Genomic DNA, 72,089 nt, shown 5'->3' on the forward strand with positions numbered 1-72,089 from the left:
GAGGAATTACGACATAGGGAATAGGGAACTTTTGGCCATTGTACTTGCCCTTAAGGAATGGAGGCATCTCTTAGAAGGTTCCAAAGAGCCACTTTTGATCTTTACTGATCATAAGAATTTGGCTTATATTGGGGACGCTAAGAGACTGTCCTCTCGTCAGGCTAGGTGGTCATTGTTCCTCTCCCGATTCAATTTCGTAATTACGTACCGGCCTGGTACTAAAAACACCAAGGCAGATGCACTTTCTCGGCAGTTTGAGACAGATGAAGTACCAGAACAGGAGATATATCCTATTGTACCTCCTGAATGCCTCATTGCCACTACTGTTTCCAAAGTGTCTTCTCCACTCTTCTGTGCCATAATAGCAGATCAAACTCAGGCACCTGTGGGAAAACCTCCGGACAAACTGTATGTGTCACCTCAGTTTCGAAAGAAGGTACTAGATTTGTTCCATGACAACCTCACAGCGGGCCATCCTGGAGTCCATAAAACTCTCTCAGCCGTCTCCAGGAGATTTTGGTGGCCTGCTCTTAGAAACGATATCAAAGATTATGTTGGGGCATGTCAAATATGTGCAGTTTCTAAAGTTCCTCCTAGGTCACCTCCTGGACTGTTACAACCACTGCCCATACCTAGTGCTCCATGGACCCACTTGGCCATGGATTTCATTGTGGATCTACCCAGTTCAAACGGGTTTAATACAGTCCTTATGGTTATTGATAGATTCACGAAGATGGCACATTTCGTCCCACTTAAGAAATTACCATCTGCTCAAGATCTTGTTCAAATATTCTTGAGAGAGATCTTTCGGTTGCACGGTGTACCCAAAAACATAGTATCTGACAGAGGTACCCAGTTTGTTTCTAGGTTTTGGCGTTCCTTTTGCAAACAATTGGGCGTCGAACTCTCCTTTTCATCAGCATATCACCCTCAAACAAATGGAGCAGCAGAGAGGGCGAATCAGTCTTTAGAAGCCTATTTACGTTGCTTTATAAATGCCAATCAATCTAACTGGTATGAGCTCTTACCCATGACTGAGTTCGCCAGAAACAACGCCACTCATGAATCTTCTAATCACAGTCCATTCTTTGTTAATCAGGGTTATCACCCCGCTGTTTTACCTTCTGCATTCTCAGACACAGAAATCCCCGCTTTGGACACCCGTTTAGAATCGATTCATGATACCTGGGATTCCGTCCATTCAGCTCTGCAAAAAGCCTCATTCCGAGCAAAGGTCCAAGCTGACAAGAAACGGGGCGCTAATCCTGTCTATCTTCCAGGTGACAGGGTGTGGCTCTCCACGAGACATATCAAGCTTAAGGTCCCATCCATGAAATTTGCCCCTCGGTACATTGGTCCCTTTCGAGTTACCCAACGTATTAATCCAGTGACCTATTCTTTGGCACTACCGGCTCATATGAGAATAGCGAATACTTTCCATGTGTCTCTGCTCAAGCCCCTTACTTGCAATCGCTACACCAGGGTATCCACTCCTCCTCCGCCCTTGGTAGTGGGTGATCAAGAAGAATACGAAGTCCATTCTATCATGGACTCCAAATTATCCAGAGGTGTCTTGTCCTATCTCGTTGACTGGAAGGGTTATGGTCCCGAGGAACGTTGTTGGGTTCCTGCTGACCGGGTCCATGCGCCCCGTCTTATCCGGTCGTTTCACAACCGCTTTCCTCTTAAGCCGGGTCCTTACCGCCCGGTGCGCGGTCTTCGAGTGGGGGGTACTGTTGCGGTCACCGGCCCGCCGAGCCTCACGGTCGTGCCCGACTGGCACGACCGCTCCGACTACACAAGCTTACCTGCTCGTCGGCGAGCCGGGAACCGCGCACGTAGTTCTTCCGGGCATCGCGCCCAGATCCAAGATGGCGCCGACCGCGTGGTCGCGTCTATTGCTAGCCCCGCCCCCGAGAATTATACCAACGTGTGCGTGACGTCACGACGTCAACGCACACGCACGTTTTGGGGTCAGAGGTCGCCCTCTGACCAATCATAGCTTAGAGAGGGGTATTTAAACCCCTAATTCACCCTAGTACTTTGCCATGTCGTGGTTTCAGTTCCCTGGTTTCCTGAAAGTGCTATTTTCGTGTTTCTGATTTCCTGGTATCCTGATCCTTGGCGTTTCCCTGGTTATTCTGATCTCTGGTTTCCCTGACTTGGCTTGTTTTATCGGTATTGAGTATTTTCTGGCTTCCTTGACCTCGGCTTTCCCTTTGACCATTCTCTGTCTCTAGCGTATTAGTCCGGCCATTCTAAGGACCGGTTTACGCTCTTTCCTATTATTTTCCTTTTCTTACTTATGTATATGTTTACATAGTTTCTGCGTGCTGGACCACATTACTAGTCGTGACAGTATCCTATGGCAACCAATGTGATGTCATGTAAAAAAACACGATATCCTTTCAAGAGTTGAATTCATATAGGTATTCAAAAGTTAAATTCATATAGATATAATAAACGTTGTAGTGGTGTGAGAAATTCTCAATCTGGGATATAGACCAATATGGACAAGTAAGTATATACAGTATATACAATATATACAATAATGGTAAAAAATGAAAAAATAGAAAAAATTTGAAAAAAAGAAAAAAAGGAGAAAAATTGAAAAATGAAAAAAGAGAAAAATAAATGAAAAAAAGTATGAAAAAATGTATATACAGTCACCAGTGTGTACACACTATTGTATATGGATCGATCTCACCAGTATGTTCTGCTGAAAAAGGAAAACATCCAGTCCCAAATATGACTATCTTCGTTATAAATTGCAAACTGTTCCTCCTCTGTTGCTGTTGCTTGGTAATGATGATTTTAGTAGATACTTGGTAGATACTTGGTAAGTCTTGGTGTGTCTTTAACCGGTCCGGGTCAGATATATCCAGAATGTAGGCTCTTGTGTCAGATAAATGGGCTGCGCGCTCGGGACCCTTCAGCCCCTTCAATGGCCCTGTGTGAGTAAAACAAAGTAGTGAGTCCATTATTTATGTCCCTTTTTCGGCGCGCCCGCTTGTTCGCGCGGGTCGCGTCCGAATGACGTAATGACGCACATGACGTCATTACGTACTCCCCTCTGTGTGCGCATGCGTATATTATTTTCGCCTGCGCATGCGTCCTCCTGCTGACTGCGGTCTACCTGAGGTAGATTACTCCAAACAAAGTATATTATACCAGGATCATGGTATTGGGTATTATACAGTAATAACAAAATATTATCAGAATATAATATATAAAGAAAAGTGTAAATTAAGAGGACTATGGACACAAATACATGCTCTTAATATATTAATAAAAACACAGAAAGAATACATGACAAGACCTGCAAATATTTTGCACGATATATAGAGGGGTATTTCTTTGAATATGAGAGGACTTTATATATAATAGTAAAGGCACTTATAAAAGATTAAATCTATTGAAACAACCCTGTACCCATGTCTAAAAGTGATTTTATATTTAAAGGATGTAATATTGCAACAGATAATCGAAAGGTCAATGATTAGCATAAGTAAATACATTTGTAAAAAATAAAAAATACAAATTTTTTCTAAAAAAAGAAAAAAGAAGAAAAAAATATTTTAGCAAAAAGGCATACTCACCAGCAGTGTAGCGTGTGAAGGATGCCCATGGGTTCTCTAATGTTGGACCCCGCTTTCTGTCGTGTTGCGGACCAAACTTGGTCAACTGTTATAGAGATCCTTAAGGGATAATCAAGACCAGCGTGCCAGGTATAGACCTCAGTGCATACTGTAAGATAGAGTAAAAGTACAATATTTAGTCTAGTGGACAGGAACAAATGTTCTCGAAGATATACACTCCCCGTGGATAACTTCACAAGAAGTGTTTGAGGTCATAGTCCTCATTCAGACCATCCGGGTATAGTGTCTCCAAGATGCTAATCCACCTTGTTTCCTTACGTAATAGTGCTTTTTGTCTATCTCCCCCTCTCCGTAGGGGTTTAATACCATCTATAACTTGGAAACTTAACTTGTTGACATTATGTCCTTGTTGTAAGAAATGCCTCGGTACAGGTTTCTCACCGGTCCCTCTCTGAATAGCTGCTCTGATATCCCTCTTATGTTCTCCAATACGTTCTTTTACTGGTCTAATTGTTTCTCCAACATAGAGAAATCCACATGGACACTTCAAAATGTATACCACATAATCGGAGTTGCATGTGTAGTAATCAAGTATCTTATATAACTTACCCGATCGTGGGTGAACAAAGCATTCACCCTTGATTATGCTGTTGCAATGTATGCAATTTAGACATGGGTGTGTGCCCCTCTTGGGTTCTGAAAAGAATCTTTTATGTTTGCGACTGGTCCCTATGTCAGAGTGTACCAATTTGTCTCTCAGATTCTGCGCTCTCTGGTAGGAGAATAAAGGTGGATTTTTAAATTTGTTTGGTAGATTGACATCGCCCTCAAATATGTTCCAATGTTTCATGATAATTTTTTTAATATCATGGCTATACGGTGTAAATGGCGAAATGAAAGGAATTCTATCTATCGCATTTCTAGTGCCAGTTGGATTAAGTGCTAAGTCTCTATCCATTTCTAAGACTTTATTTTTTTGTTGTTCGACTAATCCCTGTGGGTAGCCTCTATGTATGAACTTATTGCACATAAATTCCATCCCTAAATTGACCTGATCCTCTTGTGAGATTATTCGTTTGACCCTCAAAAGTTGACTGTATGGGAGGCCATCCTTAAGATGTTGTGGGTGATAGCTAGTGTACTCTAAGAGATTGTTTCTGTCTGTTGGTTTAGTATAAATATTCGTGTATAGTTTACCTGCAGACAGATATACTTGAGTGTCTAGGAAGGGAACAGTTGTTTTATCGCATGTCATTGTGAATTTAATGTTGAGTCCAAAGAATTCAGCTGGTCAAAAAATGTGTCCAACTGTGCTTTCGTGCCCTCCCAACACATAAATATGTCGTCTATAAATCTCTTCCACATAAGGGTCTTCTTAAACAATGGGGCGGTGTATATGTGTACCTCTTCTAGTCTGTTCATGTAGATGTTGGCATAGGTGGGCGCTACATTTGAACCCATTGCAGTTCCTTTGACCTGTTGGTAATATTTATCTTCAAAGAGAAAATAATTCTCTGTTAGGACAAATCTCAGTAGGTTCAATATATATGTCTTAGTATCTGGGTGTATAGTTGTAGTCAAGTCCTGGTCCATTGTCCACTCTACTGCTTCAAGGCCCCCCACATGGTCTATGGCTGTGTATAGTGATTGTACGTCCAGGGTTACTAGCCAGACCTCAGTGTATTGTCCAATGTTGATAGTTTCGATGATTTTCAAAAAGTCATTAGTGTCCTTAATATAGGACCTCTGTCTGGGTACATATTTAATCAGAAACTTATCCAGAATTACTGCTGGGGGTTGTAAAATGGAATCTGTACCACTTACTATGGGTCTGCCAGGTGGTGCATGTAGATTTTTGTGTATCTTAGGGAGAGTATAAAATACAGGAATAGTTGGATATTTTTTGTACATGTATTTATGTTCTCCCTCTGTGATAATGCCCTTGTCAAGAGCTTCCTTGTTTAAGCTCTGTAAAGTGGTTTGTAGCCTATATACGGGGTTCCCATCTATCAATTGGTAACTAGATATGTCATTAAGTTGTGACCTAATTTCTTTGACGTAGTAGTCACGATCCATTATCACTAACGCCCCGCCTTTGTCGGCGGGTTTAATGATAATTGAATTATCCTCTCTAAGGTTGTTCAGGACTTGCCATTCTTTCTTAGTAAAATTGGGTCTTGGTTGGTAATGACTACTTTTTCTCTGTTTCTTTTTCCTCAATTTCTTAATATCCCTTTTCACCAAATTAGAGAATAGATTGGTTAAAAGTGTATGGTGTGAATGTGCTATTAGGTTTCAAACCTGTATCAAGTCGAAGTGAAGGATCACTCATAGTGGGTACCAGATGTTGTGTAACTGCTGATGTTTCCTCCTGTCCCTGGACACTATCCTGGAATGTAGAGGTCATACTAATATTCGCCATAGTTGTCGTTGTAGGGTTCATGCGCCCCCTGTCTGTGTCTGGAGTGAAAAAATAGGCCTTTAGTTTCAGTTGTCTTAAAAATTTATATAGGGCAACATCATATTCATACCATTGTGGTATGGGGGTGGGGACAAAGGAAAGACCTTTACTGAGTACCTGTTCTTCCTGTATGGTCAGTGGCCTACCTGATAAATTGTATATCAGTTTCTCCTCCTGTTGGCTGGTGGTTTCCCTCTCCTTCTGTCCTGTGAACCTCTTGTGGTAACCCCCCCTCCTGACTGGTCTCGGTGGTCTGTAGTGTTCTCTAAAAAAGTAGCCCCAAAGGAAGAGGAGGCAGAAGAGGATGTGGAAGGTACATCTGAATCCTGTTGCCATTTTGTGTTTGGCCTGCCCCTATTGGGTCTATATTGTCTGTAATTTTGTTGATACCAAGTATATACTTGTTCCTTCTGGTAATCGTTTGTGTCCCTCTGAAATTTCCTTTTCTTATATTCCTCTGTGTCTTTCTGATATTGGACTAACTTATCTTCAATATCTTTTTTCAATTTCTCCAATTCTGTCTGGGTTGTAGATAATTCCAATTCTCTTTCCAAAGTTGCTATCTCCTTAATGAGTTTAACTAATTCTTTCTATAATGTGTCTATGGTTAACACCATAAGATCAACTGAACACTTATTTAGTATCTTATACCAAATCTCACAATGGTCAGGGTTATCTTTCCCAAGAGTCGGGAAAAATCTATACAATCATTGAGTAATTTACTAAGCTTTCCAAAATGATTCCATACAATTAGAAAAACTGTCTAAATGATTTATCATTCGGAAAGCATATTAAAACAAGGCCTGGGTTAGCTTATGGATGGGCTGTGAGGGGGCAGATCTAGACAAGTCTTGCGTTTGGAAGCCATGAGCCTTAAAGAATAAGTTGCATAAAATAACTTTTCTATTGAAGAGTAAAAATGAAAGTGTACACACAATGGCAGAACACATTTTTCCCACTGGTTCTGGATGTTCCTCTGTTGTGAGTGGCTGTTATTTGGCAATACAATAAAAATGCATCCTTCAGATTTAGACAAAAGCATGGGAACAAGCATCCCCCTTTTCTTTGCTGGGGGTAAATTATTGAATTGGGACTAGTTGCGAACCAAAACAAATAAAGAAGTATGGATTGGGCATCCAATGGCTCTTTCATGGGAGGGCTAGGGGACTTTACGTCATCAAGCATCTATTCCAAAACACACAGGATGCTGGGCTCCTACTTGATGGTAGTTGCTCCCCTACACATGGTCTGGAATAGTATTAGAGCTAATTATTGACCCTCTGATTAATTGAAGTGCTTGGCACTACTTATCAGTTTATTCATAGGGAGAAAGCAGTAAATTGTATAAAATATAATCTTTGACCTGAGCAATACCCTATCACAATGTTTTAATAATTTCATTCTTGGGAAGGTCTAAATAAATCATGCAATGCATTGGTTTTTGTAGGTTGATGGAAACAGCCAACACTGGATTTGATGTTGATTAGGCGATCAAAGAGTCAAAGATGAAGAATAACTGTTCCATCTCCATCTCTGTTCTTCAGGCCTCACCTCACACTCATACTCATAGGGACAGCGATTGTGAAGCTCTGCATTTTTTCTCACCAAGTAAGTTATCAGCTTACGGGCAGGGCTGTCACTACTTCTTGTATTTGTCTGTGTATATTGTATGTTCTCCACTAATTGTACAGCGCTGCGGAGTCTGTTGGTGCTTTATAAATACCAGTAATAAATAAATAAATACGAAAAGGAAAGGAAAACACTGACTTGCTCAATCATTAGATTTTCCAAGTTTTTATCTTGAGAGCTGAAATCATCATATTGCTAAAACTATAAATAACATCTAAGACACATTATAATAAGTACAAAGTATGGATGTTTTGAAAACTTGACTGAATATTTCGCAAAAATGTAAAACAAAAAATGTGAGTTTCTGACTTAATTTGTTATTGGCAGATACAATATATTCTGCAAGCTGCAGGGGGAGGTGGTAGTGAGTCCACAGAATATACTACTGCTAATCCTGAGTTATCCGGAGTGACCACTAGGTGGTACTTTTGTCCACAATGAAACAAAGAGAGCTTTTAGAACAACAGACAAAAAAAGCACAACGTTCAACTTGCAAATTCCTCTTTGAAATGTGAGACATGAAAGTACGTAAATCAATATTCTTTAAATAAAGCAGTATGATTAAGGTAAAACGCACAACCGAGATTAAGCAAGGGTCCTGGGATAAAGCAGCACTTTGTATTTTAGATAAATCAGACTCCCAAGGTAAGGTACGACTCTTGACCTTGTGCAGGGCTCCTGAGATTAAGCAGTACCTCTAACATGAAGCAAGGGCACACCTGTGTTAAAGCAGAGCCCCCGTGATAAAGTGGTAATCTGGCATAAAAACAGGGCACCTGTGATAAAGTGATAACCTGGTGTAAAAGCAGGGCACCTGTGTTAAAGCAAAGCTCCTGTGATAAAGTGATAATCTGGTGTAAAAGCAGGGCACCTGTGTTAAAGCAGAGCTCCTGTGATAAAGTGATAATCTGGTGTAAAAGCAGGACACCTGTGTTAAAGCAGAGCTCCTGTGATAAAGTGATAATCTGGTGTAAAAGCAGGGCACCTGTGTTAAAGCAGAGCTCCTGTGATAAAGTGATAATCTGGTGTAAAAGCAGGGCACCTGTGTTAAAGCAGAGCTCCTGTGATAAAGTGATAATCTGGTGTAAAAGCAGGGCACCTGTGTTAAAGCAGAGCTCCTGTGATAAAGTGATAATCTGGTGTAAAAGCAGGGCACCTGTGTTAAAGCAAAGCTCCTGTGATAAAGTGATAATCTGGTGTAAAAGCAGGGCACCTGTGTTAAAGCAGAGCTCCTGTGATAAAGTGATAATCTGGTGTAAAAGCAGGGCATCTGTGTTAAAGCAGAGCTCCTGTGATAAAGTGATAATCTGGTGTAAAAGCAGGGCACCTGTGTTAAAGCAAAGCTCCTGTGATAAAGTGATAATCTGGTGTAAAAGCAGGGCACCTGTGTTAAAGCAGAGCTCCTGTGATAAAGTGATAATCTGGTGTAAAAGCAGGACACCTGTGTTAAAGCAGAGCTCCTGTGATAAAGTGATAATCTGGTGTAAAAGCAGGGCACCTGTGTTAAAGCAGAGCTCATGTGATAAAGTGATAATCTGGTGTAAAAGCAGGGCACCTGTGATAAAGTGATAATCTGGTGTAACAGCAGGGAACCTGTGATAAATCCTTGAGATAAAGCACAGCACCTGCGGCAAAGTAGCACTGCAGGGTTCCAGGGATACCACTCTGTAACTATATAAAAGAAGGATTTTCCTCTCTCTCTCAAGATGGATCTGCAATATACGTGATAAAAGATAACGTACTGTTCCGTAAAATATATCACAGCCTCTTTTGTCAATTTAACCCCTTAAGGACCGGACTGTTTTTGCGATGTTGTACATTTGCGACCAGGCATCTTTTTACACTTTTGTGGTGTTTGTGTTTAGCTGTAATTTTCCGCTCTCTCATTTACTGTTCCCATACAAGTTATATATTGTTTTTTTCAGGACAAAAGGGGCTTTCTTTACATACCATTATTTATATAATCTCATGTAATTAAATTTTTAAAAAATGAAAAAATATGATGAAAAATTTTAAAAAATACATGTTTTTTGACTTTTATGTGAAAAATCTTTTACTCATCTACAAAAGCGAATGAAAAAAACTGCTAAATAGATTCAAAATTTTGTCCTGAGTTTAAAAATACCCAGTGTTTACATGCTTTTTGCTATTTTTTTGCATGTTATAGGGCTATAAGTACAAGTAGGATATTGCGGTTTCAAAACATACAGTTTTAAAATGTATCAATAGTGACATTGTAACACTATTATCTGTCATAAATCGCTAAATAACACCCCACATGTACATATTTTTTAAAAAGTAGACAACCCAGGGTATTCAATATGGGGTATGTCCAGACTTTTTTAGTAGCCACTTAGTCGCAAACACTGGCCAAAGTTAGCGTTCATATTTGTTTGAGTGTGAAAAAAGTAAAAAACTAAATTGAACGCTAATTTTGGCCAGTGTTTGTGACTAAGTGGTTACTAAAAAAGACTGGACATACCCCATTTGCAATACCTTGGATTGCCTTCTTTTGCAAATGGTATGCCATCATGGGGGTAATTCTCATTCCTGGGCTACCATACGCTCTCAAAGGCAACGTAACCAACCTGGCCATTTTCAATGTAAAAATATTTGACCCATATATTTGACCCTGTAACTTTCACAAACGCTATAAAACCTGTACATGGGGGGTATTGTTATACTCAGGAGACTTTGCTGAACACAAATATTAGTGTTTCAAAACTGGAAAATGTATCACAACAATTATATTATCAGTAAAAGTGCTGTTTGTGTGTGAAAAATGCAAAAAAAAGTCACTTTCACTGACAATATCATCGCTGTGATATGTTTTACTGTTTTGAATCACTAATATTTGTGTGTCTCCCGAGTAAAACAGTACCCCCCATGTACAGGTTTTAGGGTGTCGTAGAACGTTACAGGGTAAAATACAGTGATAGCAAATTAAATTCTCTGGACTTTCGGCCTGGGTTGGCAGGCAGGTCCCTTAAATTGCAATCAATAAAATAACTTAATTATGTAAAAATATTACATAAATACGCACGTAGAATTTAAATATATATGCATATTTATATATTTGAAGTCTACGTGTATATTTATATAATTATTTATGTAATTTTGTATATGGACATATGAATAGTTCGTATTCTTTTTATTTATTTATATATACATAGATATATATACAATTTCATTCTAAGTGTATTTTGATATAAATATATATATATTAATATCAAAATACTGTTAGAATAAAATTTCGTATAGATATATATTTTTTTTACATTTTTCTTATTTTTAATTTTTTTAATTTAATTTAAATTACTTATTATTTGTATTCTATAATAATATATATATACAATATATATAGTTATTATATATATGATATATATACGTGTGTAATTTAATTATAAGTGTATTTTTATATTAATATATGTACATATTAACATAAAAATACACTTAGCATGACATTATATATATGATATCATATATATATATACACATATATAATAATATTTTTTTTTTATTAACTTAAACTTAATTTTTTTTTATGATTTTACACATGCAGGGAGACTGCCTGTCAGCACAGACAGTCCCCCCTGCAGGCAGACACATGGACACCTATTGTGACCATGTGGTCGCTCTGTTGAGCGATCACATGGCCACAGGGGTCCTAATTCGCCATGGGGAGACTGTCTGGGCTGCAGGCAGTCTCCCCACAACGGGAGCACCGCCGATCGCCGCCGGGGGAACAACGGCGATCGGGTAAGTACATTGGACCGTTAGGACGGTTCAGGACCGTCACCGGTCAGCAATGCAAAAATGCCAATGACGGTCCTGAACCGTCCTCCGTCCTTAAGGGGTTAAAAATTTTTTTTTTTATTTACTTTGGTTTCTTTTTAAGACTCAAGTTCATCAAGTTCAAAGTTTTATTGATTTTCGTAGCTTCCGTTGATCCATAAAAAGGCAAAAAATTTTTTTTTAAAGATTCTTTATTTTCATTTTGCAGGGTAAAAACAGTTTTACAGAATGGAAAGGTTAAAAGTTAGGTAGTAACAGTATGAAAAAACAACGGTTTGTTCATGAGAAAGTTTGGCACATTACATTCTAAAATTGTTGAATGGTTATACCATTGGTTTGTGTGTCGGCTTAGGGTGAGGATCTCTGGGTAAGATTGTAGTCTATGTAACTTGTGTTCAGGTCCCTCGTGGAGAGGTTGGGTCTGAATGGGGCGTCGTGCCCCGGGTTGTGTATGGAGTCGACATTGTTTGTTCGTTGGCTTGAGGTTACAGTATAGTTTGCGGGTTTTGTGTGCCGGAGGGGAGGCTATGAGGGTGATCGTGATAAGTCCTGCTTTGTGGGTGGAATAGGATGGAAGGTTGGGGGTTCGTGAGGGGGAGGAGAGGGGTGTTGCTGCCCTCCTGGGGTACCCCCCGGTTCCTGTTTGGATGGTTGGAGTGGTGTATAGGGCTCATGTCGTTTGTCGTTGTTGTGAGTGCTGATTGACAGAGAGAGTGTGAGTCTTGGATTATTATCATTTTACCATGGGGTGGCGACGTGGTTCTCTAGCCATGGGTCCCAGATTTTATGAAAGGGGTTTGGGGTATCATGTATTTGTGCTGTTAGTTTGTCCATGTCTATGCTGTCCGTTATTTTATGGTGTATTTGATTGTGGTTGGGTATATGTGGGGTTGACCATACTTCTGCTATTGCTCTACGGGTGGCTAAAGCTATTCTGGCTCTAAGTTTATTTTCGTTGCGGGTGAAAGGGTCAATTGGTTTTGAGAGTAGGAGTGCCCAGGGGTCTAGGGGTACCGGTTTGTGGAGAATTTTAGTTAAGAGGTTTGTGATGGACTTCCAGAGGGGGGTGAGTTTGGGGAAAGTCCACCAGCAGTGGAAAAAGGTGCCAATGTCACCGCACAGTTTCCAGCAAAGGTTGGAGGGGGTTCTTTTTATGGCCATTAAGCGTTGGGGTGTGAGATACCACCGGAACATCATTTTGTAGGCCTGTTCTTTGTGGGTGGTACAAATTGAAATTGATTTGGTGGTCGCCCAGATGTCAGACCAGTCAGTGGGGTCTCCAGGAGTTCCCAGGTCCTTTTCCCATGCAGAGATGTATGGTAGTGCCACTTGGGAGTGGTGGGTTGTCAGTGACAGATATAGGTCGGATATTTGGCTTTTTCGGGATGGTGAGCGGAGGCAATGCCGCTCGAATGTTGTTAAGGTTGATGTGGCCGCTAGTCGGATTTCGTTTGTTGTTGCGAAGCTGTGGAGTTGTAAGAATCGGAAATGGTCGAATGTATTTAAGGAGTCGGAGTGAGGTATGTCTGTGAATTGGAGGAGCTTGCCATCGGGATAGAGGTGTCCCAATCTGTTTATTTCCCTCTCTTCGAAGTGGGCATAGTGTTGTGGTGTTAAGCCTGGTAGGAACATTTTGTTGCGGAGAATTGGGGTGAGGGGTGATATGCCTGTGGACAGGTCGAATTTGTCGCTGAGGCGGTCCCATAGGTCTAGTGAGTAGGTGATTGTTGGGGAAGTGGGAGGTGGTAGGGGCCTATGCTGTCTTGGGAGCCACATGTATTGGGAAGGGTGGTCACGTCCAAAGATGAGGTGTTCGAGGTCTACCCAGCGTTTGTGGGCTGGGGGGAGGTGCCAGTGTTGAATTTGTGCCAAGTGCGCTGCTTGTAGGTAGTGTGTGAAATTGGGAAGGCCTAGTCCTCCGGAGGGGGTGGGGATGTACAGGGTGGATCGGCGAATCCGGGGTTTGCGTCCGTTCCAGATAAAGTGGTCTATCACCGTTTGTAGGAGTTTAAGGTCAGTCTTTTTGCATGGAATTGGCAGGGCTTGGAAGGCATAGAGGAATTTGGGTAGGATATTCATTTTTACTGAGGCTATTCTCCCTAGCCAGGAGATATTCATGGGTTTCCCTCGTTGGAGAGCTGTGTGTGCATTGCGGAAGAGTGGGGAGTAATTAGTGGTGTACAAAGTGGTGAAGTCGTTGGTGAGCTGTATGCCCAGGTAGGTGATTTTTTGTGGACAGATGTGGAAGGGGAAATCGCGTTTTAGAGCTTGGAGTGTGTCGTCAGTGAAGTTGAGGGGTAGGAGGTCTGTTTTGGTGGTGTTAAGTTGGTAGCCTGAAATTGCGGAGTATTCTTGCAGTGTTGACAGGAGTGCCGTTAGGGATGAGTTGGGATTAGTCAGGGTCAGGAGAACGTCGTCTGCGTAAGCTGCAATAGTGAATGTTTCGTCTCGGAGTCGACACGGAGTCGACACGGAGTCCTTCAATTTGCTGGTTGTTTCGTATGGTTTCTAATAGGGGTTCAAGGGATAGAGCGAACAGGAGAGGGGAAAGTGGGCAGCCTTGGCGGGTGCCGTTTAGGATAGGGAAGGTGGGGGGAGTGGTGTTGGGAATGAGTAGTTGTGCCGTCGGGCAGTGGTACATGGCTTGTAGGAATTGGGTAAGCTTGGGTGGGAATCCAAATTTGTTTAGTACTTTGTATAGATAGGGCCATAGAAGGTGGTCAAATGCTTTCTCCGCGTCTAGGGAGAGTATTGCCGTCGGGATTCATCTGTGGTTGGCTAGCCATATCAGGTCTATGGTTCTTCGTGTGTTGTCTTGCGCTTGTCTCTGTGGGATAAAGCCGACTTGGTCTGGTTTGATCAATTTAGTTAGGAGGGGGTTTAGTCTGTTTGTCATGACTTTAGTCAGTAGTTTTAAGTCTTGATTCAGGAGGGAGATTGGGCGGTAGTGGCCCGGTTCGTCATGAGATTTACCCGGTTTCGGTAGTAATGTTATGTTGGCTTGCGTCATGTCCCGGGGTAAAGGGTCCCCTTGGAGCATTGCGTTGAAGACTTTGCATAATCTGGGGGAGAGTATGTCTCCGAAAGTTTTGTAGTAGAGAGCAGTTAAGCCGTCTGGGCCTGGGCTTTTGTTAGGTTTCAGGGTTTTTATTGCTGCTGCCAAGGCAAAATTATTTAATTATAAAATAGAAAAAATGAAAGTAACTTTTATAAAAGTTTAAACATGTGATACACATTTCTAACACTTCTTAGATTTCTGCTCTCACCAAGTCATTGCTTTCCCCTATCCCCCTGATCATGGCACAGGTACAGTGAGATGCTAATGAATGCTTTTTTTTCACTGAAGTGACATATAGAATGGAGTTTGTCCTGCAAATCAATATCTATAAAACTAATTTCTTCAGATCATGCACGGCATTACATATTAACGTGTACTGTACAAAGGAACTAACATGACACATTTTTACGAGCTATGGGATTCGAAGGCTGGGTAGCTTGCGTGGTGTCGGGGAAAGTTCAGACGGCACCCAAAACTAGTGTCAAAAAAACCAGAGCGAAGGAGATAGTTGGATGAAAAGAAGAATTTGAAGGTCCTGTAAAGAAAAACGAGTTGTCAATTTTATCTATATATCTAAACAATTTGTTCTATTTGTCTGTCTGCTGCCTTGCTCACAATCTGTCTGTCTGTGTTCGCTCTGAATCACGATTTGCTTACTTGTAACTCTCTCTCTCTCTCTTTCTCTATCCATACATCCATCTCTTCCATCCATCTCCATGTGTTTTTAATAATAATACGTCTATCTTGAGCTGTGATATGTCATGGTGTTTCTGTCTCATGGTCGAATTTGTCAGCCTGTCTGCCTTGCTCACAATCTGTCTGTCTGTGTTCTCTCTAATCATGATTGGCTTACTTGCATCTCTCTCTATCCATCCATTCATCTCTTCCATCCATCTCTTTAATCCATCGCTTCCATCCATCTCCATGTGTGTTTAATAATACTATGTCTATCTTGAGCTGTGATATGTCATGGTGTTTCTGTCTCATGGTCTATTTGTCAGTCTTTTACACATTGTAGTTCTATGAGCTGTATAATTACTTAATGATCTCTTCATCTGCCTCTCATTTGATCTCTTTTTTTCTGCCTGTACCTCTGTCTCACCTTTAGTAGATCCAGTTGGACTAATGGCTTGCTTACTGGTCTGTACTGATGTCTCAATGGTCTGCATTATAGAAGTCCTTTTTGTTGAAGACTGAACAATAGTTGGAAGGCTCCCGGATGATGGCACAGTTTTACTGGTTGATAGTTGCACAGTAACAGAAGATATTGGTTTGCTAACAGATGATGCTGCTCCAGCACTGGGAAAAAAGAAAGCAAACAATTGTTTTGTGCATGGCACAGGGAAAATCATGTACGAGGAGAGAAGAAGATACATACCTTGAAGATGATGATTGAGAGGTGATTCCAGCATTTTGAGATGACACTGGTTTACTGCTTGATACCAAATATTCAGTGGTCCAAGTACTGGAAGAAGGATTTGTAGTATTCTTTACTGCATTGCTAGAGGTTGCAGTTCCAGAGGGAGGTAATGTGTTACTCATTGATGCTGAGCTACTAGTGGACTTTGTACTGGATGAAGACATTATGTTGTTGTTTGGTATGGCATGACTGGTGATTATCAAATCTGAAGAAATCGTTGTCTTACTGTTTGTTACTGAATGACTAATGGTTCCTGTGCTAGGAAAGGACACTGTTTTACTGCTTGGTTTGGACTGATTAGTGCTTCCTGTACTGGATGAAGGTACTATCTTACTGTTTGGTCCTGATTGACTAGTGGCTCTTGTCCCAAAAGACAGCACTGTATTACTGTTAGTGATCATTGTGCCGCTAGAAGGCACGGTCTTACTGTTAGTGGTCCCTGTGCCACTAGAAGGCACAGTCTTACTGTTAGTGACCCCTGTACTAGTAGAAGACCCAGTCTTACTGTTAGTGGTCCCTGTACCAGTAGAAGACACAGTCTTACTGTTAGTGATCCCTGTACCAGTAGAAGACACAGTCTTACTGTTAGTGGTCCCTGTGCCAGAAGAAGGCATGGTCTTGCTGTTTGATACTGACAAATTAGTGATGTTTCTAGTTGACAGTGCCTGACCAATGGTTCCAATACTTTGAGAAGACAATGGCTTACTGCTCGTTAGTGACTGTCCAGCCAATCTTGTACTGGAAGTGGATACTGTTTTGCCCTCTGATGCTGTAAGTCTGGTTGTTCCACTGATGAAGAAAGGCTTGCTATTTGTCTTGTCATTGCTAATGAATGTATTTTGATTAATAGTGTTGCCCATTGGGGGTGCATCCTTAGTGGATACTGAAATGGGCTTGCTGACTGATACTAACTTTTGGGGTCGTGTGCTGGAAGGAGATGGGGTTGTGTTACTGGTTGGTGGCTGCATTGATGGCTTGTTTACTAGAGCATTGATTTCCATACCAAGAGTTTTCAATAGCTGCAGAAGATCTTGTAAAGAGTTGATTACTGTTGATGGTGTATTAACAGTACATCCAGCTGGGGAAACTGAGAAAAAAGATAATAAATAGAACGAAGCTTGAAAAAATATTTTGACAAATGGCAATACTGTTTTGTCCCTAGTTCAGTGCCCGATTGTGGTTTCTACCTAAGATTAGTGTGTTCCTTGAGTCTCATGTGTTTTGCTGGATTGTGACCTTAGCTAGTTTATAGGAATTTTGAGTACCTCTGTTAGGACCCAGGTTGTTATATCAATTTCCCTCTATCTATATTCCTGACCTTAGCTAGTTTATTGACTTAGTCTCTCTCATTATTACGTTAAGTTCGGCCACTATAAGGCCCAGTAAAACGTCTATCTCTGTTTCTCTTGGGATTCCTATTTTCTGTGTATTTGGGTACACTGCTTGTGACATTTATAAACCTATAAACATACAGACTGACAGGAAGAGAGACAGATACTAGCAACTAAAAGTCACAATGATTGATTTTTTTATTGTACTTTAGATTAATATACTGTTATTGACCATTATGAGATTGTCAGCTTCTTTGAGGAGGACCCTCTTCACTTACTCCAGGAAGTCCATCATGTTATGTTAGGTTTGAGTGTTTGTCTGCTCACCTATTGTATAGTGCTGCAGAATATTGTTGTACTATATAAATAATCATTGTTACTTAAGTTTAGCATGCTTACTGTAAGCATTGAAGTTGCTGTTGATGAGTGAGTGCGCTGAATCTTGTGTATTGTATAAATTGACCTCATGTTCAGGTGAGCGCAGGTTATTTTCAGTTTGATGGTACTTTTTATTTAAAGACTAAAGGGAATGTGATGGGGGTGAGTTTCACTCCATCTTATGAGAACCTGTTTATGGGTTTCTGGGAACAGTTGGTTGTCCTAGATAACCCGCATTGGATGGAGCGGTTTACCTTCTATTGCAGATTTATTGACCACATTCTGATCATCTGAAAAGGAGGTTGGGAGGAGATTGCTGAATGTATTTATTTTTTGAATTGTAACGATTGGGGGTTGTCTTTTACATTCAACAAGCAAAAAACAAATATCGACTTTCTAGATTTGTCCCTCAGGGGGTGCAAGGATGGTATTTTTAACAAAAACTTATCAGAAGAAGGCTGATGTAAACAGTTTTCTACATGCAGGGAGTTTGCACCATCCAAAGTGGATTGCAAATGTACCCTTGGGGCAGTTTATAAGAATCTTCTGCAACTGTTCCCTCCTTGAAGACTATGAAAGAGAGTCTTTCTTGCTTAGCCAGCGCTTTGTGGAGGGAGCATATCCCTCTAAGTCTATCCAACAAGCCTATTTTAAAGCCGGTGCTTTGCAGAGAGATTATCTTATAAACCCTAAGATCTGAGCCCCCTGTGTCGGTCCAGGTATGTAATACCAGATTTCATAAAGCCACTTTGCATCTAGTAAGGGAGTCTAGCGTAACATGCAAAGAAAGGCAAAGTATAACATTAGTACTAAGAAGGTCAGTTCAGGCGAATTTCCCATCTTTTCAACAGGCTTTTATATAACATTTGATGATATTATCAGCATTTTGCACAAACATTGGCCACTTCACAAATTAGATCCACGGCTCAAATTTTGTATTTCAGATGCACCCAGGTTTACATTCAAAAGAGACCCTAATCTAAAAAATCAGCTAGCCTCTTTGAAACCTAAGCCTCTTCCTGTTCGTTTTGTGGAGTAGGAATCTATTGTTTGAAATTTTAGCTGTGGTCAAGGCAGATGCATAACTTGTGGTTATTTAAGTCATAAGTCCTCCAAATTTGGAGCCATCAACAGTGGGGACATTTTCACTGACACCCACAGGATGAACTGCAATTTCTCATTTGTTGACAGTATGTGGGCAAACTACGAAGCCTATAAATTGCAGATTTAGAGAACATAGGCTTGCTATCTTACATAAAGACAGGCAATCTCATATAGCACAACGTTTTGAGGTATCCTATAATAGTGATCCCTCTTCTACTTCAGTAGTGGGAATAGATTTGATACTGGCAAAAGGAGATCTGCTGAAAAGGAAAAGGAAAAGAGGTCTGACAAGGGCTGAATACAAAGTCCGGCCCGTGGGCCAATTGCAGCCCAAGTTCCGGTTTAATACGGCCCCACAGGTAGTTTGGCTAATCTATCTGTTGACAGAATAAAGAGGGATAGAATAAAGAGATAAGGGGCAGAATAAAGAGGGATAGAATAAAGAGAGAAGGGACAACATAAAAAGGGACAGAATGAAGAGGGACAGCATAAGGAGAGACAGAATAATAAGAGAATGGACATAATAAAGAGGGACAGAATAAAGAGAGAAGGGATAGAATAAAGAGAGAAGGGATAGAATAAAGAGGGATAGAATAAAGAGAGACAGAATAAAGAGAGAAGGGACGGAATGAGAGGGATAGAATAAAGAGAGAAGGGACAGAATAAAGAGGGATAGAATAAAGAGAGAAGGGATAGAATAAAGAGAGAAGGGACGGAATAAAGAGGGATAGAATAAAGAGAGACAGAATAAAGAGAGAAGGGACATAATAAAAAGGGACATAATAAAAAGGGACAGAATAAAGAGGGACAGAATAAAAAAAGACAGAATAAAAAAAGACAGACTAAAGAGAGACAGAATAAAGAGAGACAGAATAAAGAGAGAAGAGACAGAATAAAGAGATTTGAGATGGAATAAAGAGACAAAATAAAGAGATGAAATGAAAAGTATGCTGTTTGAAATAAACTTTGCATAAAATAGTTAATTTACATTCAATGTTAATGGTTCAAAGAATGTCAGGCAAAATGGTTGGCCCTCATGCATGTTCACTTCATCAAAGTTTGGCCATTTATTTGTATGAAAGACTGTGTTCCCAAACAGACTAAAGACATATTGTTCATCAGTCGAACCAACAACCGAACCGTGAAACCACCCAGGGGAGTTGTGTGCCTCCAATTGACTATATTCACACCAAGAAACCGCAAGATTCTAAATGGTCGGATGGGTGACCGTCGTTCGTATGACCTAACACTTGGTGGTGGCCATCTTTGCTCATGAACATACAGCGGTGTTTGGTCGTCGAGCATATAGAATTATAATTGGACACTCGACGGCGCGAACACCGCTGAAACGTCCATCCTCTCGTATGTTCGTTCCCCTTCACCTATACAGAGTGGCATTTAACTGAATGAAACAAATGAACACAAGGCACACGACCACCTATTACATGATCAGTTGCATTTGTTAGTTTAATGGTAAAAACTCCCGAAAGAAGACCTGTCAAAACATACAACCACCTGGAACTGTTTTGGGGCTTCACCTCATTGTTGTCCAGTCTAAACTTCACTCAAATGGAGCGGTATTTGGACAGAGTGGGCGCTCAGATCCCTGCTTTTCGGTGAAGTATCTTTTGTTGAGTTCTGACTAATATTATATGAGTTTTGATGGTTTGAAATAGTGTTTATTTGTCTGTACTTGGGAGATAATCTAAATAAGGAATTGTCCTTACTCAATTATCTTCCAAGTACAGAGAAAGAGTCTGGGAAATGTGACTTTGGTCCATGTCTCCAACAAGGTCCACCAGAGAATTGTATAAAAGCCAGCTGTGGCTCATTAAAACCAGTTGACTCCCAAAGCTGTGTATCGTCCAGTTATTGGGGAATTTGAATAGGATTGCCGAGCTACGCTTTTCTTGGATATTATACGGGACTACCAGCGGAGATATTGATGTGAATATTGCAACTCTGCTCCAATGGGCTAAATGGATGGATCAATTTTAGGCTATGCATAGATAGGATTTTCTCTATATCTCTATAGATGGTTTCCCTTTTTTTCTTTTTTTATTATAGCCAAAAACTCTGACGTGTCTGCTGATGGAGCAGCAAAGAAAGAGGAGGAGGAGCCTATTCATTGTGGATAATATACTTCCTATTGCATTTTGATTGGTTCTTGTTTTCACTTTTCTTTGCTGCTGTGGAGTTAGTAAAGAGAGTTTAATGTAAAATACTCGCCTCCTGTCAATATTAAAATTAAGATTATAAGTACACTAAAGCTAGCATAATCTTCAATTTTAGGCTATGCATAGATGAGGATTTTCTCAATATCTCTATAGATGGTAGCCCTTAGTTTCTTTTTTCCCCTTATTTAGAGTTTTTATTTTCATACAAACAAAAAGAAGGGGGAGAGGGATACAGAATAAAAAAGAGGGAAAAGGGGGGGGGGGAGGTCGACATGACCAATATAGCGTTTCATTTGACATCAGATAATGCATGATACAATGTTGGAACAAACATTGAACATTCAAATATATATTTATCCTTCCTTGTGTCTATCCTGTCGTTACCCCGTGGTCCTGTTGTTTAAGCTCTTGTTTGGCCTTCTGGGTTCAGTGTCCCAGCAGTGGAAGCCATGGTTTCCACAACTGTACTATCTTATTTGTTTTGATATATGAGTCTGAGGCGAGAACTTTGTATCTATAAAATTGGTAAATTTTGCTGTTCGGGAGGGGCATAAGGGCTTTTTCCAATTCTGGGCCATTATCCTCGCTGCTAGGATAATGAGGGAAGCTATTTGTTTAGTTTCTTTACTCCATTGGGGTGGGAATAAGAGTAAGAGTGATAGAGATGGGGTGACAGGTGCTGAGTGGTTTATTATTTTGTTCAAAAGTCGTTGAACGTGTGACCATAGAGGTCTAATCTTTTCGCATTCCCACCAGATATATGTCATATTTCCCTCTTTCAAGTTACATCTCCAACAAACAGAATTTACGGTAGGGTAAATTTGGTGGAGCCTTTGCGGAGTGAGGTACCATCTATATATTACTTTTTTGTAGGCCTCTATATGGGAAAAGCATGATGTGATGCCCTTAAGGGCGTTCAGTGCCTGGAGCCATTGCTCATCAGTAAATTTAGGTAAGCCTTCTTTTTCCCACTGTGTCACGTATTTGAAAGAGTGAGGAGGCGTTCTGTCTGTTAACGTTTTGTAACATATCGATATTGATTTGGGTTTAAGCGGTGCAGAGTGGCATCTAGAGATGACAGCTATAGCATTGGTCATAACTTGTGGCGGAATCTTGGGTCTCAATGTCACCTTAGTATTCACAATGCTTTTTAATTGTAGATATTGGAAAATTAGAGAATTAGGTAGTTTGTATTGTGTCTGTAGATCTGGGAATGCCCTGATTTTATTTTGTTGGCATAGATCTTTGATGTGTTTGATACCATATGTGGACCATGTTTTCATTAATAAAGATGGGGTCAACCTCTCTAGCGCTTCGATTGGGGCATATGTGCAGAATTTCCCTTTTTCAGTAATATTGGTTAGTACTCTATCCCAAAATTTGAATGTTAAAGAAGTGGTGGGGTATAATGTCAATTTTGGCGGTCTGTATATTTTTGGAGACCACATTATCTGAAGCAAGGAGTGTGGGTGCACTTCGTCATGTTCCATATCCACCCATTGGAAAGTGTGTCTGGGGACATGAAGTCGAATAGCCAACTCGAGGATGGCCGCTTCGTAATAGGCGCGTAATTTTGGTACACCTAGGCCTCCTGATTGTGGTGTCAATTGGAGTAAGGCGATAGGTAAGCTCGGTTTTGTTTTGTTCCAGATGAATCTGGTTAGACTGGATTGGAGAGTGTTAAGGATATGTGGTCGAACATATATTGGCAGCATTCGGAAGATGTATCAGATTTTAGGTAGTAGAACCATTTTGATAGTTTGAATTCGACCTAGCCAGGATAGGTGGACACGTTTCCAAGTCTGAAAGTGGGAAGTGCAGATGTGGTGCAGTGGGCCATAGTTTAGGGATACAGTTTTTTGGGCACGTAGGGCTAGTTTCACTCCTAAATAGGTAATGTGTGTCTGTCTCCAGTCAAATAGGAAGGTCTGACGAAGTCTATCACTTCGTGTGCTGGGTAGGTGCAATGGTAGAGCTTGTGTCTTGGCTTTATTAAGCTTATAATATGATATCTTCCCGTAATCTTGTAACAGCTCCATGATGCAAGGCAAGGATGACTCTGGGTTGCTGACAGTTATTAGAATATCATCAGCAAACATTGATAATCGATAGTCTGTATTTTTTTATGCGTACGCCTGAGATAAGCGGGTCTTTTCTGATCTTGTGGGCTATGGGTTCTAAAACGAGGATAAAAAGGAGCAGGGATAGAGGGCATCCTTGCCTCGTGCCATTGGTAAGGCCAAAGGGTGACAAGATAAAACCCGATTGGTTCACTTGGGCGGTGGGGTGTTTATAGAGTGTCATTATTCCTCGAATCATCTCTTGAGGGAAGCCATATTTGTTCAGGACTGATGACATATACGTCCAATTAAGCCTGTCAAAGGCCTTCTCGCCATCCAGGGCTAAAAGAAGACTCTCAGTCTTTGCTGATGCTATGTGGGATAGTATGTTAAGAACTTTCCTAGTGTTATCGGAGCCCTGCCTTCCCTTGATGAAGCCTGATTGATCATTGTGTACAATGCGATTCAAGATGGGGTTTATTCTATTTGCTAACAGTTTGGCGTAGAGTTTAGTGTCACAGTTTAAGAGAGAGATTGGTCGGAAGTTAGAGGATTGGGTCGGGGGTTTACCCGGCTTTGTTAGGGTTGATATGTGGGCCTGGAGCATTGCTGTAGGCATGGATCCTTTTTGAAAGCAATGATTGAACAGGGCAGCCATGTGTGGCGCTAGGATGTTTTTGGAAGTGCTGTAATATAGGTTTGTGAACCCATCGGGTCCGGGTGCTTTGTGTTATGGTAATTGCTCGATCGTATCTAAGATTTCTTGCAGGGAAAATGGTTGGGTCAGTTTCTCACGCTCTTCTCGTGTGAGAGTGGCTAGACAAATATCTTTCAGGTATAAATCTATGTCCTCCTGTTTAGGAGTATGGCAGTCTTTTTGATCTATTAAGTTATTTGTAGTACCCACTAAATTCCTCTACAATTTCTTGAGGATTAGTGATTTTTTTCCCCATTTTTATTTTGGATAAAGGCTATCTTAGATAATAAGGCTCTCGTTGTAAGTTGTGCAGCTAAACCTTTTCCTGCCCTATTCCCATCTTTGAAAAAATTGTGTTTCAGTTTCATTAGTAGGTAAGTTGTTTTGGCTAGTTCCATATCTCGGTGTGGCTTGAAGTTGAAGGATCCGCTTTGTGGTGTCATGTGTTGGTGCTTGTTTGTTCGTCTGGGTGAGTGTGGTTAGCTCAGTGATTGTATCTATGTGTTTTTTCATGCACTGCTTTTTGTTGTAGCTAGCGTGTTTGATGAATTCTCCTCGAAGGACCACTTTGTGAGCTTGCCATAAAGTTTCCACCCCTACGTCACCCGTATTATTCATAGCGAAATAGGTTTCTAGCTCTTTGGCAATTTGTGTTACCAGTGAATGATCTGTGAGGAGAGAGGCCCTTATTTTCTTTTTTTATTATATATGTTTTTATTTTATTATATATATTGTAAAGCGCCACAGAATCTGGCACAGAATAGCAATATTAATGATATGTTTTGGTTTATTTTTTAATTTAAGGTAAGAGCTTAAGAATTATGAGTCGTGAGAGTTACATTTATACTTATTGTTTCCTGGAGGAAGCGTAGCTATTTTTCCGTGCAGACAGCTAAGAGAGACTTAATAGCTTGCCCTTCGGTACATCCCAGCTCAGGTCTCAAAATAGTTTTTGCTCACTTGTGCCACTTCTGCCATTACAGAGAAAACACATCTGAAGCATATCAGACTAGTCCCACCTGTACGGGCAGTCCAGATCCAAAATGCCAGCAAATTCCCTCTGCACGAGAGATACAGCAACCCCAGACGATCATTCCGGCCTTATTTTGGGCCTCGTCAGTGAGGTGCAGCTGATTTCCAATATATTTCAGTGCATATAGTTAGACTGGGGTAAGACTCATTAAGTATCAGTGATTTTTATGTGGTTTTTTTTCATATGCCTCTATGTAGATTTTACCCTTTGTATTCATTTTATTATTATTTTATGATTTATAATTTTGGTATTTTTTATATGTAGTAAGGCCTTTTGGCCTGTGTTTGTGGGAGGGGCGTATGACACACCCCCTCCCTACTTAAGGGACACCCTTTACCTGGCTCCATACCCTCGAGGTCAGCGTTGCACGAGAATCCACTTCCGGTTCACATACGACGCCATCTTGATTTTCAAAAAGCCCGCGATTTCGTCTGGTATAGCTGTGTCCAGGATTCCTTGCAGGTTTTCTGCCCGTCCAGCTCCTCACAAATCCGGTCTTCATCGCAGACAACGTCCTAGTGACTTCCAAATCGTAAGTTCGACGCCTGGATCATTCCCACGGCGTTGCGCTTTTAAACTGGCCTTACTTTACGGCCCAACGCTTTACGGCCAGCTCACATACATATTCGGTTAAATCCTTTTGTTAGTTTCTATACGAATGGTACTCATTCACCAAGTACCCACTTCGTTTCAATTTGTCTACTCATAATATCATACGTACTCATTCGAACTGACTGGCGTTCGGTTTCGTCATGTCTTATACACATATCTTTCGCCTATGTCTGTTTCATACAGTATCTGGTTATTCATGCGATATATGCTTTCGGCAGTTTTGCTCATGTCATTCACATCGCAATTCGTTTCATATCTTTTCATACAGCAAATACAGCCTGTAGATGTATATATAAAATAAAGTTCGGTATATTTACCTGTTTCATGTGCAATCTATATACCGTATATACTCGAGTATAAGCCGACCCGAATATAAGCCGAGGCCCCTAATTTTACCCCAAAAAACTGGGAAAACTTATTGACTCGAGTATAAGACTAGGGTGGGAAATGCAGCAGCTGCTGGTAAATTTCTAAATAAAATTAGATCCTTAAAAAATTATATTAATTGAATATTTATTTACAGTATGTGTATATAATGAATGCAGTGTGTGTATGAGAATGCAGTGTGTGTATGAGAATGCAGTGTGTGTATGAGAATGCAGTGTGTGTGTATGAGAATGCAGTGTGTGTGTATGAGAATGCAGTGTGTGTGTATGAGAATGCAGTGTGTGTGTATGAGAATGCAGTGTGTGTATGAGTGCAGTGTGTGTATGAGTGCAGTGTGTGTATGAGTGCAGTGTGTGTATAAGTGCAGTGTGTATATGAATGCAGTGTGTATATGAATGCAGTGTGTGTGTATGAGAATGCTGTGTGTATGAGTGCAGTGTGTGTGTATGAGAATGCTGTGTGTATGAGCGCAGTGTGTGTGTATGAGAATGCTGTGTGTATGAATGCAGTGTGTGTGTATGAGAATGCTGTGTGTATGAGTGCAGTGTGTGTGTATGAGAATGCTGTGTGTATGAATGCAGTGTGTGTGTATGAATGCAGTGTGTGTGTATGAATGCAGTGTGTGTGTATGAGTGCAGCGTGTGTGTGTATGAGTGCAGTGTGTGTGTGTATGAATGCAGTGTGTGTGTGTATGAATGCAGTGTGTGTATGTGTGTGTGTAATGCAGAGTGTGATGCAGAGCCATGGTGGGGGGTGGGCATTTTTATTTTTTAATTATTATTTTAATATTTTTTTTGTTTCATTACTTTTTTATTAATATTTTTTTATTTTATTATAATTTTTTATTTAATTATTATTTTTATTTTATTTTTATTTTTTTTATTATTATTGCTATATATACATTTTTTCGTCCCCCCTCCCTGCTTGCTAGCTGGCCAGGGAGGGGGGCTCTCCTTCCCTGGTGGTCCAGTGGATGGGCACTGTGTAGGAGGGGGCTGTGGGGGCTGCAGAGAGATGTTACTTACCTTTCCTGCAGCTCCTGTCAGCTCTCTCCTCCTCCGCCGGTCCGTTCAGCACCTCGGTCAGCTCCCAGTGTAAATCTCGCGAGAGCCGCGGCTCTCGCGAGATTTACACTGTGAGCTGACAGAAGAGCTGAACGGACCGGCGGAGGAGGAGAGAGCTGACAGGAGCTGCAGGAAAGGTAAGTAACATCTCTCTGCAGCCCCCGCAGCCCCCACAGCCCCAGTCTGTATTATGGCAATGCAAATTGCCATAATACAGACAATTGACTCGAGTATAAGCCGAGTTGGGGTTTTTCAGCACAAAAAATGTGCTGAAAAACTCGGCTTATACTCGAGTATATACGGTATATATTATTTAAATCTACGTATTAGGTTTTCTATTTCATTATGTTTTTAGGTTCTTTTGACTCATATATTAATTTATGTTTACATTATTTTAGATATCATGTATAATACATAGATGTTATAGCTTACCTCTAAAGTTATTTCTGAATATTATGTTTTATCACAACCATGTACACACGATTACATGGCACGTTTTCATTTTCTGACCTTTCTTTATGTACTCAAACGACATAGCGAGTATACAAGAACACGGTCCCAATTTCACAAAAACTTTCGGGTTGAATCACACATTTTGGTTCAACCACTCATACATCAACGTTTCTGCATGTGGTTATTTTCACATAATTTCTACCTCATCCACATCTTTTATTTTTTACATCACGGCACAGATAATCCCTACCAGATAAATCATATAACTCCCTGCACCATGGAATACTACAAACAGTAGCATGGCCAAACTATATATATAATTCTGGTCACCATGTAGACACATTATACACACCCTAAACACCCCGCTACCAGGGTAATTCTCTGCGTTACGGTTATACACCATAACAAATCAGTCAGGTTACTACCATGCTCATAAATTTTCCCCTCCAACACATACGGTTAGAAACTCAACTACAGCATATCTAGACTACATTGGTATCACAGGTTCCAATTCTCACACTATCATATCTTATTTCTACCCATTTAGGTTTACCCAGGTTTTTCTATACCTGACGCATCTCAAAAAATTTATACATACTACCGGGTATGTAAGCCTGCTCACGTCATGTATCATATACGTTCCATCTCTACATAGGACATAGAGTACTGGCAAATTCAGGGGTATAGGCCCAAATAGGTATCTCCCCTCTTGGCATACTGCCTATAGTTTAGCGGTCCGCGAGGCCAACACCCCGCCTCAACGTTTCGGAGGCAAAAGCCCCTCGAGTCACACGTAAGTTAGCCGCCTCGCAAATTATAGAGAGGGCGTCACCTGTCACCTTCTTCCCCTGTTTTCTTTTATTGTCACCGAGAGGCCTACGAATTCCTGCCACTATGTCGGGTGGCCTCAATATCCCCTCGCGCCAACGCATAGATAGAGCCTCTCATAGCCACTTGGCAACTAGCAGGGCCTCACCTGTCACCAAAGAACAAGATTACGTTTTCGCCTTAGCCAGCATAGTTAGCCTGCCAGTACATCCCCTGGGGTTCCACACACTAACGATATATTTTCTCATCTAGTATGTCTCAAGAAGGGGTAGAGGATTTCTCCATCCCGAGCACTCTGGCTAGAGCAAATACCCCATCACAGGAAGAAGACATGGCTAGTCCTGCATCTTTCAGGTCATGGACAATCCCTCGCATAACCAGCAAACTCAGGAGGTGACAAATTTCTTTCCCCGCTACTGCAAGGAAAGCGGAACTGTACAAGTTTCTGCACACCTCAACTGATAACACTGATGCAGGGGAAGGGACTAGCCAGTCTAACCTGGCAGATATACACGGCATGCTAACATCCCTCATGTCATCTATGGGCAAGGTCAACTCCAGGCTGGAGAAACTGGAATCGGTCACCACAGCCCTTACCATGGCTGGGTCGGCCACTGCGACCCCTCCACCACTGGTCGAGTTGCAACTAGTTTCTCCAGCCCCCACCTCTGATGAGCAGGAGGTTAACCCTGCCCATATGATACCTGAGCACCTTAAGAAAGACATCCTGGAAGGTAAAGATGTCAACTTGGCTTCACTACTAATTGCCTCCCAGGATGTGGTGGAGCATACAACGTATGCGTATGATGATATTTCTGTGGTGGTCAAGTCTAGGGATGCCCGCCTAAATAGGAAACTCACCATCCCGGAATTTGTGTTGTCCTTTGGCATTTACCGAGATGTTATTTGTGCCGTATACCCACACAGGCGTGAGGAATTCGATTTGTATATGCACAAGCTGGTGGACCTGGACAATAAATATGGTGGATCGGCATTCTATGATTAACATAGATCTTTTTCTGCTAAAGTGTCAGGCGCCTTCTGCCAGTACGGGTCAAGGTCCAACTGGAGCAAGATAGACATGGTGATTTTCTGCAGACACTTTGCAGGTCTAAGGACGCCGGCTTGTGCATACTGCTCCTCCATGTCTCATTCGGCTCCTCTGATCCTATGGAGAAAATATCCAAAGACAAACTGGGAAGGCCTATCAAGTTTCTGGGCAAATCCCAGATATGTAATAATTTTAATGTTGGAACATGTAATTACAGCGGATGTCGTTTATTGCATATATGTTCAAAATGTTTCAGGGCACATGCTAAAATCATGTGTCCCAATAAAATGTATCCTAAACAATACTTAACGTCTATAAACCTATCCCTACTTTCGACATTTCTGTCACATCATCCATCTCCACATTTGGTAGATTTCATAATCTCTGGTCTATCAGAAGGATTCCACACGGGTATCATACATATGCCTTCTGGAATCCTGGAATGTCCAAATTTACAATCCGCCCAGCACAACCCTACAGCTGTTGACACACTCATAGCTCAAGAAGTCACAGAGGGTTTCTTATTGGGACCTTTTCAATCCCCTCCTTTCACCACATGGCGGACAAACCCCATCGGGATTGTCACAGGGAAATCTTCCAACAAGCAGAGACTTATTATCGATTTATCGGCACCACACACCTCAACCACTCCTAGCCTTAACTTCCTAATACCATCGGAGGAATTCACCCTGCAATATTCCACTATAGATCACGCCATTACGGCTATCATACAGGCAGGAGTTGGTGCATGGCTCAGCAAGACCGACATAACAAATGCCTTCAAACTACTACCGATCCACCCTACACTGTGGCACCTACATGGCATCAAATGGGCAGAGAACTACTACTTTTTCTCACGCATAACTTTTGGTTCTAAAAGTAGTCCAGCCATATTTGACAAATTCGCCGAAACCCTATGCTGGTTATTACTCAATATATCCAGATGCCCTACAGTCATACATTATCTGGACAATTTCCTACTGGTCGAGGAGAATTCTTCCCCTCCCAGTAGCCTCAAAGAAACCGTCAGCCTATTCAACCAGTTGGGGGTCCCAGTCTCCCCTACCAAGACCGAAGGCCCAGATACCATCATCACATTCCTGGGCATCATGCTAGACTCAGCCAACATGCCACGCACTAAGGTAGAAAACATCCTTACAAATATCAATCTCTACATACAACTACGCACTTGTAACCGCAAAGAACTACAATCTTTACTGGGGTCACTCAATTTTGCCATGCGTATTATACCTCAAGGCCGTGCTTTCATCTCACGACTCCTCAGCATGTTCCCACTTTTTCTACATGATGCACACAGATTATCCCTAGATACCCAAGCTACGGCAGACCTACTCATGTGGAGAAACGTTTTAACCACCTGGAATGGTAAAAGCATGTTCCTCCCTCAATTGTCTGACACCTCTCCTACTATTTGGTCAGACGCGGCGTCTACCACAGGTTTTGCAGCAATATTCGGGAACGAATGGCTTTGGGGCAGCTGGCCTTCAGAGGTTCAGGACCTGGAGGGTTTTTCCTCTACCTCAGCTCTTTTTGAGATATATCCCATCGTGGCGGCTGCCGTGGCATGGGGACATTTATGGACAGGTTCATCAGTAAGGTGTTACTCAGACAACCAAGCAACCTGTCACATTATCAACAAAGGTCGCTCCAAATCCCTTACCATCATGAGATTTCTGAGGAAACTCACTTGGTTGGCAGCATGTCATAATTTCTTCTTGTATTGTGTTCATATTCCAGGTGTATGTAACGAGGCAGCTGACAATTTGTCTCGTTTTAAATTCCAGGCCTTTCATCAACTTCTCCCATCAGCCGCGCTCACAGCCACGGCCACTCCACTGTTCCATCGTCTAGTAATGGACTAGACGCTATCATGCAACATAGCAGAACATTGTTCCAACTAGCACTATCTACAAATACCCTGAAAACTTACGACAGAGCTTTCATTTTATTTAAAAGATTCCTTTCGGAACACAACATATTACAACCATTCATCATGACATCATTTTTAGGTTTTGCCTCTTTTTGCCACATCAAACTCAAACTTTCTTACAACACAATCAAACTATATCTAACAGGCATCCAACATCACATGCTAACGTTACAACCCAACAACTCAAGTTTTATGTCATCATACCAAATTAGGAACATCCTTAGGGGTATACAAAGATCCGAACCCCTGCATACAGCACAGAGGCTACCTATAGATTTTCATATCTTCAAAGACTTATCACACCTGCTAGATTTAAAACAATTTCCATCAGCACAATTCTTTTTTTTTTTTTTCAATTTGACAATTTTTATTTTGTCAGAACAGTAATATGGGGGATACAGAAAAAAGAAGGGGAAGGGTTACTCAAATCTTCCGTACAAAGGCGAAGTATGCATCCTTCAGCAGTTTAACATTATATATTGACAGTTTACAGTAAGAAATCCCCGATAGAGACTTGCCACATTTACCACATTCCACATTTAGTCCTGGTGTAAGACAGGGTATGTCCGTGTCTTGTACTATGTGCGTGTTGTGGCGGGTAGCGTTCCCTGAAGGGGGTACCTGAAGTTGAGTATCCTGGGCAGGGAGAACAAAGAACAAAGGGGGGTTATGAAGGGTGGTTGGTCTCTCCCAGCTAATCTCGATAAGGAGTGCATGAAGGTATTCCTTGTGCGTGTCTTAAATGTGGTATGAGGTGCATAGTTTTATCCCTTATCCCCTGTTCGGGGTCAACACGGTCTCCTACATCCGACCGAGAGGTCGAACCAGGTGACCACAGCAGTCTCAGGTCGGGTGCTTCAGCTCCCAATTCTCCCATACGTCGTGCCTCCAACCTTTATTGGGCGGGATGCGGGATAGATTCGATTCGTATTTCCCAATTTGGGAGAGGTGTCGGATCAATTCTTGCATTGTTGCGTTGGAAGGTGATAACCAATTTCTTGCGATAAGGTTTTGGGCTGCTACAAGGATATGGAGTATTAGATATTTAATTGGTTTGGGGTATTCTGCTTCGAACATGAACAGGAGCAAGGAGGCTGGGGAGTTGGGTAGAATGATCGAAGTGTGTCGGTGTACCAGTGAGATGACCGCTTTCCAAAATGGTTGAAGTTTTGAACATTTCCACCAAGTGTGTATAAATGTGCCTGATTCCTCTTTACAGCGCCAACAGACGTCAGAGGCCTTCGGGTCTATGGTAGCTAGGCGAGTGGGGACCATGTACCATCGGTAAAACCGCTTGCGGGTGATTTCTAGGTGGGACGCGCAAAAAGTCAGGCCTTTGGTCGCGGTTACTGAGGTCAGCCACGTTTGTTCTGGCAATGTGCGGTTTAGGTCGTTTTCCCAAGATCACACACATGGGAGGGTTTTTATACTTTTCTGGGGGAGTAGTAATGCATATATGGTGGAGATGGGTTTCTTTGCTGGTTTATCTGCCATCATAATTTTTTCAAAGGGTGTAAGGGTAGCTATAGGTGATGGCACAGGGTGTGGTAGGTGGGCCTTCCACCATGAGGTCAGCTGTAGGTATGAATGATAAGCAGTGTTCGGTAGTGTGTGATTGAGTTTCAATTGGTCGAAAGTGGCCAATCTGCCTTTGTCCAGTAGAGAGTGTATGTAAGTCACCCCACATCTATTCCATGTTTTATAATTAAGGTCCGGGATAAGATGCACCAGGGCTTTGATAGGAGTAGAGAGAGGGAACGGGTGGCAGCTACACGGGAGTTTGCGTGTGGTATCCCAAATCTTTAGTGTCGTTAAGGTGGCCGGGAGTGCTGTGGAAGTATCTCCCCTTAAGTGGGGCGGCAGCCATATTCGGTTTTAATATCATGGCTATGCACCCAATGTTGTTCTATGGAAACCCATTGAGGATGGGAGGTAGTCTGAGCAATGGAAAAGAGGGTGGCCAAAACCGCCGCTCTGCGGTAGAGCTGCACATTAGGAAGGCTCATACCTCCTGTCTTTACCGGTCGGTACAGTGTAGTCAAGGCTACTCTTGGTCTTTTTCCTTGCCATATGAATAAATTAATCTGTTTTTGGAGGGATATAAAGTAAGTCGTCGGGACAGTCAGGGTGAGTGTCCTGAACAGATACTGTAGTTTGGGTAGTATTACCATCTTTACCGCTGCTATGCGGCCAGACCAGGAGATGAATTTGTGTCTCCAGTTTAGTAGGGTGGTAGTAAGTTCCTTACTAAGTTTGGTATAGTTTAGATGGTATAACTCAGACATTACATGTGGGAGTTTGATGCCCAGAAATGTGAGAGTCTTTCCTCCAGTCGTAAGAAAACTGGTTGCGTAGGTCGGATAAATAGCTGACCTCCATCCTTACCCCCATGGCCTGTGTTTTGGATAAGTTCAACTTATAGTAAGAACATTTGCTATATTGTTGTAAGATTTTGTGAAATGCTGGTAGGGATTTGTGTGGTTCTGTTATAGTTAGCAGGACGTCATCTGCAAAAAATATTTAATTTATGTTCCGCGTCTCCTATCTTTACTCCTGTGACCTCTGTTGATAAGCGGATGGTTTCAGCTAGGGGTTCCAAGGCCATAATATATAAGAGGGGTGAGAGGGGGCACCCTTGTCGGGTACCATTAGTAATCGGGAAGGGCCTAGATTGGAAGCCAGACGTGAAGACCCGGGCCTCTGGGTTGCTGTATAGGGATTTTACGACAGAGATAAAGTGTAAAGGAAATCCAAATTTACTCAGGACTGCCTTTAGGAATGGCCAGTGAAGGCGGTCAAAAGCCTTTTCAGAGTCTAATGAAAGTGGGAGACTATTGGGGCAATTTCTGTGCATGGTATGCAGTAGTGCAATGGCTTTGCGTGTTCCGTCCAGTCCCTGCCTACCCTGCACAAACCCGACTTGGTCGGAATGGACAATAGTCGGCAGGATGGTCGTTAGTCTGCTAGCACAGATTTTGGCTAGGATCTTCACGTCTGTATTCAAAAGTGAAATAGGTCTAAAGTTAGCGCAATAAATTGGTGGTTTACCGGGCTTGGGCAAAGCCGCCACAGTGGCTGTAAGCATGTCCCGTGGTATGGACTCTTGCTCAGTGGTAGAAGTAAAAAGTGACACCAGTCGGGGGGCTATCAGCACAATTCTAGTAATCAAAACAGCAATTAATGTAGCCTTTTATGGGTTTTTGAGACCTAGAGAATTTACCGCCATCAATACAACACAGTCCACTCACATCCTGCTTCATTCACACTTAATCAAACACACACATGGACTATTATATCCTGACACTACCACATTCCAAAAACAATCAACATGCACCACCAGTAGAGGTTAAGTACTATCCGACTTGCAACATATGGTGCCCCGTCCAAATACTGGACTCTTATACACAGCATAACAAGGCACCACCATCACAACCACTTTTTGTTCTACAAGGTTCAGTACTCACTACTACCACCTTCATGACCCACGTCAGGTTGTTACTAACACAGCTGGGACTCAAGCCAGCTAACTATTCAGGTCACTCCTTCCGCATAGGAGCGGCCTCCACAGCCTCCAGTGTAAACATACCGGTTCATGTTATCAAGACACTGGGGCGCTGGAAATCATCCGCTTACACACGAAACATTCCTAACCCTGTACAAGAAGTAAGAAATGCTTTTCAGAACATGTCTTGTTAAAAGTATGTATCTTGGTGGTATGTAATAAATATTGAAATTTCTATTTTGCCCTCTTTATTTACAGGCCTACCTCATCGTCGGTTCTGGCACACCACAACCGACTTGCTATTTTAATACCATCCTACGCTTATTAATGTTTTATTACTCTGTACCATCATGAGCCCTTCACACAAGTATTAAGGCCTTTTGGCCTGTGTTTGTGGGAGGGGCGTATGACACACCCCCTCCCTACTTAAGGGACACCCCTTACCTGGCTCCATACCCTCGAGGTCAGCATTGCATCACCCTCCCACCCACTCCTCTTTATCAACTCCTTTTTCTTACATTTCTTCTTGGTGGGCCCTCTTTATTTACAGGCCTACCTCATCGTCGGTTCCGGCACACCACAACCGACTTGCTATTTTAATACCATCCTACGCTTATTAATGTTTTATTACTCTGAGCCCTTCACACAAATATACCGTATATACTCGAGTATAAGCCGAGTTTTTCAGCCCATTTTTTGGGCTGAAAAACCCCAACTCGGCTTATACTCGAGTCAAGGTCTGTATTATGGCAATTTGCATTGCCATAATACAGACTGGGGGGAGAGGGGGGCTGGCAGAGCTGTAACTTACCTGTCCTGCAGCTCCTGTCAGCTCTCTCCTCCTCTGCGCCGTCCGGTCAGCACCTCGGTCAGCTCCCAGTGTAAATCTCGCGAGAGCCGCGGCTCTCGCGAGATTTACACTGGGAGCTGACAGAAGAGCAGAACGGACGGCGCAGAGGAGGAGAGAGCTGACAGGAGCTGCAGGACAGGTAAGTTACAGCTCTGCCAGCCCCCCTCTCCCCCCCACTGAACTGCCACTGGACCACCAGGGAAGGAGAGCCCCCCTCCCTGCCATATATCAAGCAGGGAGGGGGGACGAAAAAAAAAAAAAAATACGAAATAATAATACAAAATTAATAATAATAAAAAAAAATTAATAATAACAAAAAAAAGGGGGATAAGGACCACTATGGGAGGGGGGGGGTATAAGGACCACTATGGGAGGGAGGGGGGTATAAGGACCACTATGGGAGGGGGGGGGGGTATAAGGACCACTATGGGAGGGAGGGGGGTATAAGGACCGCTATGGGAGGGAGGGGGGGTATAAGGACCACTATGGGAGGGAGGGGGGGGGATAAGGACCACTATGGGAGGGAGGGGGGGATAAGGACCACTATGGGAGGGAGGGGGGGGGATAAGGACCACTATGGGAGGGAGGGGGGGGATAAGGACCACTATGGGAGGGAGGGGGGGGGGATAAGGACCACTATGGGAGGGAGGGGGGGGATAAGGACCACTATGGGAGGGAGGGGGGGGATAAGGACCACTATGGGAGGGAGGGGGGATAAGGACCACTATGGGAGGGAGGGGGTGGGATAAGGAATACTATGGGAGGGAGGGGGGGATAAGGACCACTATTGGAGGGAGGGGGGTATAAGGACCACTATGGGAGGGAGGGGGGGTATAAGGACCACTATGGGAGGGAGGGGGTGGGATAAGGACCACTATGGGAGGGAGGGGGGGTATAAGGACCACTATGGGAGGGAGGGGGGGTATATGGACCGGGATGGGGGGGATAAGGAACACTATGGGAGGGAGAAGGGGGATAAGGACCACTATGAGAGGGAGGGATAAGGACCACTATGGGAGAGGAGGGGGAAGTAAGGACCACTAGGGGAGGGGAGGGTAAGGACCACTAGGGGAGGGGTGAGTCAGGACCACTGGGGGGGGGGGGTGAAGGAACACGGGGGTGGGGAGGTAAGGACCACTGAGGGAGGAGGAGGGGAAGTCAGGACATATGGGGGGGGAGGGGGCGGCAACATTTTTTTTGCCTACGGCGGCAAATATCCTTGCACCGGCCCTGCACACACTGCATTCACACACTGCATTCATACACACACACACTGCATTCATGCACACACACACTGCATTCATGCACACACACACTGCACTCATACACACACTGCACTCATACACACACGCTGCACTCATACACACACACATACGCACACACTGCATTCATTATACACACACTGTAAATAAATATTCAATTAATATCTTTTTTTTAGGATCTAATTTTATTTAGAAATTTACCAGTAGCTGCTGCATTTCCCACCCTAGTCTTATACTCGAGTCAATAAATTTTCCCAGTTTTTTGGGATAAAATTAGGGGCCTCGGCTTATATTCGGGTCGGCTTATACTCGAGTATATACGGTATATAAATATATATATATATATATATATATATATTTTGTAAATTCCTTATCAAGCAAGGATTGCTATGGATTCCTTAATTATATAGGAATGGACTTCTCTTATTTTTTAATTAAGTTAGTTAAAAACACAATATTAAGTTGTATGTCAGGTAACTATGTAGATACATATTGTGACAAACTTCCCTTTTTTAGGGAGTTTGCCATGAGTTTTTTGAGGGGACTACTTGCCCGCCTACTGCCCTGTGACTATGGCCCCTGGGGTGTATTGCCATTTAAAAAGTCTATTTGGGCTTATTGGATTTTAAAACACTTTTTCTGCCCCTTTAAATCCATGGGAAAATTTGCATCTTCCCCTCCCCCTTTTTCCTGTTCTATTGTTTCTCCAGCAGGGTGTTGTCCCAGGGACACTGCAAGACCAGTTTAAACTAGCTGCTTTGTCCCTCCTCAATCTCCCATCAGTACTTGCTATTTTATGACCTCATCCTTCTACAGTGCACTTTTAACATTGAAAATAGACCGGCCGCAGAGCCAAAATCTGTGGAACTATTTTGGGCATGAAAGCCATGCTTGCGGTCGGTCAAAAGAGACAACTTTAACCACATGGCGATCCAACTGTATTCGTGAAATCTGAGCGCTGTTCAGACATATTGAGCGCTCAGATCCAAGCTATCTGGGGATATGTTGGACATATAGGTTAAACATTGTATTATATGATGTATTTTTATGTGGTTTTTGTAACAGTTTTTGGACTTAGAGATATTTTCTGTACCTGGAGATAATTAAGTTACCACATCTACTTAAGCCAATTATCTCCAGGATAGAGGAGAAGATAAACCGGCCGCACAGCCTAAATCTGTGGAACTATTTTGGGCATGAAAGCCATGCTTGAGGTCGGTCAAATGTGACCTCCATGAAACTTTTGAACCCCTGCTCTGATCTGGGTGATTTTTGGATATGTTGTTCACCCAGATCAGGGATATCTATCCAGGGATGTAGGAGGATGTGGGGATATGTTGTTGTTTTGGGGTGTTTCTGGACTTTGGGTAAAACTGGATATTTTCTGCCTGTGGTAACTGAGTTAGTCCATTGTGTTTGATAATTGTATCACAGGCAGAGGGGAGGGTTTGTGTACATTAGCTTGGAGTGTCTAACTGTACAATACTGTGTTGAATGGCTGTTGTGACTTTGTGTCCTGTGCTCCACAAGGTCAACGTGGGTGGACCTTGTGGGGAAAACTGTATATAAGAAATGCTTTTGTGCTCATTAAACCAGTTCTACTTCACTTGTTCCTGTCCTGCTTCACTCTCTGGGGAAAGAGAGGTTCACCCACTGGAACGTGGAGCTTTGTCGTAGGTCCAGGGTGGGTAGGAGAAGGCGAGACCACAACCAAGCTGCGGAGGTTCATGGGGTTTGCGGTGGTTATGGTCTCTGGTGGAGTCCTCGGGAAATGCTAGAAGCATCCTTCAATGGAGGTACCCAGCCGGGGTGCCAGGTGATCTGTTACACATATATATGTATATTTATAGAAACCATTTTGAGTTGAATAATGTTTTGTTTATTGATTTTTTTCTGGTTTATTGAGGTTTATTATATTAAATGTTTGTAATAATTTTTTTTAACTTTTTATAATTAATAATAAAATGTTTATGTTTTATATGAAATATGTTGGTTTAGAACACATTAGTTTTTAGTGTACTCTAGGGATCCACACCATGTTTTTACAAGAGCCTTTGAATACCCAGTGTTCTGGGTATAAATGACAGCGCATGTGCTCTGTATTTAGTCTTGATGAATTCAGAGACTAAATGCATAGATGCAGTGGATCGTTTAAAGCCGTAAAAACAGCTTGCTGTGCTTTCTACCGTCAAGAAAGACATTAGGCTGTCAGAGTAGGACCTGCCAAGAATGGGGCACATTGACATTGTGACAGGCTTATGAAATGTATGATCATGTAACTAAAACACCCATTATTTGTGCTTAGATTAGGTGTTTAAAAAAAAAAAAAAACAACTATCAAAATCTGTGAGCTGTATAGTGGATGAGTGAGTGTGTTGGATCTTGTGTATTGTATGAATTGGCCACAGCAGGACCCCTTTTATGCATGTTCAGGTGGTTTTGTACGGAAAAATATTTTACAAGTTTATTTTAGGGGGAGGCATGGCTAACTAAGTTACAGCACAGATGTGTTCTTGTGGATCTCCGTCCGGACTTCGAAATACTAGCCGCAAAATAGACCCAAAAGCTAAGTAAGAGACAACATGAGATTCAAGGACAAGTGATTTGATTACCCTGACACACCAAAAATTTCTGATATCAGACTGTCTTTAGAGAGACCCGCTTCGTCAAGCTCAACCAAGATGGTGCCTGTAGCGCGGTTTGAGGAGGAGCCCTCAGAGGGATCGTATAGAGGCAGCGAGAAGCTTACCTCTCCCTAAACGGCGCTTTTTTTTTCAGGACTCAGACTCAGACTAAGACTCTTCACCGGCCACTAATGGAGATATTAAAAGTCTCCTACAGATCGCGAGGAAGGTCTGGAGGTCCGACCACCTGGAGCCGCAAATGGAGATGGGAGTCCCCAGACAAAAACTAGATGCAGTAGAAGCTAAAGAAAGTGCCCAGAAGAGAAAGCTGCAGAACACCCAGACTCAAGTAGACAGCCTGTCCCAGCAGGTGCAAATACTTTCCAGATCTGTCACATTACTTGAAACCAGGCACAGAAGACACAATATATGCCTGAGAGGTGTCCCAGAGAATGTTGGAGGAGATGCACTGCTGCCCTTCACTCAAAGGCTTCGAGTTTCAATAGGAATTAAAGGAATTCAAGTTATTAGTTTTGAGCACTAATAACAGCCGCTGTCAGAGTATGCAAAGCTGCTGCTGCACCACATGTAGTTCCAATAGACAACATAGTGATAACAACTGATGTTGCGGTTCAAACCGCCATCATGAACCACTTCAGAGAACTGGAAAATGTAAAATTTTAGGGCTGTCTATGGGGATCTACCATTTACTATATAAACGGAACAAAGAGAACTGTCTCTGATCAAGTACAACTGGGGAGCATATGGTTCCCTAATAGTGACTCAAGGAGATGCAGCACTTACCCTATCACCCACAGGGGACTCCAACGCCTTCTTGCAGAGACTGTCCGAGGCACAACAAGATAAGGCTCAAACACCAAGTCCCCTGACTTGACCCACTAGCATTGGTCACTGAATATAGCCCTAACATATATACTGTTACTCTTTAAAAGAGGATGTAGAGATGACATATGCCATAAGGTAAAAATTCTAAGTTTAGTTTCTTTTACTCACAGTGAATTCTCATTTTCTTTTTCTTTTTCTGATGTACAGTATCTCACAATAGTGAGTACAACCCTCACATTTTTGTAAATATGTTATTATATCTTTGTGACAACACTGATGAAATTACACTCTGCTAACATGTAAAGTAATAAGTGAACAGCCTGTATAACAGTGTAAATTGGCTGTCCCCTAGATTTTAACTCAACACACAGCCATTAATGCCTAAACTGTTGGCAACAAAAGTGAGTACACCCCTAAGTGGAAATAAAAACATAGAAACATGTGACAGCAGATAAGAACCATTCATTCCCATCTAGTCTGCCCAATTTTCTAAATACTTTCATTAGGCTCTGGCCTTATCTTATAGTTAGGATAGCCTTATGCCTATCCCACGCATGCTTAAACTCCTTTACTGTGTTAACCTCTACCACTTCAGCTGGAAGGCTATTCCATGCATACACTACCCTCTCAGTAAAGTAATACTTCCTGATATTATTTTTAAACCTTTGCCCCTCTAATTTAAGACTATGTCGTCTTGTTGTGGTAGCTTTTCTTCTTTTAAATATAGTCTCCTCCTTTACTGTGTTGATTCCCTTTATGTATTTAAATGTTTCTATCATATTCCCCCTGTCTCGTCCTTCCTCCAAGCTGTACATGTTAAGATCCTTTAAAGGACTTGTTTTCCTGGCACTATAGTGCCCTGAGGGTGCCCCCACCCTCAGGGTCCCACTCCCGCCAGGCTGAAGGGGAAGGAAGGGGGGTGGGGACTCTCCTCCTCCTTTGGTCGTCATCGGCTGAATGCGCATGCGCGCATTCAGCCAATCCATAGGAAAGCATTCTCAATGAAAAATCACAGTGAGAAGCGCGGAAGCACCTCTAGCGGCTGTCAGTGAGACAGCCACTAGAGGCTGGATTAACCCATATGTAAACAGTTTATCTGAAACTGCTATGTTTACAGCAGGCAGGGTTAATCCTAGTTGGACCTGGCACCCAGACCACTTCATTGAGCTGAAGTGGTCTGTGTGCCTATAGTGGTCCTTTAACCTTTCCTTGTAAGTTTTATCCTCCAATCCACGAACCAGTTTAGTAGTCCTTCTCTGAACTCTCTCTAAAGTATCAATATCTTTCTGGAGATACGGTTTCCAGTACTGTGTACAATACTCTAAGTGAGGTCTCACCAGTATTCTGTACAATGGCATGAGCACTTCACTCTTTCTACTGCTAATACCTCTCCCTATACAACAAAGCATTCTGCTAACATTTCCTCCCGCTCTATTACATCATCTGCCTACCCTTAAGTCATCACAAATAACCACCCCTAAATCCCTTTCCTCAGATGTTGAGGTTAGGACTCTATCAAATATTCTCTACTCTGCCCTTGGGTTTTTACATCCAAGATGCATTATCTTGCACTTATCCACATTAAATGTCAGTTGCAACAACTCTGACCATTTTTCTAGTTTACCTAAATCAGGATATGAGATCATGCCTGGGCTCAGGTCGTATGCAATATTGGCTTACCTTAGTCTCCAGATTCCATAATTCTAGCACCCTATGATACTTATTGCAAAGCAGTAAGGCCCACACACTAGACCTAAACTAAACCCTCATAGACTTAGCCACATCTGAGCAACTCACAAGGCAGATTTTAGGGGTGATAATGGCATAACCCTCCCCATAAGGCACTGGGGGAACATGAGCCTTTTTGGTGCCCAGCCTAAACTACTCCCCACATCCCTTCATTCTTCCTACTGGGAGACCCTGATTGGGGTAATTTGGTTAAAAATAATAATAAACAAAAACAAAATATATATATATATATTTCTAGTTGCTTACATGAGATTACGGTTAAGAGGAATGCTAACTAGTGATGTCCCGAACTGTTCGCCAGCGAAGAGTTCCTGGCGAACATCGCTTGTTCGCGTTCGTCACGGACGGCGAACACATGCGCTGTTCGGTCCGCCCCCTATTCGTCATCATTGAGTAAACTTTGACCCTGGCCTGTACTTCACAGTCAGCAGGCACATTCCAGCCATTCAGCAGCAGACCCTCCCTCCCAGACCCTCCCACCTCCTGGACAGCATCCATTTTACATTCATTGTGAAGCTGCATTCTTAGTGAGAGTAGGGACAGTGTAGCTGCTGCTGATTTGATAGGGGAATTGATAGCTAGGCTAGTGTATTCAGTGTCCACTACAGTCCTGAAGGACTCATCTGATCTCTGCTATAAGGACAGCACCCCAAAAAGCCCTTTTTAGGGCTAGAACATCAGTCTGCTTTTTTTTTCCTGTGTAATCTAATTGCAGTTGCCTACCTGCCAGCTTCTGTGTCAGGCTCACAGTGGATACTGTGCCCACTTGCCCAGTGCCACCACTCACTCACTGGTGTCACAAGAGCTTGCATTTAAACAAAAAAAACTATTTTAATGTAGTATAATAGCAGTCAGTTTCCTTCACTAGTGTGCGTTTCAGGTCCTGCCCAGTGCCACCACTCACTCACTGGTGTCACAATAGCTTGCATTTAAAAAAAAAAAAAAAAACTTTTTGGACTGTAATATAATAGCAGTCAGTTTCCTTCACGAGTGTGCGTTTCAGGGCCTGCCAGGGCACAGTGTCACACCAGTGCAACTCATATCTGGTGTCACAGTAGCTTGCACGCATAGTACCACTAATCGAAAAAAAAATGACAGGCAGAGGCAGGCCACCCCGCAGGGGCCGTCGTGGTTGTGGTTCTGTGATTCCTTTTGGCCCTAGAATAATGCCCAGTGTTCAGAGGCCACGTACCCTGAACTTGAAAAGTTCTGAGGACATAGTTGACTGGCTAACATAGGACACCCAATCTTCTACAGCTTCCGCTCGGAACCTCGACGCACCATCCTCCTCCAGCTTAGCTTCGGGCACCTCTCAAGTTACCACTTGCCCGCCTGCCGCCACCACCAACACTAGCATCACAGACGCTTCACTTGGTATGTCATAGGAGTTATTTACACATCAGTTGGAAGAAATTAATGATGCGCAACCATTATTGCCAGAGGATGTAGATAACAGGGATACGTCTCAGTCAGGCAGCATTACACACGTACGGTGTGATGATGATGATGTTGTACCCACTGCTGCTTCCTTTGCTGAGTTGTCAGATACAAGTGAAGCGGTTGATGATGACGATGCGTCCGTGGATGTCACGTGGGTGCCCGCTAGAAGAGAAGAAGAACAGGGGGAAAGTTCAGATTGGAGACAGAGAGGAGGAGGAGGAGACGAGTTGGAAGCAGGGGGAGGTCGTCGCAAGGAGCCAGTGGCACAGTCAGACAGCATGCATCGGCACCCGGGGTCAGCCAGACAGCACACCAATCAACGCATGCTGTGTCCACCACCAGAATGCCGTCATTGCAGAGCTCAGCAGTGTGTCATTTTTTTTGTGTGTCTGCCTCTGACAACAGCGATGCCATTTGCAACCTTTGCCAAAAGAAACTGAGTTGTGGGAAGTCCAACACCCACCTAGGTACAACTGCTTTGTAAAGGCACATGATCGCACATCACAAACGCCTATGGGATCAACACATGAATACAAGCAGCACACAAACTCAAAGCCGCCATCCTCCTCCTGGTCCAGCATCTTCAGCCACGTTAACCACTGCTGTCCTCCTTTCCCCCTCTCAACCATCCGCACCTCTATCTCTCGCCTTGAGCAGTTCCTGCTCATCTGCCCACAGTCAGGTGTCTGTCAAGGACATGTTTGAGCGTAAGAAGCCAATGTCACAAAGTCACCCCCTTGCCTGGCGTCTGACAGCTGGCTTGACTGAACTTTTAGCCCACCAGCTTTTACCATACAAGCTGGTGGAGTCTGAGGCGTTCAAAAAAATTGTAGCTATTGGGACACTGCAGTGGAAGGTACCCGGCCAAAATTTCTTTGCACAAAAGGCAATCCCCAACCTGTACTCGATTGTGCAATAGGAAGTAATGGCATGTCTGGCACACAGTGTTGGGGCAAGGGTCCATCTGACCACTGATACCTGGTCTGCAAAGCATGGTCAGGGCAGGTATTTCACCTACACTGCGCATTGGGTAAACCTGCTGACGGCTGCCAAGCATGGAATGCGTGGCTCTGTAGAGGAGTTGGTGACACCGCCACGACTTGCAGGCAGGCCTGCTGCCACCTCCTCTACTCCTCCTACTCCATCCTCTTCCATAACCTCCTCGGCTGAGCCCTCTTCTGCTGCTGCGTCTTGCTCCACATCAACGGCACCCCCCCAGCTCCCCAGGTACTGTTCCACATCCCGGATACGGCAGTGTCCTGCCGTCTTGGGGTTGACTTGCCTGAAAGCAGAGAGTCACACCGGACCAGCAATCCTGTCCACCCTGAATGCACAGGTGGATCAGTGGCTGACTCCGCACCAACTGGAGATCGGCAAAGTGGTTTGTAACAATGGAAGAAATTTGTTGGCGGCATTGCATTTGGGCAAGTTGACACATGTGCCGTGCATGGCACATGTGTGTAATCTGATTGTACAACACTTTGTGCATAAGTACCCAGGCTTACAGGACGTCCTGAAGCAGGCCAGGAAGGTGTGTGGCCATTTCAGGCGTTCCCACACGGCCATGGCGCACTTTTCCGATATCCAGCGGCGAAACAACATGCCAGTGAGGCGCTTGATTTGCGACAGCCCGACACGTTGGAATTCAACACTCCTAATGTTCGACCGCCTGCTCCAACAAGAAAAAGCCGTTAACGAGTATTTGTATGACCGGGGTGCTAGGACAGCCTCTGCAGAGCTGGGGATTTTTTTGCACTGGACGCTGATGCACAATGCCTGTAGGCTCATGCGTCCTTTTGAGAAGGTGACAAACCTAGTCAGTCGCACCGAAGGCACCATCAGCGACATCATACCATTTGTTTTCTTCCTGGAGCGTGCCCTGCGAAGAGTGCTGAATCAGGCCATAGATGAGCGTGAAGAGGAAGAGTTGTGGTCACTATCACCACCATAAACAGCCTTATCAGCATCGCTTGCTGGACCTGCGGCAACGCTGGAAGAGGATTGTGAGGAAGAGGAGTCAGAGGAGGAATGTGGCTTTGAGGAGGAGGAGGAAGACCAACCACAACAGGCATCCCAGGGTGCTCGTTGTCACCTATCTTGGACCCGTGGTGTTGTACGTGGCTGGGGGGAAGAACATATCTTCAGAGAGATCACTGAGGACGAGGAACAGGACATAAGTAGTTCGGCATCCAACCTTGTGCAAATGGGGTCTTTCATGCTGTCGTGCCTGTTGAGGGACCCTCGTATAAAAAGGCTGAAGGAGAACAACCTGTACTGGGTGTCCATGCTACTAGACCCCCGGTATAAGCAGAAAGTGCCTGAAATGTTACCAAATTACGGCAAGTCGGAAAGGATGCAGCAGTTCCAAAATCAATTAAAAAGTATGCTTTACACAGCGTATAAGGGTGATGTCACAGCACAACGGGAATCTAACAGGGGAAGAGGTGAAAGTAATCCTCCTCCTCCTCCCACGACCAAGCCGGCAAGGACAGGACGCTTTACAGACGTGTTGTTGATGGAGGACATGCAGAGCTTTTTAAGTCCTACGCATCGCCACAGCCCTTCGGGGTCCACCCTCAGAGAACGACTCGACCGACAGGTAGCAGACTACCTCCCCTTAACTGCAGATATCGACACTCTGAGGAGTGATGAACCCCTTGACTACTGGGTGTGCAGGCTTGACCTTTGGCCTGAGCTATCCCAATTTGCGATAGAACTTCTGGCCTGCCCCGCTTCAAGTGTCTTGTCAGAAAGGACCTTCAGTGCAGCAGGAGGTATTGTCACTGAGAAGAGAAGTCGCCTAGGTCAAAAAAGTCTAGATTACCTCACCTTTATTAAGATGAATGAGGGATGGATCCCGAAAGGACTGACAGTGGGCGATACATTCGACTAAAAAAAGGCCTGATGAGGGGGACTACTTAACACACCACTCCTATCTGGTGGCACATTAGATTGCACGTGCAGTGCCCCAAATTTGAAGTAGGAGGACCGACCCAGCATGTTTTTCCATCTCCCGCTTCCTAAAATCGATGCCTTATATACACGTCCCCTGATAGGGGACGTAACAGGGATTAAACTGATAGGAATAGTATTACTTAACACACCTTATAATAACGCAGAGAGAGGCAGTGCAGAGAGAGGAGTCTGAAGAAGAGGAGTCAGAGGAGGAAGGTGGCTTTGAGGAGGTGGAAGACCAAACACAGCAGGCGTCCCATGGGGCTTGTTGTCACCTTTCGGGGACCCTTGGTGTTGTACGTGGCTGGGTGGAGAAAGAGACCTTCAATGACATCAGTGAGGACAAGGAACGGGACATGGCTAGCTTGGTATCCAACCTTGTGCAAATGGGGAGTTTGCGGTTGTGCAAATTAACTGTTTGCGGTTGTTTGCGGTGCGTTAAACGGGGAGTTTGGTCTGTCACTGTGAAGCGGGCGTAACCCTTACACTACCTGATCGATACAACATCATACCTGATATTTTAAAGCAGGTTATTCCAAGCAATTTAGGAATGTTAGGTGATTTATGCCCTTTATGGATTAAAACCAGACTCTGCATTAACTATGTAATTTTCCATAGGAGTTTTGCAATGGATCCCCCTCCGGCATGCCACAGTCCAGGTGTTAGTCCCCTTGAAACAACGTTTCCATCACTATTGTGGCCAGAAATAGTCCATGTGGGTTTTAAAATTTGCCTGCCCATTGAAGTCTATGGCGGTTTGCCCGGTTCGCCCGTTCGCGAACATTTGTGGAAGTTCGCGTTCACTTCGCGAACCGAAAATTTTATGTTCGCGACATCACTAATGCTAACCCCTTCTCAGCCACAATAGGAGGGGGGGGGGGCAGGGGATGGAATACAAGTTTATGTTATGAAGGGGGATAAAAAAAAGAGGCAAGTCATTACGCATTGGATGTTCCAATATTTTGCAACTAATTGTCCAACTCAAAGCAAACTGCCAGTTTTGTTTATGCTATTAACAATGTATTGTTTGCTGTATTACACTGTCCACTTGTAATATGGACATATGTTCCCACTCACCGACTAGACTCTTTTCCCCATATGTCAGGATCACATGCCACACATCAGGTATCCCTGACACAGAAGAACTGAACAGGCGTCTATATGGTATGTATCATGCCATCCATGCTCTAGGCCAGGCATAGGCAACCTTCGGCACTCCAGATGTTTTGGACTACACCTCCCATGATGCTTTGACAGCATTATGGATGTAAGAGCATTATGGGGGATGTAGTCCACAACATCTGGAGTGCCGAAGGTTGCCTATCCCTGCTCTAGGCAATCACACTTATAGTGGCTTCCCCGCCCTATTTAGCCCACTACTATTGACTTACTCATTCTAAGACAGAGATTCTTGCCGTTGAATCCTTATCTTGTTACACTTTCTGATACAACCCCTTCTCTATTAACCACTCATTGGTTATTAGACTAACCAGAGTGGTGTCGAATCCGCGTCCCTGTTGGCATTTCACCCAATCAGGGATCGACACCAAAGCTCTTAGTGCACAACCCACGTTCTCTATATGATTTATACCAATAAGCATTTAGTCCTTGATTACTGATACTCACCTCAATTACCTTGTTCTCTGACTTTCCCCTCTTCCTTTCTTTTTTTGCACTCTGCAATCTAGGTGGTGGAACCCACAGACCCCATATACTGCACGACCCTCAGAGACAACCATTTGAGTAGTATCCCTCAACGTTCAAGGACTGAATTCCCCTGAAAAAAAGATCACTGGCGCTGTCAGAAATTCACAAATTAAAGGCCGATCTGGCTTTCTTCCAAGAAACCCACTTTCTTGAATGGGCAGCCCCAACACTCCAAAACCACAGATTCCAAGAGGGTTACTTTAATAACTAGAAAAGGACGTGACCACAAGGGCAGAAATATTCTGAGCAACAATGGCCTAACACTAGATAAACAATTTGAGAATTACAAAAAGGAATGCTATTGAGAAATGGTCAAAAGAGAGGTCAGGGTACCTGATCCCAATAGATTACCCACTGAGAATAGAACCAACACAATTATATAAAAGTATTAAAAAGGTAATATTTATTAGTCTTAATTGACACTAAACACACACATAAAGTGAAAAAAAAAAAAATGGGAAGAAAGTGATTCTGAAAAAACATAATAAAAACATGGGCGAATACGTAAATAGCCGCCCAGACTCATCTCGTATAAATATGTGAATCCCCTTGAGACCTGCAGATATATATTATTCTCATCACTAATCTAACTGTATGTATAAAGGCAGTATCAGAATATGGCCAATTTGTTTTCTAAGTTATCCCAGCCGACAGCTACTGGGGATATGTTGTGTTTTTGGTCTACTTTGGGGGTTTTGTAAAATGTGTTTTTTCTGCCTGGAGATAATTGGGTTAATACAGTATCTGACTCAATTATCTCACAGGCAGAGGGGAGGGATTGTATGTTTGCTATGGGGGTGTCATACATTTAATTACTGTTTTGATTAATTTGTAAGCTTTGTCTCCCTGTCCCCAACAAGGTCCATGTGGGTGTACACCTTGCTTGGGGACTTGCATAAAAGGCCAGCTGTGGCTTTCATTAAACAGAATGCTTTTTTTCCAGGGGTATGGCATCCAAAAAATCCACAGCATCCAAAAAGAAAAAGCTGAGAGAAGCTGAAGTAAAACAGCTTGTCTCGGACATCAGGGAATTAGAAAATAAACATCAAGCTACACTATCTCTTGACTATAACCACTTAATTAATGTGCGTTCCAAGCTTCAAATCTTATTAAATATGCAAACCAAAAGAAAGCTACTGCTTACCAAATATAAATACTACTCCCACGGAGGTAAATGTGGAAAACTATTGGCTAGGGCTCTCCAACAACAGCAACGATCAACATTTATAGAAAAAATCTAAATGGGTTCTGGCAAACCTTTGTACTTAATCCCCGACATCATGACGATTTCACGATTTATATACATCCCAAGACACACCACCTCCCAAGGAGTGCATGATTAAAAATCTAGAATCTAGGATCAAACACACAATCCCCTACAATCCCCTACAAGCATTTGATGAACCCCTCCATCCTGATGAACTGCATATGGTCATTAAACACCTTCCACCTGGCAAAAGGCCAGGCCCAGATGGATTTACAGCCAAATATTATCAATTGCTCTTACAAGAACTATAACAACCCTTTTTGAAAGCATTCAATTTGCTTACCTCTGAAATAGGCCTTCCCCATTCTGCACTCGAAGCTCATGTTACCCTAATCCCAAACCCTGGAAAAGATTCCACAGAATGTGGCAGTTACAGACCCATTTCCCTCATTAACGTTGATTTAAAAATATTTACTAAAATCCTAGCCAATCGCCTGCAGACGTTTCTGGGGTGACTAGTCTACCCTGATCAGGTTGGTTTTGTACCAGGGAGGGACGCCAAAACCAATACCACCAAGTTCCTCAATTTGATCTATCTCTCTAAATTATCCACTGCTCAATCTCTCCTTCTCTCTATCATCGCCAAGAAGGCATTTGACAGGGTGGACTGGTCCATGCTTCTAAGCACAGTGTAGGCTATGAGCTTTGGTCTCAATTGGATAAAGTTGCTTGGAGCGATCTACTCCAAGCCCACAGCTTGACTTAAAATCAATAGACAGTTGTCCGATCCAGAACACATCAGAAACGTCACGACACAGGGGTGCCCCCTTTCCCCTCTCCTCGTCATCCTGGTCATGGAACCGTTCTTACAGGGCATAAGGGATAACCCCGATATTCAAGGAATGCAAATGATAACCACAAGCGTGCTGCATTTGCCGCCGATCTGTTATTTATTATCTCCAACCCGATAGATACCATGCCACATCTTATCCAAGAAATCTCATGTTATAATGAATGATCTAACTTTCAAGTCAATTTCGCTAAAAGTGAAATTCTTTCATTGAACATTGCCCCAAATGTGAGGGCCACCATTACAACACGATATCCATTTAAGTGGGCCTCTACGGCCATTAAATATCGAGTGTTGCTGCCTAAAACTCTTCCAAAAGTGTTTGAGCTTAATTGCCCGCCACTTCTACAGGAGGTGACCTGAGATCTAAAGCAATGGCACAAGCCACATTTTAGCTGGCTATGCCGAGTAAATATTTTAAATATTAAAAGCCCTGTGAATTGCACATTTTCTCTCTCTTTAAAATTCACCTTTCTCTCTCTCTCTCTCTCTCTCTCTCTCTATCTCTCTCTCTCTCTCTCTCTATATATATATATATATAGAGAGAGAGAGAGAGAGAGAGAGGAAGGTGAATTTTAAAGAGAGAGAAAATGTGCAATTCACAGGGCTTTTAATATTTAAAATATTTACTCGGCATAGCCAGCTAAAATGTGGCTTGTGCCATTGCTTTATATATATTCCCTTTTCCCAACTATACACACCCTCTCTCTTTTACTCTCAGCAGATGATCAATGGAGTGGTAACTGTATCATGTGTCTATGCCTCTTTTACTATGTTAATTTAGTGTACTTTCCATTCAATCAATGGCTAGTTTTGGTAGCAACATTTACTAGCCTATTTCAAATGTATATGTATTGTTTGTTTGTATGATTAGCCTCTGAATTGCTGAAAGAAAGGAGTGAGGACTCTGACTTGACACTCGGTTTTTAAGTTATTATTTTTATTTATTAATGTTATTATTAATTCCAAGTTTACCCCCACCTGCGAGTTAACATTTATTTCACACTCCCATCATTTACACAATCTTGGGCCAGGGACCTAGCAATAGATATTTCCAGGGAGGAGTGGACAAAAATATTAATTAAAGTGAACAAATCCTCTGTAAATTCTAACATTCAGGAGGGAAACTATAAAAGAATCATGAGATGGCACTACTCACCAGCTCATCTACATACCTACATACTAATTAGAATTGAATGTTCCTAGGTGGCCGCCATTTCGTGCATACCAACGCACATGTTGAGAACAATGGACGGAGGCCATCTTGGCTCCCGAACGCGGCCAGCGGGACTTGGTCATCGAGTGCCTGGAATTGTTTTGGGCATAGCACTCGCACAAACACCCGGTCTCTATGGAAGTCCCATACGTACCACTTCTCCATACGGTAGACGAACAAGAACGAAGAAGAATCATCTTTATTCTATCTCTGGCGGTTTTCGTATAAATCCACGCAAACGGAGACTGGCTGTTGCTGCCAATTCTATGGAACTTTTTTTCGGATAAAACCTCGTGGCAGGCCGGTCAAACTTCCACACAGTGCCGTTCGAAAAGTACCGAACGGATTTGCTTGAATTTTTAATATGTTACTCCCATCAAACTCAGCTACACAGGGATATGGGGTGTGGGGCTTTTATGTATATACAGTATATTTATGAAACATTTGAAATTAACTTTTTCTGGTCAGCAGATGATTGAGTTTAGTATGTTTCCAAAACTCAATTATCTTGCTGGCTCAGAGGAGAAGTTTGATGCTGTATAAATTGAATGCCCTTGCTTCCATTAAACCAGTCTTGTTCCAGCATTACGCTTTGGCTCATGTGTGGTTTATTATGCGACACCAGCGATATTTTACCCTGCGGATTATTGGCGATATTCTTTTATGGGAATAAGGGAATGACAGACGGTAACACTTATTCAAACTGTCACAGGTACACATAACGATATTAATCCACACCATTACTGCATTCCGTATCCCACTTGACCCAAAACCCATACTATTCTACTTATTCCACACACCGCTACCTAAACACACATCAATGTTACTTGTGCACCTTCTGACAGCGGTCAACCTCCTTATTCACCTAAACTGAAAAAAAATCTGCAGCGCCCACTGTCCGGGAATGGATTCACAAAGTAGATTCTATCTGAGTCATGGAAGAACTGGGATTCTCCACCTCTCACAAATACCCCTATACGGGAAGATTTGGGACCCGTGGGTAGAATTCTTACAGGGAGAAGCCATGTCCTAACACCCCCCACCCCTCCACCTATCCCCTTTTTTCTTCTCACCTTGCTCCACTCCCAAGTACCTTTCACTCATACTCCGCCTTTATCCTACATATCCTGATCCCTCATAACCTTGGGGGCTAACAGAAAACTAGAGATAGAGCATATCTCAAGGAAGATGGGCCAGGGAGGAATGGGAGCGGTAGGGTGTATTCTTCCTGTTGAAGACATGACAGAAGAGCACTATAGAGCCTTATTATCGAGTTTTGTATTCTTTTATATTCTGTAACAAGACCCCTGTATGGATTTTTAAAAGGCCGTTCATTTAAATCATTAGTCTAAATTCACCTAGCTTGCTGTTATAATACAAGCCGCTTGGATTATGAATTTTCTACCGAATGATCGACCACCCAGGACCGACCACCCACCTCGTTAACCTCCCTGCCTCGTGTAACACCTCCAAATTAGTGAAAACCGCAATGTTCTAATTGTTATACAGGGTGGTCGGCGCTCATCTGTGCAAACACGTGGCGGCGGCCGTTTTGTTTAGTCGAAGGCACTCAGCAGTGTTTGGTCGTCGAATATGTGGAACTATTTTCGGCTACTTTTCACACGAACACAGCTGAAACTTCTACCTTTTGTGCGTTCGGCTAAACCCATACGAACAGGGCGTTATTTCTATGGAACAAACTGTCCAACGAGCCGCATCCACTGACATTAAGCACGAATCACTCCGTTCGTGCAATTTGAACTAAATATGAATGAGGGGTTAGACCGACCGCACAGCCTGAATTCTTGGAACTGTTTTGGGCAGGAAAACATGCGTGCGGTCAGTCAGAAGGACATTAACCTATCTCCTGAACCACTGAACCGATTCAAGTGAATTTTGAATATGTTTGTCCCCAAATTATGCAATTTATTAATATCGCATGTAAACTCCTAAAGTTACAAAAATGGCATAAAAGTATGTTTTTTTAGCTTGGAGATAATTGAGTTGATACAGTAATTAACTCAATTATCTCCCAAGCAGAGGGGAGGATTCTCATCATAAAAAGTGGGTGGGCTTATCAATGTGCCTTTTTTTTTATTGGTTGCTAAATTTACAGTTCCAGTGCCCCACAAGGACCTTGCTGGTAAAGTTGTATATAAGCAGGAATAAATGCTCATTGGAGTCACTTCTCTTATTGGGGGTAACCAGCTATACAGCTAATCACACTTGCTCTTTTAAGAGCTTCCTCACCCTGGATGAAGACTGGATGCTGAGAATACACCTCACTCATCGGGAGAAGGACACCCTCCAGCGGTGGAAACCCATCTACTACCCGGGGTAACCGCTACATATTCCCTGGAGGGTTTAGTATATTTTACTTTCACATTTCACAACACCCTCATTTGAGACAAGCGAAAGAGCTAACTCACATATGGAAAGGCTGTCTCACGCTGTTATCACGTGTTACACCAATAATACATCCACTATACACTTAGTTGTATATGGGTCTGACACCTCCACCTCCAAGAACCTCCATTTCGATCGTACCATGACAGAACACACATACACAAACTGAGTGTACCTCCTAATGTCAACTAGAACCCTATTTGTATTATTGTGTATTTTCATGCTGATCACTATTTCTATGTATTTATTCATAGGCTGTTAATTTTTGCTTGTTACAATCCAAGATGTATTCGAGAAGATGCATTTTTGTCATGTACCTGCATCATTACACCTCAATAAAGTATTTCAAAATAAATAAATAAATAAGAACTAAGCACGCAAGTAGAAAAATCATGTCCAACACAAATTAACTTCTGGAAGCATGCAGGATATGTAAATTGCATGCATGCAACATAATAGGAATAATATATTTACTAACATAATAGGTAAATACCAGAACAGAGCAGGTACAGTGCCGGCATATACACAGTAGGTACAGTGCCAACAAACACACAGAGCAGGTACAGTGCCGATGTACACACATGGCAGGTATAGTACAGACATACACAGAGCAGATACAGTTCCTACATACACACAGAGCAAGTACAAGAAGACATACACACAGAGCAGGTACAGTGCCAACTAACACACGGCACAGGTACAGTGCCGATATACACACATGGAAGGTATAGTGCCAACATATGCGCAGGCCAAGTACAAAAATACATACACACTGAGGAGACACAAGAAGACATAAACATAGAGTAGGTTCAAGTTGACATGCACACAGAGCAGGTACAGTGCAGACATACACACAGAGTAGGCACATGAAGACATACACACAGAGCAGACACAAAATGACATACAAACAGAGCAGGTACAGTGCAGACATACACACAGAGTAGGCACATGAAGACATACACACAGAGCAGACACAAAATGACATACAAACAGAGCAGGTACAGTGCAGACATACACACAGAGTAGCTTCATGCTTACATGAACACAGAGCAGGTACAATTCTGACATGCACACAGTACAGACACAATGCAGACATACACATAGAATAGCTTCAAGCTTACATGCACACAGAGCAGGTACAATTCTGACATGCACACAGTACAAACACAATGCAGACATACACATAAAGTAGCACACAGATAAGATGATAACATTTGGAGAGTAAGCACAATGCAGACATACACAGACAAGGCTCCATAGACAGACTGTCAAACTGCGGGTATCCTACCTCACTGCTCTATACAATAAATAAAGGTAATATGTTTTATGGCCTTTCTTGCTTGGTTTTTCCAAATAAATTATATATGAATTTATTAGCAAAGTGATATATTCACTACACATGTGGTGGTGACCTAGGACCCAATAGGTAAAATCTGAGGGGAGGTAGATTCAATCTCCATTTTATCTGCATTAAATGTATAAACTACCCGCTCCTCGCTGTTTAGTGGATACAATATATTAAGCGCAGTGTTTAGAGGTGAACACACTTGTTTGACACTCTCTGCAGTTACTGCTGCTAAACGTGTCCTCAGGCATGTTAACAATGAGTTTATTCAAGCTAATCATGGTGAATTCACGCAGAATTCATAGGTTTGACTTGCCAGCCATGTCAGTTGTTAATTACATTGTACATAGATAACAACAACAAGTACAAGAAACAACAACAGTAACTATAATAATAAATAGACAGGAATAGGAAGTAGGACAGTAACTATAATAATAAATAGACAGGAATAGGAAGTAGGACAGTAACTATAATAATAAATAGACAGGAATAGGAAGTAGGACAGTAACTATAATAATAAATAGACAGGAATAGGAAGTAGGACAGTAACTTTCACTGTCCTAGGGTGCTGAGGCTATTATTGCCCAACTTAACGATGTTCATGTTATTGACCTTGGAATGATAAAGGACTGAGTAGTTAATAGTAGTTAATGCAGTAGGAGCATTAATCACTGAGAGATTCACACTGACTTGCTTAAACTGCCTTTTAGCAAAGGTATTTATTACGCTCTTACCAGCTATAAACACACAAATCAACACGATCATCATGTTGCGACTCCCAGAATATTTCATGTTTCTCTGTAATGATTCCAAACTGCCAAAAATGGTGAGGAAATCCTACATAGCTGTTTTTATGTACTTCTACACAATGCAGTGGGGAGGGGGATAAAGGAGGGACTCGTACACTATCTGACAAGGTATACAGAAAAAATCTATTCCCAACATTTGTCGTTAAGGTAAGGGAGAGGTTTGTATAGATTAATTCCATATAGAAAATAATTAATAGGGCAGGGTACCTGGCTGAACCAGTTTTGTATGAATAAGCACAAAAAAAGCCATAATTTTATTGTGTCATATTGAGAGAGACAAATTTACTTAACGAGAAATTATGTTGTAAACATTTGTTATTCACATGTCGGTAAAAGGGCGTAAGTGAGTGTGAAAGAATATGCCACCAGACATTGTCACCAAAAGTGGGAGGAGAGTCCAAAGTATGAGAGATCTCACGTGCAAAAGTAATAACCGCATTGTCTGTGTGTGTTATTTTGGGAGCTCAGTGAAGACTTAATGAAATCACATCTAATTTGTGATGCTTCCATTGAGAAAATCATCTTAATAAGCTGATAATATGAATGAAGAACCAATAGAGTAGATGGTGTGTGAGTAATTAATAACTATTGTTTTTAAAAGAATTAAAAATCGTAAAAAGATATAAAAACAACTTTAAAAAAAATCAGTAATATAGTAATAAAATCCAAGACCAGACTTTACAATCCAAAACCGAAAATTAAAAAAAAAATCCATGTAGTCACACAGATAAATCCCTGCTATTGCCCTCTTGGCGGACCGCCTGGTACAACGACTGGGTACCTCTGCCAAACACGCTCCCTAGCTATTGCCAGAACACCATCAGCACTTCAGCCCCTAAACGCCGCAGCTTGGCTGGGGTCTCACCATCGCTTCCAACCCTGGAACAGGGTCCTGGATCCAGCTTCTAACGATTAGCATGCAGAGTATAGCTGGTCCACCAAAACACTAGTCGAGACTGAGTGAAGGGTGAAAAGGAACTGGCTTATTATGGCCAAGTTGCCTGCTTTTATACACAGCCCCCAGCATGGGGTCTCCATTCAATACAAGACAAGCCCCTCCCAGAGATCTCGGTGCTTGGGAGATAATTGCATTAAAGACCGGTAAGCTAATTATCTCCCAGGAACAGAGAGGCAAACATAAAAATATATAACATAAAATACATCCAAAACATCATAAAATATACACTAACCCCACATTTTATACATCCTCAAATAGCCCTGATCTGAGCGCCCAAATAGCGCTCAGATCCATGCAGTGTAGGGGAAACCTCCACAGCCCTCAATTTAAAAATGTGGATAAGCTTTGAAAAAATAACACAATTACTGAAGTTACTTTAAAGTCTAGGGGAATTCTTTTTGATAAATTATTATTATTGGCATTTATAGAGTGCCAACTTGTTCCACATAAAAAAACGATTGGGATTTCTTTTTAAAACAGATTGTGATCATTTAAAAAGCTTATCCAAAAATATTACATGGAGGACTATGATGGGAGAATGAGTATTATCTACACAAGAAAAGTGTGCAAGGAGGACAATAACTAGAAACCTGTGTCTACAGAAAGCATCACTGCTATACATGTGCTCAGGGCCGGATTAACATAGGGGCTGATGGAGCTGCAGCTCCAGGCCCAGGCCCATGGCATAGGCCCATTTAAAAAAAAAAAAAACTTCTGTCCCTAATTTTTTTTTATTAACTTTGACTTAGTGACAAATCTCACTTTAGTAAATAGTGATGTGATTGTTTGATTTCTCCTATTCTCTTTATGCTATCTCTATGCGGACTTCAAAGTGCAAAAGACAGAGCTCACAATAATAAAGAGTTGTAGATATCTACATTTTATTTTGCACAGTTCCAAAATCCATATTAGTAAAAAATGGTGAAAAGTAAATACATTACAAATCAGGCAAAGATCCAGTCCCACTTTAAAACATGTATATTAAGATGATAGATTGTGGGGTTAGTTCACTAAACTTTTAATTTTAGCAAACCTAAATCCAAATGCAACGCATAGTTTCAATCTGAAAATTCAAATAATTTTAATGTATTGAGTAAACTTAGTCAATAACGTAAATAACCACAGAGGTCTTAAAGCAGCAAATGTCAGTTAATTTTATTTAATATCCCAGGATTAAATATCATGCTACTGGATCTATACACCCTCCGGGTGGATTTTAAGACTAACCATGTTTACTTTGAGGACCTTGCTCTGCAGATCATAGACATATATGTTCTATATATGTCTATGCTGCAGATCACACTGTGACCGATCCAAGATGGCGGCCCCGCGGCTCATCAGCGCCAATAGGAAGTAGCGGTAAATGCGGCGTCTAGGTATTATATGTCTATGCATATCCCTGCCTCTCTCTACTACTCACTGATCCGTGGGGAGCAGCAACACAGCACAGAGTCCAGACAGCAGCTCTACAGCTCAGGTAAGTGAGGGATGTGGGGAAAGGCAGCAGGGACACATAGGGACACTGAGACACTAGGGGACATATGTGGACACTGAGACACTAGGGAACATATGGGGACACTGAGACACTAGGGGACACATGGGGACACAGACACTAGGGGACACAAGACACTAGGACACATGGGGACACAGACACTGGGAGACCTGGGGACACTGAGACACTTGGGGACACATGGGGATGCTGAGACACATGGGGACACTGTTTCTCCGAGTGTCCCCATGTCCCCCATCCAGTGTCGCTAGTGTATCAGTTTCCCCAAGTCTCCCAGTGTCTGTGTCCCATGTCTCTCACTGTGCCTTGTGTCCCCGTGTCCCCATGTGTCCCAGTGTCCCTATATGTCCCAGTGTCCCCATGTCTATGTCCACAACTGTCCCCATGTCTCCCAGTGTCCCCAAGTGTCTGTCTCCCAGCCAGTGTCCCCTAGTCTCTCAGTGTCCCCTAGTCTCCCAGTGTCTGTGTTCCCATGTCTCTGTGTCCCTAGTGTCTTAGTGACCCCAAATGTTTCAGTGTCCCCATGTCTCCCAGTGTCTCAGTGTGCCTAGTGTCCCCATGTCTCCCAGTGTCCCTATATGCCCCAGTGTCCCCATGTCTATGTCCAGAACTGTCCCTATGTCTCCCAGTGTCCCCAAGTGTCTGTCTCCCAGCCAGTATCCCCAGTGTCCCCTAGTCTCCCAGTGTCTGTGTTCCCATGTCTCTGTGTCCCTAGTGTCTTAGTGTCCCCAAATGTTTCAATGTCCCCATGTCTCCCAGTGTCTGTGTCCCTAGTGCCTGTGTCCCCATTTCATCCCAGTTTCCCTAAATGTCTCAGTGTTTCCATGTCTCCTAGTGTTCCCATGTCTCAGTGTCCCCATGTCTCTCAGTGCCCCCACTATCCTAGTGACATGGGGACACACTGAGACACTGGGAGAAATGGGGACACTGAGACACTGGGAGACTAGGGGACTGGGCGACATGGGGACACTGACACTGTGATACATAGGGACACTGAGACACTGGGTGACTTGCGAGACTGAGACACTGGGAGCAATCCATCTATACAGCAGAATCAAACTGTGAGTAGTTTGTTGGTGATTTTACAGAATTTTCTCTGATGTCACTCCTTGTGATTATACAAATGATTAAGGCTGGTATTTTGTTCCAAGAAAGGTGGCAACCCTAACTACTCTTCACATACTCTTGCTTAAAGTAGCACTATAGGGTCAGGAACACAATCATGTATTTCTGACCCTATTATGTTAAAACCACCACCCTGGCCCCTTCTAGTAAAATATAATTTGTATTCAAGTCTGCAGCTGCTGGCTCTGCCTCTGAACTGACTGTTTGCATCATCAGAAGTGTTGGTCTGAGCAAATTACAATACTTCCCCATAGGATTGGCTGAGACTGTCAACTAGGCAGATCAGGGGCAGAGCCAGCACAAGTCATAGCCCTGGCCAATCAGCATCTCCTCATAAAGATAAATTGAATCAATGTATCTCTATGAGGAAAGTTCAGTGTCTGCATGCCGAGGGTGGAGACACTGAATGGCAGTGCTGCACACTAGGCAGTACTGCCCCAGGAAGCACCTCTAGCAGCCATCTAAGGAGTGGCCAGTGGAGTTATTTTCTCTGAAAAGACAGTGTTTACTGCAAAAGGCCTGAATGGAATGATTCTACTTACCAGAACAAAAAAATAGGCTGTAGTTGTTCTGGTGACTATAGTGTCCCTTTAAGTTTGGAAGCTTAAGAGGGATGTATGGGAACAAAACTTAGTGTAGACTGACTTACAATAAAATTAGTTTAGGTAATGCAGACGTTGGTCTCTCTAACACTGCGGCATGTCCCCATTCTTCTACACTCACTACATACACCCTTTATCTGTCTCAGACTATATACCAGGAACTTCTGCCTGCTAGTAAGAAGGTAAGGAGACAAGTGGACCAGTGAGTGCTAGGGGACAGTCCTTAGAAAGCATGGAGTGAGCACATCATTAGACGCATTTATGTCAAGGTCAGGGTGTTTCCTGCATAGTTTGCCCTTAGTTGGACAGCCTGCATGATTGGCAGGCAGCCTGACATGCATTCATGCCAGGCTGTCCTTCAAATTCTTTGGACAGGCATGTCCCCTTTTTGGGCATGTTCTCCCCTTTTGGCAGGTCTGGTCACGTGATTCGCACCAGTGGCCCACCCTTTTACCCTGCCCATTGACTTCCTGCTTCACTGGACATTGCTGTTAGTTGGTATGGATTTACTTGAAAGATGAAAGCATAAATTAGAGAGAGATTAGCATAGAGCATGTGTTTTCTTATAGCTGCATCTCCATCAGATACATGACGCTTGGGAGGTATGGTTGTTTTAGTGTTTTTGGTCGATAAGATTCCGTAATTAGGCCCATCATAATTGTCAGCACCAGGCCCAGTGTGCTCTTAATCCGGCCCTGCATGTGCTAGGGGTGTCCAGCTGTCCTCCCTGTGCCCAATTTGTACCCCTTCCTACATTTTACACCAGTTTAGGTTAATGCTTTAGATCATGTTAAAGATTATGAAAAATAGTATACAACTGGATATTAGTATGTTTTATTCACTATAATTTGTAATTTATTTTGTAAGTTAATGTTACATTTTAGTTTGATTGACCATCATTACTGAGCATTCAGTAAACATTTACCTCTTTAAAAAAAAAAAACAATTCGCAAGGTACCCAATACACCCATGGCTGTGCAGCAGAGGATTCTAGTAGAGACACTCCTTTGCAGATTGTGGTTGTAGCAGGTACCCCGGTTAGTAGAGGGATCCCCACCGCTAGAGGGTGTCCTTCTCCCGATGAACGAGGGGTATTCTCAGCATCCAGCAGTCATGCAAGTTGAGAAGCTCTTAAAAGAGCTAGTGTTATAGCAGTATAGCAGTTTCCCCCAATAAGAGACAAGACTCTAGATTGAGGGTGAAGTAGAACTGTTTTAATGAGCACACCAGCCTTTCTTTTATACAAGTTTTACCACAAGGTTACCACGCACGTGGACCTTGTTGGGCACTGAAAATACAAACTTGACAACCAATAGCGTACAATCACACAGTTACACACTCCCATTCATTACTGTAAATTTCTCCCCTCTGCTTGGGAGATAATTGAGTTAATTGCTGTATCAACTCAATTATCTCCAAGGGAAAAATATACATTTTACACAAATGATAAAACTTAAAAAAATACATGCCATTCCAATAAGAGTTAAATTTTCTGAACCAGCATAATCAGGGAACAAACATATCCATAATTCTGACAAATTGGTCCAGTTGATCAATTAGAATGTTGAGGTGTTTGTGGTTTTAGAGCGGTTAATTGGGTCAGGGAGGTTAATGGGTGCCACACTCCTGTTCTGGATGGTCAGTCGTTCGGCACAAAATTTGTGATACGAATGGATTTTAGCATAATAACAGGGTTTAAACGAACAGTTTAAGTACAAAAATCAGGGACAGAGGGTCTGTCACAGTGGTAACGTCCAATGCCAATGTTCGCAGGTAGAGTTGAGTGAACCCGGACTGTAAAGTTCGGCTTCTTACCGAACATTACGTTTTTTGGACACCGGACCCGAAAACGGACATATCAGTGTATGTTCGGGTTGGGGTTCGGTGTTCGGCGATTTAATGGTGCGCTTTGAAAGGCTGCAGGGCAGCCAATCAACAAGCGTTTGACTCCTACTAATGGCATGGCTGTGATTGGCCAGTGCAGCATGTGACCCAGCCTCTATATATAAGCTGGAGTCACATGAGCTCTTATTAGTCACATGAGCTCTTATTAGTGTAGGCACAGGTTGCTGCAGCTGTGAGGGACAGATTAGGAAAGAATTCTGGTGTTGAATCTGCAAACTACAGCGGTTATTTTTGTGGGTGCTATACTACATTTTTGTACCCTGCCCTGAGCCCAGTGCCACAGAGAGTGCAGTGCACTTGCAACTGCATGTGTGCCAGGCACATTACCTTAATCCTGTTCTGGTAGCTCAGTGGGCAACATCTAGGCATTTTTAAATACTGCAATTTTTTTGGTGCTGAATAGTACATTTGCGTACTGCATTTCTTGCAGTCCAATAAAACACTTAAATACTACTGTTACATTGTTGGTTTAAAAAAATCAAACTTTTTGGTGCTAAATAGTACATTTGCGGCCTGCGGTGCACTTCATATCTGAGAGTCAAATAGAACCGTCAAATACTGTGCTTTCATTGCAGTTTTAAACATTCAAACTCTTTAGGTGCTAAATAGTACATTTGGGGCCTGCACTTCATATTTGAGAGTCAAATACAACCATAAAATACTGTGGTTACAGCTAGAGTTGAGCGGACACCTGGATGTTGGGGTTTGGCAGGTTCGACCGAACTTAGAAAAAAAGTCCGGGTTTGGGATCGAACTTGACCCCCGAATTTGACCCCGAACCGAACCCCATTGAAGTCAATGGGGACCCGAACTTTTGGGCACTAAAATGCCTCTAAAAAAACCTGGAAAGGGCTAGAGGGCTGCAAAAGGTAAAAGTAAAATGGGGGTAAGAGTAGGACAAGTGTCCTGCAAACAAATGTGGATAGGGAAATCACTTAAAATAACATAAAAATTTAAAATACAGCTGAACCATAAAATAGCACTAGATGGAATCTTTGATTTTAGCTTTGGAAGAACAAAAATCAAAATCTAAAGCATGGCTGTCAGGAGGATCACCAGAATTATCCATTTGAGAGAGGGTTGGAGTGCAGGGTATTCTCTTTCATTGTTCAAACTGAGCTCAACTCCTGATGCATGGAGAAAAGTCTCTGCTATTGTGTACATAGTTTATACTAAGTGAACCATAGGTTGAGGAGGCGGTGACCGTGGTGGTGTAGGTGGAAGCAGCGGTGGAGGAGGAGGAGGTAGACAACACTGTTTTTTATATATATACATTTTTTTTAATTGGGGTGGGGGCCAGGGGGGAGGACATTAGGTCCCCCCCTTTTTAGTATTTAGGGCCCCCACCCACTGCTCAGGGGTGGGGGCCAGGGGGGAGGACATTAGGTCCCCCCTTATTTTACTGTAGGGCCCCCACCCATCGCTCAGGGGTGGGGGTCAGGGGGGAGGACATTAGGACCCCCTTTTTACTATTTATGGCCCCCTCCCACCACTCAGGGGTGGGGGCCAGGTGGGAGGACATTAGGCCCCCCCCCCTTATTCCAATTTAGGGCCCCCACCCGCCACTCAGGGGTGGGGGCCAGGGGGGAGGAATGAGTACACCTTATCAAACAGACTCACTAACAGACATACACAGTTAACAAACTCACTGACACACACACACTCACTGACACACACAAACTAACACACAGTAACACACACAAAACTAACACACTCACTGACGCTCACTAGCAGACACACACACACACAGTAACACACATACTGACACAAAAACTAACACTAACACACTCTAATACTAACACACACACACTCATATTTTTTTTTTACATTTAATCCCCCAGCCTCCCTACCTTTGGGAGTGCTGAGTGGATTCCCTGGGGTCCAGTGGTGTTACAGGTGGCCGGTCACAGGGCTGGCTGGCACGCGCGCGATGGAGCACTCTCCCCTAAGTGCTCTCTGCCCAGCTCCCTCAAGCACTGCTTACTGATGCCGGAGCCAGAATATGATGTCATATTCCGGCTCCGGCATCAGTCCGGTGCGCGCGAGGGAGCTGGGCAGAGAGCACTCAGGGGAGAGTGCTCCCTCGCGTGCCCGCCAGCCAGCCCGGTGACCGGGGGGCCCTGAGGTGGCCAGCTCCTGGGTTCCCAGGACAAGAGGCCACACTGGCCACACTGGCGTACATACTCGGCTGCGACCCCTGCGACTGCGGTATGTACGCCACTGATAGAAATGTATATTAATGCTTCTGTATATGAAGCGATCACAATAACACTTCTTTTTCAATTTTTTAAAATGTCTTTAGACTTTCTTGAAAAGTGGTAACTAGCCAGTGTTGCACACATACACCAGATATAAAGTGCACACCCCAAATGTACTATTTAGAACCTAAAGAATTTGAATGTTTAAAAATGCGCTGTAACCACAGTATTTGACGGTTCTATTTGACTCAGATATGAAGTGCAGGCCCCAAATGTACTACTTAGCACCTAAAGAATTTGAATTTGTAAAACTGCAATGTCACAGCAGTATTTGACGGTTTTATTTGACTCTCAGATATGAAGTGCAGGCCCCTAATTCACTTTTTAGCACCTAAAAAATGTGAATTTTCAAAACTGCGCTGTAACCACAGTATTTGACGACGGTTCTATTTGACTCTCAGATATGAAGTGCAGGCCCCAAATGTACTATTTAGCACCTAAGGAATTTGAATTTTTAAAACTGCTATGTCATAGCAGTATTTGATGGTTCTATTTGACTCTCAGATATTAAGTGCAGGCCACAAATGTACTTTTTAGTACCAAAAAAATGTGAATTAGGCAAACTGCAATGTCACAGCAGTATTTGACGGTTCTATTTGACTCTCAGATATGAAGTGCAGGCCCCAAATTTACTTTTTAGCACCTAAAGAATTAGAATTTTTAAAACTGCTATGTCACAGCAGTAGTTTACGGTTCTATTTGACTCTCAGATATGAAGTGCAGGCCCCAAATGTAAATTTTAGCACCTAAAGAATTTGAATTTTTAAAACTGCTATGTGCACTGGCAGAGGTTGGCAGAGTACACGCTGTAGGCCTGACACACCCGCTTGAAGACAACTAACTGCTATTCAATCTATAACAGTGAAAAAAGTTTGTTGGTTTTAAATGCACGCTATTGTGACACCAGATATGATTGGCAATGTGCACTGGCAGAGGTTGGCAGAGTACACGCTGTAGGCCTGACACCCGCTTGCAGACAACTAACTGTTATTCAATCTATAACAGTGAAAAAAGTTTTTGGGTTTTTAATTGCACTCTATTGCGACACCAGATAAGAATGGCACTGTGCACTGGCAGAGGTTGGAAGAGTACACGCTGTAGGCCTGACACACACTTATGAAGGACATTGACTGCTATTATATTACACTCAAAAACGTTTTTTGGTTTTTAAATGCATGCTATTGTGACACCAGATAAGAGTGGCAATGAGCACTGGCAGAGGTTGGCAGAGTAGACGCTGTAGGCCTGACACACCCGCTTGAAGACAACTAACTGATATTCAATCTATAACAGTGAAAAAAGTTTTTGGGTTTTTAAATGCACACTATTGTGACACCAGATATGAGTGGCACTGTGCACTGGCAGAGGTTGGCAGAGTACACTCTGTAGGCCTGACACACACTTATGAAGGACACTGACTGCTATTATATTACAGTCAAAATGGTTTTGGGGTTTTTAAATGCATGCTATTGTGACACCAGATAAGAGTGGCAATGTGCACTGGCAGAGGTTGGCAGAGTAGACGCTGTAGGCCTGACACACCCGCTTGCAGACAACTAACTGCTATTCAATCTATAACAGTGAAAAAAGTTTTTGGGTTTTTAAATGCAATCTATTGCGACACCAGATAAGAGTGGCATTGTGCACTGGCAGAGGTTGGCAGAGTACACGCTGTAGGCCTGACACACACTTATGAAGTACACTGACTGCTATTATATTACAGTCAAAACCTTTTTTTTGTTTTTAAATGTAAGCTATTGTGACACCAGATATGAGTGGCACTGTGCACTGGCAGAGGTTGGCAGAGTACATGCTGTAGGCCTGACACCCGCTGGCAGACAACTAACTGCTATTCAATCTATAACCGTGAAAAAAGTTTTTGGGTTTTTAAATGCAATCTATTGCGACACCAGATAAGAGAGGCACTGTGCACTGGCAGAGGTTGGCAGAGTACACGCTGTAGGCCTGACACACACTTATGAAGGACACTGACTGCTATTATATTACACTCAAAAACTTTTTTTGTTTTTAAATGCACGCTATTGTGACACCTGATATGAGTGGCACTGTGCACTGGCAGAGGTTGGCAGAGTACACGCTGTAGGCCTGACACACACTTATGAAGGACACTGACTGCTATTATATTACAGTCAAAAACTGTTTTTGTTTTTAAATGCAAGCTATTGTGACACCAGATATGAGTGGCACTGTGCACTGGCAGAGTTTGGCAGAGTACACGCTGTAGGCCTGACACCCGCTTGAAGGACACTGACTGCTATTAGATTACAGTCAAAAACTTGTTTTGTTTTTAAATGTACGCTATTGTGACACCAGATATCAGTGGCACTGTGCACTGGCAGAGGTTGGCAGAGTGCACGCTGTAGGCCTGAAACACACTTATGAAGGACACTGACTGCTATTATATTACAGTCAAAAACTTTTTTTGTTTTTAAATGCACGCTATTGTGACACCAGATATGAGTGGCACTGTGCACTGGCAGAGGTTGGCAGAGTACACGCTGTAGGCCTGACACCCGCTTGAAGGACACTGACTGCTATTAGATTACAGTCAAAAACTTTTTTTGTTTTTAAATGTACGCTATTGTGACACCAGATATGAGTGGCACTGTGCACTGGCAGAGGTTGGCAGAGTGCACGCTGTAAGCCTGAAACACACTTATGAAGGACACTGACTGCTATTATATTACAGTCAAAAACTTTTTTTGTTTTTAAATGCACGCTATTGTGACACCAGATATGAGTGGCACTGTGCACTGGCAGAGGTTGGCAGAGTAGACGCTGTAGGCCTGACACACACGCTTGAAGACAACTAACTGCTATTCAATCTATAACAGTGAAAAAACTTTTTGTTTGTGACACCAGAAATGAGTGGCACTGTGCACTGGCAGAGGTTGGCAGAGTACACGCTGTATCCTGACACACAGACGCTTGCAGACAACTAACTGCTATTCAATGTATTACAGTGAAAACATTTTTTTTGTTTTTAAATGCAAGCTATTGTGACACCATATATGAGTGGTGGCACTGGGCAAGTGGGCACAGTATCCACTGTGAGCCTGACACAGAAGCTGGCAGGTAGGCAACTGCAATTAGATTACACAGGAAAAAAAAGCAGACTGATGTTCTAGCCCTAAAAAGGGCTTTTTGGGGTGCTGTCCTTACAGCAGAGATCAGATGAGTCCTTCAGGACTGTAGTGGACACTGAATACACTAGCCTAGCTATCCATTTCCCTGTCAAATCAGCAGGAGCTACACTTTCCCTCCTCTCACTAAGAATGCAGCTTCAGAATGAATCTAAAATTGATGCTGTACAGGAGGTGGGAGGGTCTGGAATGGAGGGTCTGCTGCTAATTGGCTACAATGTGTCTGCGGACTGTGAGGCACAGGGTGAAAGTTTACTCAATGATGACGAATAGGGGGGCGGATCGAACCGCGCATATGTTCGCCCGCCGTGGCGAACGCGAACACGCTATGTTCGCCAGGAACTATTCGCAAGCGAACCGTTCGGTACATCACTACCCCCGGCATAAAAGGGGTTAACAGCCGTTTAGTAGATCTTCCCCTTCCAGAGACACAGGCACAGCTACTGCAGAATCCCAAACGCCCGAAGAGGATACCAAGTAGCACTTCAAATTCCCGAACTGGGACCTCACGAATACCTGCTAGCAGCTAAACAGGAAAAGCACCCAAGCGGCTTACACTCCTGGCAATCAGTCTCTAACAGCATACAGTAAATCCCCCCAAGAACGAGACAAAGCTCCGTGTTGAGGGTCAAGCAGTGAACAGACAGAGCTGTGGGTTTATTGTTCTTATATACACATTATTACCACCCACAGGGTTTTGGAAAACAACCAATAAACACGTACAAAACACTCAGACACTCCCACACAAAATCCTCCCCTCTACCTGTGATACCATTACCTTACACAATGGATAATGTAATTATCACAAGCAGGGAAATACAGTTTTTCCACATTATTCATAACTTTAAAAGTATGCATCACCTTCACATACTTAAATTTTCAGTATCAGCATACTCCAAATACGAACATACGTCAAAATCATACAAATTGGTCCAGTGGTTCAAAAGATAGATTGTAGTCCTTTGTGACCAAAGGAAGCATGGCTTTTCTGCCTAAAACCAGTTCCACAGAGTCTTCTATCCTGGAGATAATTGGGAAGTAATCCAATTATCTCCAAGGACAGAGGCAAAACTCCATTGAACACATGGCAGTAAAATACAATACAATACACAAGGTTACATTTATTACATAAAATACGGACATGCAACATATCCCCAGATAGCTTAGGTCTGAGCACACATTATTACTGAATGGCGCTCAGACCACACACATACAGTTCAATTGCCATGGAGCCAAATTCTTTCCCATAGTCTTTCATTATACGAATGGGCTCCATGGCATAGCTATCTGGGGTATCCCCGCTCAAACAGGGCAAGCACCGAATGACCCGGCTTTCATGTCTTTGCAGGAGAAAATCAAGTGTTTCAACATGGGGCCATAGTCTAAAGGCAGCAGGCGGGCAACCAGGCTCCTCCAATGCGCAGTGACGAGATTGGTCTCGTCACATCTCTCCCATTTTCCAAAAAGACTAACAGGGTATCTCACCTCCTGCCGGTCAGTGCCCTGGTTAGTCCAGCAGCCCACCCACAAAACACAATCAGCAGTACAGCCCACCCACAATAACTGGTTACTACACCTGGGTAGAGGAGAAACTTGTCCATGTCCAGGTGCCTCACCACGGCTGTGCTGGGTACTGGTAAGCTGCCTTGGTGGGTTGCTGAGTGGGCAGAGACAGCGGTACTCTGCCCTGGTGCCAGTGCTATCACGGAAGTAGCCTGGTTGGAGCCTGGTTGTTGGAGGGGGAGACCGACTGTCTCCCCTTTGGATACACAGCTCTGCTGCTGGAGGGGGAGACCGACTGTCTCTCCTTTAGATACACAGCTCTGCTGCTGGAGGGGGAGACCGTCTGTCTCCCCTTTGGATACACAATCTGCTGCTGGAGGGAAAGACCGACTGTCTCCCCTTTGGCTAAACAGCCCTGTTGCTAAAGGACAGGACCGACCATCTCTGCCCCCGGTAGCTCAGCCTGCCGCTGGGGAATGGAGACTGGGCTCCCAATTCCCTGTACATTGCTCTGCCGCTGGGGAATGGAGACTGGGCTCCCAATTCCCTGCAATTCACTCTGCCGCTGGGGGACAGGACCAGCTGTCTCTGCCCCCTGTAACTCAGTCTGCTGCTGGGGAATGGAGACTAGGCTCCCAATTCCTAATAAAACACTCTGCCGCTGGGGAATGGAGACTGGGCTCCCTATTCCCTGCAGATCACACTGCCGCTGGGGAATGGAGACTGGGCTCCCAATTCCCTGCATAACACACTGCCGCTGGGGAATGGAGACTAGGCTCCCAATTCCCTGCATATCACACTGCCGCTGGGCAATTGAGACTGGGCTTCCAATTCCCTGCATATCACACTGCCGCTGGGGAATGGAAACTGGGCTCCCAATTCCCTGCATATCACACTGCCACTGGGGAACAGAGACTGGGCTCCCAATTCCCTGCATATCACACTGCCGCTGGGGATCTAAAACCGACCGCCCAGCATCCCTGTAGCTCACCCTGCGTACCCTGTAGCTCACCCTGTACATCAAAATCATACAAATTGGTCCAGTGGTTCAAAATATAGATTGTAGTCCGTTGTGACCAAAGGAAGCATGGCTTTTCTGCCCAAAACCAGTTCCACAGAGTCTTCTATCCTGGAGATAATTGGGAAGTAATCCAATTATCTCCAAGGACAGATGCAAAACTCTATTGAACACATGGCAGTAAAATACAATACAATACACAAGGTTACATTTAGTACATAAAATACAGACATGCAACATATCCCCAGATAGCTTAGGTCTGAGCACACATTATTACTGAATGGCGCTCAGACCACACACATACAGTTCAATTGCCATGGAGCCAAAGTCTTTCCCATAGTCTTTCATTATACGAATGGGCTCCATGGCATAGCTATCTGGGGTATCACCGCTCAAACAGGACAAGCACCGAATGACCCGGCTTTCATGTCTTTGCAGGAGAAAATCAAGCGTTTCAACATGGGGCCATAGTCTAAAGGCAGCAGGCGGGCAACCAGGCTCCTCCAATGCACAGTGGCGAGATTGGTCTCGTCACATTTTAGGTCTATAATTTACAGTAGACTGATTGGCTTATTTATAATATTATATTACGTATATATGTTACACTACACGGATTGGCTCATTTATAATAGTATATTATGTCTATATGTTACGGTACACCGATTGGTTCACTTACAATATTATATTACGTCTATATGTTGCAGTACACTGATTGGCTCATTTATAATATTATATTACGTCTATGTGTTGCAGTACACTGATTGGCTTATTTTTAATCATTTTTATCTAGTTTTTCCTTACACTGTAGGGTATCTAAGAGCTGTCTTGTATATCCATCATTCTATAAGAGCTTTACTTACAAAAGCACATTACAATTACTGATCGTCATTACGAAACGGGTGGGTCACTCCTGGAGCTTCTCTGAAATTACACAACTGACACCCAAAGTCAGAACTGATAATCAGAGATTAGTATATTACGACATCATCAGTTACTTGCATTCACAGCTAAATCCATCTTACGGTTACAGCAATAATAGTCATGGAATAAACAAGTTATGTATTGTATGATTAATGACAGTGACATGTTTCATGGGTTAAAGGGACAGTCCCATATAGGAAGAAATTGACCAAATGACGGTGGCATGTTTAATGGGATAAAGGGACAGTCCCATTAGTGGTCCTCCAATGCCCACCATGGAGACTATGAATGGAAACCAAGATAAAGACAACATGAAAGGAAGTTATGGATCAACTGGATCAACTTAAAAGAGGTGGAAATAGCAAAGATAGATCCTGTCTGCTGTGGATGTACAAGGATATGCCCATTCCAGAGGCACTGGAAATAGCTAAGCAAATACTGACAGCACTGGCAACCCGACTGAGCAGAAGCTAAGAGAATCAATGCCCTCTTTACCAAAGAACCATCCAAGGTGTATGCACAGTTACACTACATGCTGCCTGACCATTCACAGTCAAGTTTATCCAACAGAGAGCTGCATGAACACCTAGCAGCAGAGGGCTCCCACCCTGATTGGCTAACAACAGGCAGAACAATACTGATCATGAAGGACCCTAACAAGGGAATAACAGCATCCAACTACTAACCAATAACCTGCCTCCCCACAACATGGAAACTCCTGTCAGGCATCATAGCCTCCAAGATCCATGGGCATATGAGTCAATATGCATATGAACATCAAATGTGGCATATACCAAGGTGATGCGTCCATCTCCAATGCTGTTCTGCATAGGCCTCAAGCCCTTAGCCAGATTATCAAGAAGAGTAGATACGGATACAGGTGTGGAGCCACCATCAGCCACCTTCTCTACATGGACAACATCAAGCTGTGTGCCAAGAATGAGCATTCTTTGAGACATTGACTCACTGATCCACCTAATATACAGCAAGGACAACAGAATGTCGTTTGGACTAGAGAAGTGCAGGCGGATGATCAGGACAGAATGAGTTTAAGTTCCAGAAACTAAATAGAAGATGTAGAGAACATGTACCACAAACGCATGGAAACCATGAGGAAGAGGCAAGGAGGATAGCAACATCCAAGTACCTCCAAAGAGTCAGACAGGTGCTGAAGTCCCAGCTCAATGGCAAGAACAAGATCCAAGCTATAAACACATATGCCATACCGGTCCTCAGGTACCCAGCTGGAATAATAACCTGGCCAAGAGA

General features: G+C 43.0%; 1 protein-coding gene across 1 annotated transcript; it reads right to left on the reverse strand.

The window, feature by feature from the left end:
- Positions 1-14,651: 14,651 nt before the first annotated feature.
- Positions 14,652-55,879, reverse strand: LOC134573260 (uncharacterized). The gene is made up of 4 exons (XM_063432893.1): positions 55,782-55,879; positions 15,921-17,049; positions 15,645-15,841; positions 14,652-15,077 (listed from the first exon to the last, which is right to left on the reverse strand). Exons 1-4 carry the CDS (start codon positions 55,837-55,839, stop codon positions 15,001-15,003), a joined length of 1,461 nt encoding a protein of 486 aa, XP_063288963.1. The 5' UTR covers positions 55,840-55,879; the 3' UTR covers positions 14,652-15,000.
- Positions 55,880-72,089: the final 16,210 nt, after the last annotated feature.

Source organism: Pelobates fuscus, chromosome 9 (assembly GCF_036172605.1).
Source record: "Pelobates fuscus isolate aPelFus1 chromosome 9, aPelFus1.pri, whole genome shotgun sequence".
In the NCBI taxonomy this organism is placed as follows: Eukaryota; Metazoa; Chordata; class Amphibia; order Anura; family Pelobatidae; genus Pelobates; species Pelobates fuscus.

What these genes read in the sequence shown, in the direction of transcription:
- LOC134573260 (XM_063432893.1), bottom strand. Translation starts at nt 55,839, where the DNA reads ATGAAATATTCTGGGAGTCGCAACATGATGATCGTGTTGATTTGTGTG. An exon ending in GATTTGTGTGTTTATAGCTG is followed by an intron (nt 17,050 to 55,781) that starts GTAAGAGCGTAA and finishes CTTTTTTCTCAG; the next exon opens with TTTCCCCAGCTGGATGTACT. An exon ending in TCTCAATCATCATCTTCAAG is followed by an intron (nt 15,842 to 15,920) that starts GTATGTATCTTC and finishes CTTTTTTCCCAG; the next exon opens with TGCTGGAGCAGCATCATCTG.